Source organism: Saccostrea cucullata, unplaced genomic scaffold (genome assembly GCF_032062105.1).
Source record: "Saccostrea cucullata isolate Sc308-1 unplaced genomic scaffold, CSIRO_AGI_Scuc_v1 ctg2582, whole genome shotgun sequence".
Lineage (NCBI taxonomy): Eukaryota > Metazoa > Mollusca > Bivalvia > Ostreida > Ostreidae > Saccostrea > Saccostrea cuccullata.
In genome coordinates, this window is record NW_026929448.1 from 38,184 (window position 1) to 103,656 (window position 65,473).

At 33.9% G+C, this 65,473-nt stretch overlaps 5 protein-coding genes across 10 annotated transcripts; 2 read left to right on the forward strand and 3 right to left on the reverse strand.

The window, feature by feature from the left end:
• Nucleotides 1-2,081: 2,081 nt before the first annotated feature.
• On the reverse strand, nucleotides 2,082-10,606 carry LOC134280868 (uncharacterized). Its single transcript, XM_062763319.1, has 3 exons — nucleotides 10,554-10,606; nucleotides 4,898-5,172; nucleotides 2,082-2,518 (listed from the first exon to the last, which is right to left on the reverse strand). Exons 2-3 carry the CDS (start codon nucleotides 5,160-5,162, stop codon nucleotides 2,250-2,252), a joined length of 534 nt encoding a protein of 177 aa, XP_062619303.1. The 5' UTR covers nucleotides 5,163-5,172; nucleotides 10,554-10,606; the 3' UTR covers nucleotides 2,082-2,249.
• A 6-nt stretch (nucleotides 10,607-10,612) lies between these two features.
• On the forward strand, nucleotides 10,613-14,919 carry LOC134280866 (uncharacterized). 3 transcript variants are annotated; one of them, XM_062763316.1, is made up of 3 exons: nucleotides 10,613-10,691; nucleotides 11,747-12,031; nucleotides 14,568-14,919. In XM_062763316.1, exons 2-3 carry the CDS (start codon nucleotides 11,758-11,760, stop codon nucleotides 14,810-14,812), a joined length of 519 nt encoding a protein of 172 aa, XP_062619300.1. In that variant the 5' UTR covers nucleotides 10,613-10,691; nucleotides 11,747-11,757; the 3' UTR covers nucleotides 14,813-14,919. The 3 variants fall into 3 exon arrangements, with proteins under 3 accessions (XP_062619300.1, XP_062619302.1, XP_062619299.1); XM_062763318.1 differs by having other exon boundaries at nucleotides 10,619-10,691; nucleotides 11,753-12,031; XM_062763315.1 differs by lacking the exon at nucleotides 10,613-10,691 and adding an exon at nucleotides 11,445-11,545.
• An 840-nt stretch (nucleotides 14,920-15,759) lies between these two features.
• On the reverse strand, nucleotides 15,760-38,651 carry LOC134280865 (1-deoxyxylulose-5-phosphate synthase YajO-like). Of its 4 annotated transcripts, none has more exons than XM_062763314.1 (9): nucleotides 38,499-38,651; nucleotides 36,574-36,636; nucleotides 34,876-35,061; nucleotides 33,594-33,752; nucleotides 20,927-21,105; nucleotides 20,250-20,301; nucleotides 19,390-19,551; nucleotides 16,254-16,355; nucleotides 15,760-16,159 (listed from the first exon to the last, which is right to left on the reverse strand). In XM_062763314.1, the coding sequence occupies exons 1-8, from the start codon at nucleotides 38,616-38,618 to the stop codon at nucleotides 16,260-16,262; spliced, it is 1,017 nt and encodes a 338-aa protein (XP_062619298.1). In that variant the 5' UTR covers nucleotides 38,619-38,651; the 3' UTR covers nucleotides 15,760-16,159; nucleotides 16,254-16,259. The 4 variants fall into 4 exon arrangements, with proteins under 4 accessions (XP_062619298.1, XP_062619297.1, XP_062619296.1 ...); XM_062763313.1 differs by adding an exon at nucleotides 22,242-22,264 and having other exon boundaries at nucleotides 15,760-16,355; nucleotides 20,927-21,082; XM_062763312.1 differs by adding an exon at nucleotides 23,160-23,182 and having other exon boundaries at nucleotides 15,760-16,355; nucleotides 20,927-21,082.
• LOC134280876 (uncharacterized) lies at nucleotides 24,902-28,874 on the reverse strand. The gene is made up of 3 exons (XM_062763328.1): nucleotides 28,811-28,874; nucleotides 26,112-27,465; nucleotides 24,902-25,637 (listed from the first exon to the last, which is right to left on the reverse strand). Coding segments are annotated over exons 1-3 (2,085 nt in total). The 5' UTR covers nucleotides 28,813-28,874; the 3' UTR covers nucleotides 24,902-24,908.
• Nucleotides 38,652-43,330: 4,679 nt separating the features above from the next.
• On the forward strand, nucleotides 43,331-44,243 carry LOC134280848 (uncharacterized). The gene is made up of 2 exons (XM_062763294.1): nucleotides 43,331-43,501; nucleotides 43,763-44,243. Exons 1-2 carry the CDS (start codon nucleotides 43,459-43,461, stop codon nucleotides 44,050-44,052), a joined length of 333 nt encoding a protein of 110 aa, XP_062619278.1. The 5' UTR covers nucleotides 43,331-43,458; the 3' UTR covers nucleotides 44,053-44,243.
• Nucleotides 44,244-65,473: the final 21,230 nt, after the last annotated feature.

A 65,473-nucleotide genomic window follows, 5' to 3' on the forward strand; every position in this document is an offset into this window, starting at 1 on the left:
CTTCGTTACATTTTTTTTGAAAATGGTGACAGATACATCATTTCATTTCCTTCCATTATTTGTTTACAAAAAAATGTTACAAAGACCAACTCTATACAAGCAAATTCAAGGAATTGTGGTCCCCCGCTTTCGGTGTCATTGTGGGTGAGATGTCATTTTTTATGATGTATTGTGTGTAATATGAACACCCTATCCTATGTCATTTATTTAGAAATCATCACTGAACTCAAGGTCAATGTCAAAGGGTTAAAGTTCTTGGTATCCAATGTAAAGTTTTCTCATAAGGATTACATATTTGAAGTATGAAAGTCCTAGTCCTTACCATTCAAAAGTTATAGTCAAGATTTAAGTTTTTTATTAGTACAAAAATGTCCAAGGTCAAGGTCAAAAGGTCAAGGTTGTTGGTATCAAATAAAAGGTCTTGCCAAAAAGAATGCATATGTGAAATATGAAAGTCCCAGTATCTACTGTTCCAAAGTTGTGGCCAAGGTCAAAGTTTTTGAAAAGTAGGTCAAACTCCAAGGTCAAAGTCAAAGGATCAAAGTTCTTGGTATTTAATGAAAGGTCTTCTCACAAGGATTACATTTGTGTGAAAGCCCTAGCCCCTACCATTCAAAAATTTTGATCAAGGTTAAAAGGATACACAAACAAGGTCAAGGTCACAAAAGGTCAAAATTGTTGATATCCAATGAAAGGTCTTGCCACAAAGAATACATATGTAAAATGTGAAAGTCCTAGTATCCCCCGTTCAAAAGTTGTAACCAAGGTAATTGTTTTTAAAAAGTAGGTCAAACTCCAAGGTCAAGGTCAAATGATCAAAGTATTTAATGAAAGGTCTTCTTACAAGGATTTATGTGAAGTATGAAAGCCCTAGTCCCTACCATTCAAAAGTTTTGGTTAAAGTTGTTTTTTTCATAAGTACATAAATCTCCAAGGTCAAGGTCAAAAGGAAGTTGTTGGTATCCAATAAAAGGAATCTTGCTACAAACAATACATATATGAAATGTAAAAGTCTAGTTCCATATCCTTCAAAAGATATGACCAAATAAAAGTTTGGAATTTTTGTGTAAAAGTGCCTCAAGGTCAAAAGGTCAAATTTAGTGGTACCCAAAGAAAGGTCTTGTCACAAGGAATACACGTGTGAAATATGAATTTCATAGCTCCACTAAATAATATGGGCAAGGTTAAAGTTTTTGCACACTAATAGGCTTGCTTCGGATGCTGGATTTGACGTACATTTTCTGAATGTAAAAGTCCCAGTTCCTACCATTAGACAGTTTTAAGGTTTTCAGAACAGCTTTATCTTACAGAAGGTATACGCTCTTCCTGGACCAAGCTTACAAGGATGATATATTCCTAACGATGAATACCAATGGACTTGTTTTGGCTGCTGGATCTGACATAAATGTCATAAGATAATGAACCAGGTAAAAGTAGGTTGTAGGTTTATTACCAATAAACTATAAAGCCTACATTAACCAACCTTGCGTGGATGTTGTATCAAGAGATGAACACTCACAAATTGCTTCAGATGGTGGATTTGAATGACTTTTCAAAACTTTTTGAATAATTTGTTCCTGATAGACAAAGTTTTAGATAATTCTGTTCCAAAGTAACTGCATGCTAGCCATTTCAGATCAAAATTGCATAAATTTCGCATTTTGTAAGCTTAATGTGGAACGCTGCCTTACTTACAGACAACATTCGTTAAGGTGAGCTATGTAATCTGTGATTACATCTTGTTTTACAAGAAATAACAGGGAAAAAAATTAAAATCTGTTTGGAACCTGTCTGTCTACCTGTTTAAACATTTTAGTGGAATAATAAGAAACTCTAATTAACCCACCTGTGCCAAAGGCTCAAGTGAGCGTTTCTTATCACATTTTGTCCGTCATCCGTCCGTCTGTCTGGCTGTCTGTCTATCCGTCTGTCCGTCTGTAAAGTTCTCACAACTAGACAATTTTAGTACAAAACATCCGTGGGTGAAGAGAAATTTATGTTTGCGCGAGTTTTGATATGTCCAGGCGACTTTAATCTATGACATTCTCTTCATTCTGTATATAATATGTATAACACAAAAATATATAATGTATATTTTATTTTTTTTAAATAAATTTAAAACAACACAACAAAACAACAAGAATAGACCAAGTATTGGTGGCGTGGGTACAATTATTAGACAGGTATATATGTAATACTGCACGAATAAATACACACATTTATATTTTATTTCCTGAAATTGCACAAATTTATAACATCGGAATGTCTCTGGCTTCCACTCTCATACTTTCGGGAAGTTCCTTCTTTCTTCGTTCTCTTTCCCGCTCAATAGCCTCGTGATAATAGCCGTAATATTTCCCCCGGTCAGCTCTTTCTAGTGGAACAAAGGCGTCAGATTTCGGCCAGGAGATGTCTTGAAGATTTCGTGGGGGCATGCTGGGTAAATCCCGAGTGTATCCGAATAGGCGACATTCGGGTATTCCAGTTTGCAACACACCTATGTCTTTGTGGTAGTAACCTGAAATGTAAAGTAAATTATTGTGGTCTTGGCGATACTTTTTGGTAAATTAGAGAAATTCATTTTCTATCACGCAAAAATAGTATATCCCCAAACCGAAACAAAGCCCCGTACCCATCTATAACATTGTGTGGTGTCTTTAAATGAGAAAATTGATATTCATCAGCATTTTTCCAATTAAGTCCTGGTGATTTTTTTTAGCTCTTCTGGTCAGAGACCAGACGAGCTTATGCGATAGTAATGCGTCCCTCTGTCTGTCTGTCTAGCTGTCCGTCCGTCTGTCTGTCCCGTCAGTCTGTCCCACTTGGTTTTCCGCACTTTTTTTTCTAAACGCTTGCAGATATTGAGCTGAATTTTGGTACGTGAGTGTATCTTAATGAGTTACAGATCAAGTTTGAATTTCGTTCGCTTCATTGATTTTTGACAGAATTATGGCATTTTGAATATTTTTCATTCCCACTTGGTTGTCCGCACTTTTTTTCTAAAGGCATGCAGATATTGAGCTGAGTTTTGGTACGTGAGTGTATCTTAATGAGTTACAGATCAAGTTTGAATTTCGTTCGCTTCATTGATTTTTGACAGAATTATGGCGTTTTGAATATTTTTCATAATCGCTTATTAAGATCGGGTTCGAACTTCGCTAACTTCCGATTGTCGACAAAAATATGAAACGAGGAAAAGACGATGGATAAATGAGTTGAATTGTCGTCTTAATGTTTATTATTTTATTAGATTTAAGGCATTTACAACTTGAAAATCTTTCAGTTTAACCTTGGACATGACTTTTGCACATTAAAAAATGACATCCTGAAGAAAAAAAGGGGAACCCGGTAGGGGACATGTATTGCTTATGCAATACTCTCAGAATGCTTGTTTCGATAAATACAGTGAAGTCGCCAATTCCGGGTCACGTCTGGGTGTTTCGTTGATATTTTGCAAATCTGTTCAATTTAAATTTTATGCAATATATGTATTTAAAGAACAAATATTGAGTCATCCAAACAACTTTTCGTTTTCAAATTAGCTACACGGGAACAATATTTACAGGGGTATTTCAGAAAGGCCTAGCTCCCCCAGTTACGAATCATTTTCTCCATTTCCGGGTCATGTGACTTCTAGGTCGTGTACTATTCATGGAACGTTTCGGAACAGGATTTTTATGATGTTTAAACATAAAATAATTCACCCAGCTTGGAAAAAGTAAAACAACCACAGAAATATGTTTAAATTATTTTTAAAACAATTACAACAAAGCAAATTGCAGTTTGCAGAATTAAAAAAAAACGTACTAAGATTAAAAGTAATACAAGTAAATTCATTTATTGAAAAAAAATGCATTTAAAGGGTCAATTCGATTTTAATTTTTAGAAGAAATATTTTCCATTAGAATACTTTTGATAATCAAGGTAAATACATGGTCGTCGAATGGTTTTGTACATAAAATAACGACATGTTCATGCCACAAGATTGCGTGACCCGCAATTGGAGAAACTACTACAGTTTGATTTAATAATTATTTCAATTTTATTTGAGCAGCGATCATTATGATTGATTTCTGAGTTAAAACTAAGTGCATTTGCCATACTTTCAAGCTCTTATTAATTACCTAGAACGTTTATATCAGCCTTTCTGCAGCGAACAAAAACGAAAGTAGCCCGTATCTGAAGCAGAAACATCAAAGTCTTTAATGCGTGCGTTTCAGAATTCCGTTTGTCGGATGCTCTTTTAAAGCTGATATTCAAAATTTTGTAATTAATAACATACAGAAAGGCCAGTTCTTTATGACCAGCGTATTCGTTAAGTTTTTTGCGCTTAAATTTTAACACTAGGCATAAAATACACGCGAGTGACCCGGAATTGGAGACGACCCGGAACTGGCGACTCCACTGTACTTTCAAAATGCGTCTCCAAAAACAATTAATTTGATTATCATTATAATTTAATGTTGCATTCAAGTAGAGTACACTAAGAACATAAAGAAACTTAATCAAGGATCATTTGGCCTATTCTTTTTATTGCTGTAGTAAAGTTACAATTCCCAGCTGCTTAAGAAATTTTCTCTTCATTTGCTATAAGTACAAACCAGTAGAGCTTCAGTCTCGACAGAGACTTTTGGTTTTTTTTTTAAATATTTTTATGAAGTAAAGATGTAAACTTCAATCCCTTGTCTAAGGAGAACATTAACAACCCTGGCATGGTTGACGGTGAAAACAAGGCTGAAAAAAATTATGAAAGATCAGATCGATTTAACGTTTCTATTTTCCATTTCCTCTAATTTCCTCCCTTACGTTTCCATTTAATTACAACCAAAAAAGAACATTGCGCTTATTCAATTTTACTCCTTGCAGCTTTCTTGCTACACCACAAACATAAAATTACCAGAGGGCGTGTCTCTCTGTCTCATGAAGTTCACCCATTGGTCCTCGCTCTGCATCTCCTTGGCGTCACGTTTTGTGTCTCTAGGCAACGATCTGTATTGATGTTGGTCTATCCAGGTCCTCTCTGACGTCACGTAGTGGGCGGGGCCTCTCCAGATGAGTGACTTCCCATCTCCACTGAGGTAATTATGGGTGGGGGTGGGGTTGTGGGGCCCTCGGTCAAACAGCCTGGTACCAGCACTTATACCGTACTCCGGACGATGCATTACTGCCTAGCTTTAAAATAAATATTAAAGGATGACTGCACTTAAGGAAACTTAGAAATTGCGACATAATTAATTTTAAAAATGGGCATATTTCTTTTAATGGTAGAACTAGCCAATGTCTTAACTGCAACTTTGTGTAATTACGTTAATTAAAAGTTCTTATTAACGAAGTTCGAAGTCGTTTTTATTGGGAGGGGTCATCGCATATTCTGGAATCTCCATAGGATAATGAGTACGCCCACCTTTTTACAGGCTTAATACATAGTCAGCGCATGTTTGTCTATTGTTCTCCTTTTTATGGTAGTTGTATATTTATATATATTACCTCATATTAAAAGGAGATCAATAGACAAACATGCGCTCATGGTTAAAAAGAGAAAAAATTGTTGCTCGTGTGTTCACTTTCTCTTTAGAAAACAGGCCATTTTGACCACGTTGTTACCTGTTGAATATTATAATTAACCACGTGATTTTTATACCCAGGTTACTCTGTGAATACTAAAATTCCATCACGTGACGTGTAAGGAAACACGCATTCTGTTGGGCGATAGTGATTGTCTATATCTGTTTCAATCCATTCCCATCGAGCACGGGATATTCATTTTTCTCTTAGATATCTATAAGATTATTCTTATATTTATCTCAAAATCATTTCATTTTACTATCTTAATATTTTTTTGAGTGCATTATATGTCTCTACATGTTCATAGTCTTCATGAAGATAGAGATTCATTTATATGTTTTGAACCATTGTTTATTATGAACATCTTAAGTAAGATCCAGTAAATAAAATTGAAATTCCCCAGCACGCTAATTGATAGGGAAAAGTAATTGTAAAAGAAACTAATTTTTTTTAAAGTAAGTGTGATGTTTTTCTTTCTTTTTTATAAAAGGGAAAAATAAAGTAAGTCTTACTGCTGTTAGCGGGTCTCGATCCCGGACCTGAATATTATTGATTCTGTGCAATACCGACTGAGCTAGTCGGCACTTATATTCGAACACGCAAATTGTTGACATCAGCCATTGCTTTTGATTATCAATGAGAATGACTACTTCTACCGACCGATGTTATTTGTTATTACTTATATACTTTATTTGAAAACTTAAAAGATAACAAGTAATAGCTTTTCAAAAAAGCTTGCCTGACTAAAGCAATCAATATCTATAGAACCTATAATCATGATAAGTCATATATATTAACGTTTACATTGGGGTGAGGGGTAATTATTTCATTAGAGTAAATTATAAAGACGTCGAACAAAACATCATGCAATTATTTTCAGTTGTTTGCTACTTATGAAAGCAATGGAGAGCCTCGTTTTTGAAAGTGGGGGGGGGGGCAGCTTGAGAATTTTTTTCACTCATCTGCAGACTAAAAGGAAATGCCCAAAGTTGAAAATCCTATTTCGGGGGAAAGGGGGGTGACCAATTTTTTTTTAGTGTCAAGGTCTTTCTGTACCATTTTTTTAGCATTAAATACTGCATTTCCATTTAATAAATTTCCTGTTATATACAGAGGGGATCCAACCTTTCAATTAACATTTCCTATATATAGTAAAAGTAAGGTTTGGAAAAAAAGGGGGGGCAGCCCCCCTCCTGTTGCTACGTGTCTGACGGAAAAGGAACAGTGAGATTTTATTTAAAAGGTATATTTTGTATGTGTTAAAAATTGGTTTTGATCTGTTTTTCGTTTGTGGTATAATGACGCCTGTGCAGTGTTACAAATACTTGGAACTCAGGACCGATGAGCAGTTTCATGTAATCTTTTTCTTGCTAACACCTACTGCGACTCGGGACTTGGTTTTAAACGGTCTCCTAAGGACCGATCTCCACGTCCTGCAGTGGATTCGAACACGCGACGTAAAGCTCAGCTCCTCATTCCGCAACTCTATAAATGAATTTAGAAGATGTACTAATTAAGTAAGGGAAATGAACAAATAAATTAATGTATGCTGGAAAGCTGTGCCTATGTAAAGGTTATATATTAATTTTAAAATTAAAATTTAGAATTAGATTCAACTGCATAGACTACCGGGAAGACAGCTGAGAATATGATAACTACAAGAAATAAATGAATCGTTATGATTAACATGCATTGGGTATGCCAGAGCATCAACGATTGTTGGAAACAGCCCGTTATGCATAAATGACCCAACGATCTTGACGGTGATTCCTTATATTCATCAATCCTAGAATATGAGGGACACTTTTTTTATATAAAAAGTTTATTTTTCTGTGTTTCACAGGAGAAAGAATTTTATCTCTGAAAACTGGGAGGGGGGGGGGGGACTGCGAGTCCGGGCGAGATATGATCAGAAATATTATGTATATTTGGCCAGTTTTCCTCTTAAGAACATTTTTTTCCGTTTCGTTTTATTTACTTTAAATGATTAACTTCTAACTTCTTTCACAATATCACAATACGTTTTTTTTCCAAAAGTTCGAAATCCCGATAAAAAGAACAGTCTTGAAGTTTTCATTTCCATTCTATGTAGCAGAATCATCCAGGAAAAGGGTGCGAAGATATACACGTGACATTTGGCGCAAAATGATTGTGACACCCCTTACCTAGAAGACAAATGGACTCATCCAATAGTACAGAAACGCAGAAAAAAGGTCAAACGGATATGTCCGTATATGAAATCGCATGAAATAAACAGCTGCATGCAAAAAAAAAAATAAAGGAAATAAACACATCAATATATTGTATCAGTAAGACGGTTATTTTTTTCTGCTAAATGTTTTGTTGAAACGGAGGTAATAGATTCCAGTGATATTCAGCATGCACAAAATTTTGCTGGCTAACTGTGACCTCTTAGCTTCGCACCTTGGAAATATCAATCCTTATACAGCCTGACGCCGTGACGTCAGGCAATAAAAGTGACAAACATATGATGAGAGAGAGAGAGAGAGAGAGAGAGAGCAATAAATATAAATACAGTAACTATTCTAATTTTAGACCACTCATAACAATATTAGCTCCACCTCTTATGCATATTTATAAATCTTATCTTCATTAAAGGGCAGATAAATCTAATTTCCCGATATTTGCAGAGAGGTGGGGTAAGGAAACAACGAATTATTTTATTTCAACGCAGTTTATAACCTTCATGACATTGCATTTCATTTGGAAATAGACCAAACTCTATAACAAATGATTTCCGACAAAAATAAAAACAAAAATAAATGTGAAAACAGAGATTGAAAAAGACCCAAAATCCGGCGTTAAGTAACATCGGCCGGTAGAAGTAGTCATTCTCATTGATAATCAAAAGCAATGGCTGATGTCAACAATTTGCGTGTTCGAATATAAGTGCCGACTAGCTCAGTCGGTATTGCACAGAATCAATAATATTCAGGTCCGGGATCGAGACCCGCTAACAGCAGTAAGGCTTACTTTATTTTTCCCTTTTATAAAAAAGAAAGAATAACATCACACTTACTATTAAAAAAAAATTAGTTTCTTTTATAATTTATAATTTACTTTTCCCTATCAATTAGCGTGCTGGGGAATTTCAATTTTATTTACTGGATCTTACTTTAGATGTTCATAATAAACAATGGTTCAAAACATATACATCTGTAAATGAATTTTTATCTTCGTGAAGACTATGAACATGTAGAGACATATAATGCACTCAAAAAATATATAAAGATAGTAAAAAGAAATGATTTTGAGATAAATATTAGAATAATCTTACAGATATCTAAGAGAAAAATGAATATCCCGTGCTCGATGGGAATGGATTGAGACAGATATGGACAATCACTATCGCCCAACAGAATGCGTGTTTCCTTACACGTCACGTGATGGAATTTTAGTATTCACAGAGTTACCTGGGTATAAAAATCACGTGGTTAATTATAATATTCAACAGGTAACAACGTGGTCAAAATGGCCTGTTTACTATAGAGAAAGTGAACACAAGAGAAACAGTTTTTTCTCTTTTTAACCATGAGCGCATGTTTGTCTATTGATCTCCTTTTGATATGAGGTAATATATATAAATATACAACTACCATAAAAAGGAGAACAATAGACAAACATGCGCTGACTATGTATTAAGCCTGTAAAAAGGTGGGCGTACTCATTATCCTATGGAGATTCCAGAATATGCGATGACCCCTCCCAATAAAAACGACTTCGAACTTCGTTAATAAGAACTTTTAATTAACGTAATTACAAAAAGTTGCAGTTAAGACATTGGCCATTTCTACCATTAAAAGAAATATACCCATTTTTAAAATTGATTATGTCGCAATTTCTAAGTTTCCTTAAGTGCAGTCATCCTTTTTTTTCCTCGTTGCAAGGAACAGCTCAGTGTGTTCTATTGCCCTCGGCCAGCTCAGGCATTAAATAATTGTTTTATTACCTAATTTTATTTTCCGTATTAAGACTGTTAAGTATTCAGTACAGAAGGTTCCCGTTCCATATTGTGAATGTACTGTATTATTAATTAAAGATTGATTGTAAAGATATTGTTTACATTCCTCTTGAACATTTTTCACTCTTATGGAGACATCACCATTTCCCGGTGGAGAGGGACCTGTTTCGTGCCAGCAGAGCATCTACTGCTACACGGGACGGTCTCAACGTTCCCACAGTGTATTATAATTAAAGTAACTCTCATTAAATAAAATACCCTTCCATTGAAATCATACAATTTTTTATACCAATGTCGAAAGATCAAATAAGATGATTGTTTAATTACCATGTCTGTGCATTGTTACAAACAACACTAAATTCGAAACCCGTATCGTTTTTTTTTTTATTCAAAATACGTTACCGGTCAATAGAACGCGCGTTCTACTGATCGGTCTATTGACCGGTCAATAGATCGCTTTGAAAAGATAAGAAAAAATGAAAACACAAACAGAAAAGATGAAAATATTAAATCTCTAATAAAACAACAAAATTCACTTGATTAGGTAATAAAGTAGTATATTGAACGGTAAGCATATCAAACTAAAATACTCGGATGTATTTAACTCCATACATGCACCACCCCCGGCCTCCCGACCCCCCCCCCCCCCCCCCCCCATTTCAGAATCTGAACTGGTCCGTGATTAAGAAAAAGTCCGAGCTCTTACAATGCACGATCGATCTTTATTTTCAGTGCCATCTTTTCATTTTCCTTAAACAAATGTACTCAGAATCTTCTAACAGTTAACTCTGATATAATACGATACTAGCAAATATTTATCTTGACTTTAAAAAAACCCAGAGTTACGGTACTTGGCAGGTAAAAGATGTACGGGGAAAATTGACAGGAAATCTAAAATAAAAATTAACAAGAAAAAGAAGAATAAACTCACAAATACCATATACATAAATCTATATGAGTACCAATTAACTTACATGGGACAAAGTGACCGTTTAAAATTCCCTACCTGAGCTGGACGTAAATAAACACACAGGTGTATTGATCTGGTTACCAAGCGTGTATCTCGATGTAAACATCCGGTTTAGGCCAGGTGCGTATAATGCGATATTGAGACGACTATATATACAGCATTCCATTTAAAACGGTGAATATATCTTACTTTGTCTTATCTCCCTGTAACTGTTTAATTAACGGATAACATCTATACAATTAATTATTTGTTCTTATGGTGAATACATGGGCATTATGAAGGGTATGCTTTGAAAAGGAGGGGTTGGTCGTTTCATTTTTGACACTTCATTGATCACATGAAAAAGTATGAGCTGCGTGAGCCATTTTTTTTAAAACAAGGGGGGGGTGTAGGGGATAATATTTATGAACTATTATAAAACCACAGCACCTGACGAATGGATGGTGTAACCCCCCCCCCCCCCCCCCACCGCTTCTGGGAATTTTTATTCGGCACAACACTACATGAAAATGATAGTATGTTTATATACTGTATAGGGCCAATCTCTAAATCTTAGGAAAATGATATCAGATATCCTCTGCAATTTTCTTCTTACCGTGTCTGATATATGTGAATGTTTTTTTTTATTGTTGATAAATCATGGATAAACAATATATATTAGCTAACTATATAGTACATGATTGATGATTGTATATACGTATTTAGTTTATTAATGGTAACAGCTAGGTTAACATGATATATGTACGAGAAATAGTTCTGCACTGTTAATGAGAAATTCATTGTGAAATTTAAATTCATGTTAGGCAGAGCCTTTTAACAATTATATGTACACTCTCTTTAACTGCAGATATCTATTTATTAATTTGCAAGTCAATGCTTCAGATGTTGAATTTTATTCTACGTGTAGCTTTAATTCAAAGATCCTTCTGTTTTATACATCTACAAAATTCTTCTTCATTGGAAGGGAAGGGGCGGTGAAGGGAATGGTAGATTACGATTGGGACGGTGAATGGACATATTAATTAAAAGTAAACAAACATTAAACATACTCATAAGTGTAATACCTTTACACATTCACTAAAATAAAATTGCAGTAATTCATTCTTTTGAATTTTTTAAATGATTTTTTTTTATTTGCTTAACTTATTTATGAAATTCGTTTCGTTATTTCTTTTGTTATTTCTTTACTGTTCTATTAAATTTATATATTTTTATTAATTTTATCCCAGGATCAGCGGCGATGTACCGACCTGAATATGCGACGAGCGCGGGAACTGACGTCAGACTAAGGGGTCCGTATAACGCCACGCCCCTCCATAACTACCTGGCGGGGGACGGGAAGTCCCACGTGTATAGAGGCCCCGCCTACTACGTCCCCTCGGAGAACCGCTGGATAAAATTCCATGAATATCGCTCACTCCCCCGAGAAACGAGGAGGGACGCCATCTTAATGGAATCAGAGGAGCAGTGGGTAGCGTACCAAAGACAGAGGGACAGGGAAACGCAGCCCGGGGGTAAGGCAACAGAAAAATAAACACAGCCCGGGGGTAAGGCAACAGAGAGATGCACACAGCCCGGGGGTAAGGCAACAGAGAGACAGGGAAACACAGCCCGGGGGTAAGGCAACAGAGAGATAAACACAGCCCGGGGGTAAGGCAACAGAGAGATGGGGAAACACAGCCCGGGGGTAAGGCAACAGAGAGATAAACGCAGCCCGGGGGTAAGGCAACAGAGAGATAAACGCAGCCCGGGGGTAAGGCAACACAGAGATAGGGAAACACAGCCCGTGGGTAAGGCAACAGAGAGATAAACACAGCCCGGGGGTAAGGCAACAGAGAGATAGGGAAACACAGCCCGGGGGTAAGGCAACAGAGAGATAAACAAAGCCCGGGGGTAAGGCATCAGAGAGACAGGGAAACACAGCCCGGGGGTAAGGCAACAGAGAGATAAACAAAGCCCGGGGGTAAGGCAACTGAGAGATAGGGAAACACAGCCCGGGGGTAAGGCAACAGAGAGATAAACAAAGCCCGGGGGTAAGGCATCAGAGAGACAGGGAAACACAGCCCGGGGGTAAGGCAACAGAGAGATAAACACAGCCCGGGGGTAAGGCAACTGAGAGATAGGGAAACACAGCCCGGGGGTAAGGCAACAGAGCGATAAACACAGCCCGGGGGTAAGGCAACAGAGAGATAAACAAAGCCCGGGGGTAAGGCAACTGAGAGATAGGGAAACACAGCCCGGGGGTAAGGCAACTGAGAGATAGGGAAACACAGCCCGGGGGTAAGGCAACAGAGAGATAAACACAGCCTGGGGGTAAGGCAACAGAGAGATAGGGAAACACAGCCCGGGGGTAAGGCAACAGAGAGATAAACACAGCCCGGGGGTAAGGCAACAGAGAGATAGGGAAACACAGCCCGGGGGTAAGGCAACAGAGAGATGGGGAAACACAGCCCGGGGGTAAGGCAACAGAGAGATAGGGAAACACAGCCCGGGGGTAAGGCAACAGAGAGATAAACACAGCCTGGGGGTAAGGCAACAGAGAGATAAACACAGCCCGGGGTAAAGCAACAGAGAGATAAACACAGCCCGGGGGTAAGGCAACAGAGAGATAAACACAGCCCGGGGGTAAGGCAACAGAGAGATAAACAAAGCCCGGGGGTAAGGCATCAGAGATACAGGGAAACACAGCCCGGGGGTAAGGCAACAGAGAGATAAACACAGCCCGGGGGTAAGGCAACAGAGAGATAAACAAAGCCCGGGGGTAAGGCATCAGAGAGACAGGGAAACACAGCCCGGGGGTAAGGCAACAGAGAGATAAACAAAGCCCGGGGGTAAGGCAACTGAGTGATAGGGAAACACAGCCCGGGGGTAAGGCAACAGAGAGATAAACACAGCCCGGGGGTAAGGCAACAGAGAGATAAACAAAGCCCGGGGGTAAGGCATCAGAGAGATAGGGAAACACAGCCCGGGGGTAAGGCAACAGAAAGATAGGGAAACACAGCCCCGGGGTAAGGCAACAGAGAGATAAACACAGCCTGGGGGTAAGGCAACAGAGAGATAAACACAGCCCGGGGTAAAGCAACAGAGAGATAAACACAGCCCGGGGGTAAGGCAACAGAGAGATAAACAAAGCCCGGGGGTAAGGCATCAGAGAGACAGGGAAACACAGCCCGGGGCTAAGGCAACAGAGAGATAAACACAGCCCAGGGGTAAGGCAACAGAGAGATAAACACAGCCCGGGGGTAAGACGGAGAATGTGAAGTTGATACAGTGTTGTGAAAAATTCACTTTCATGTACCCCCCCCCCCTCCTCCAAACTAAAAAAAAGAGAGAGTTTAATTATATTATATTATGTTATATTTCATATGCTAGAGCAGAAAATAATTAAAACCATTTCTAAATATCACGTTTTAAAATCTTAAAAATAAAATTCTATAGATGGTAATTAGGTCGCTATAGTCAGTTAATACAGTACAGTGAACATAAGTACTGAGTAGATGAGACAGTGCATGGTCTCTTATTGGCTCTCTTCGTGCTAGTGCATCTATACATGTATCACAAATTGTTGAAAAAGATGTTAAGTTGTCAAAAAAAAAAATCTGAAAAGATTACACATACTATTTTTAGATTTCTTTCATACATGTATAGCTTGATGGGAAAAATTCCTAAAATTCACAGTGCTATAGTAAATTCATATTTATCACAGAATAATAAATGGCATGTTTGTTTTAAACAATCATTATGGATTGCCAAGCATTGACAACAAAAAAGAAAGGTGCTGTTTTATCGTGATAATAACTAAGTCAAGTAGCTAAAGCCAGTCCTTACTATCTCAAGACAAAAGAAGCTGCATGCATATTTTTCACAATAATTTGCTCAAAGCAAAGTATAATCCAATTTCTTCTGTACGCTTCAACTTTTAACTTTGGAAAAGTACTTTGACCTTCATGTGTTACATCTAGCGGACTTCGTGTTGTAATTTTACCTGTGTGTAGCAAGTATGAAAAGAATGGACTGAATTTAAACAAGCCTTATCAATTTCTATTTCAGGAATCACGATGTCTGGAAAACCGGAAGCTTTCACCGGAGTTCCGGTCCCCACACTACTTCCGTGGCGCGAAAATGCCTGGACTAAGAAGTGGTCGGGATCGGGGTACTTCCTTCCCGCGGGAAACAAATGGTTCCACGACCAGGACTCGCCAGCTATCCCGCGGGAATCCCTGATGTTTTATAACGAGGAGGACTGGATCAAATTTAAATACATGACAGAGAACCAATCACTAGCAACTCAGTGATCACGTGATCTCAATCTTTATGTTTATGTATATTTGGTGCAAGGACAGAAAGCAAACTTTTTGTAAATAATATTTTTAGTAACTTAAAGAATTGTTGATGTTGGAAATGTCTGTCTTTAATCTTGTTGTATATAAATAAAGTTAAAAATATAATAAATAAATCAAAACTATAAAAATTCTGTTTGAATGTTAGGGAAATACATATTTTTCCGTCAAACAATGGTTAACATATTATACTCGCTGTAATAGAGTCCATAATAATCCTAGTTAAAACAAGACTTAGTGTTTTGAGTCCAATCTAAATCTATTACCCAGTCAGTATAGGTTATTGCTGTTATTGGGTGTTAAAAATCAATCCGTATTGAAGTTTTCCTTGACTAAATAAGTACCAGTATTCAGTGTCTCAAGAGTTACCGTTCCTTGCTCAGGTATGCACATTACAAAACATGAACACACCATTCGACAATAAAATCACATTTATTCATTTCAATATTCTTTATGATCAACAGTGAAAAAAGTGCAATCAATTCATATTGTTATACCTTTACAAATTAGTTCCTATACAAATCTATACGGAAAAAAGTCCAACATTTTTAATGTTTTGCTGAGCGGGCATAAAAAAATCGATGTTGGACCGCTGAGTGAGATGTTGGACCGCTCGGAGAGATGTTGGACCGCTTACGTCACAGAATGGGCGGAGCTTAATCTGATTTTCATTGGTTGGTGTTAAACAGTGACAGATTTGATGTTACAACACGGAATACAGCACAAAAAACCTGTATTTCTAAAAAATTTAAATAAAATGAAAGGTATAACAAAACATTTATTGACAGAGTTTCGGGCAAAATGCGTTTTGTCGGACCCAAGAACCAAACTGTCTGCCTGAGGCCGTTAGGCCTCAGGCAGACAGTTTAGTTCTTGGGTCCGACAAAACGCATGTTGCCCTCGAACTCAGTCAATAAATGTATAATATCACCAGAATCATCTTCATAGAAGATTTGACTTTGCATGTTTCCTATCTAATTAGACTAATGATTAAAATATCAATTATTTTCATTCTTAAAAAATTAGTAATCAAATTTTTATCATGATTTAGTTTTCTACATAAACATGTACAAGTGCATATAAGTGTACAATCCAATGTGTACATGTACATGCATATTGTAAAAAAAAAATGCAAATAAATTCTTAGTCACGAAATATTAAATTTGCTGAATGATTTAACAATTATATGATAATAATACTGCTCATTACAACTTTATGCCATTCAGAATTCCCATTACCTACAAGTAAGCTGCGTAAATATAAAACAATTAAAACTTTCTAGAGTGCTAGACTGTATATAGAGTCCAATCATTCACAGCGATCGGTGTGAGCACTGAACTATATATAGTGTCCAATCATTCACAGCGATCGGTGTGAGTACTGAACTATATATAGTGTCCAATCATTCACAGCGATCTGGGTGAGCCCATTGGTCAATGGAATTCCCGATCTTCTTCTTCACGGCTTCTGTAGCATCAGTCAACTCCTGAATGACATTCTACAAGATAATTATTAATTTAGTTAATTCAACAACATAATTAGTGAATTTAGTTAAGCATTAGACTAGTATACATACATACACAGTCTCTCTTTGACATAATACTGAGGAAATAAATTCAACTACTTGAGGAAGATTCTGAAGAAAAACAGTCACAGTGAAACACAAAGTCTTCATCAGGACAATGATATAAGACGGCTAGAGGGTCAACAAAATTAACCACCAGATGTAAATTATTTTTTAGATATATGTCAACTATCATTTTTCAAAGAAAAAATGTCACAAATTTTAGTTTTAAAAATTGATCATTTATATTTCATAATTTATGTAGAGCTCTCCTTCTGAAGGAGATAAAAATAGAAAAAATTAAAAAAATGGTTTTTGATGTCAATACAATGATTAAGCCATATGAGGAGTACAATATTCACTGAGCCTGAAGGGCAAGGTGAATATTGTACTTCGAAGATGGCTAAATCATTGTATTGACCGAAAAACAGCAATAATTGTTTTATTATATGATTCACTGATGATATGATACAGCTCATTATTTGTTTGCTTTTTTTTAAAGTCCTAGCCAAATACAAGAGAGTAGCAGAATTAAAATGTTAATAAACCTTACCAGTCGTATCAACTTGAAATTTTTTTAAGAATGAATCTTAGTAGCCATGAAAGAAATATATAAAGTCAGTCTTTTTATAGGATAGATTTTGAAAGGAAGGAGTATTATCAGGGAAGACTAACTGCCAAAAAGTTTTAAAAAAGTTGTTCAGTAAAAGTGTTGGAGGGGGGGGGGGGGGGAGTTCCTGCATCCCCTTTTTAACCAACCTCATCTAAAATATATATTTGGTTATGTTTTGTTCACATAAAATAAAAATCATATTCGTTTAAATAGTTTTCTAAAAAAATTTGTATCAATGTGGAATTCCCCAATCTATTTTTAGATCAATGTAGAGTAAATGAAAGAAAAAGTGAGCTAGCTCACATACCCCACGCTTCCCCAAAACTTGACGGTGAAACACATAATGAAACGCACAGTGCAATTATATACATAGTATAGATCAAAAAGGGCAATAATTGCAAAAAATCTTCTCATTAAAATGTCTTGCATATGAGGACATTTAAATGTGGAATGAAGTTTCTAGATAAATAATGGAATCAAAATTTCTTGACAATATACAAATCCACACATTAATGTAAAGTGGGGGGTTGGGGGTGGGGTGAGAAATTTTCTTGAATAATAGTCAAAACTCTTTGGGATAAAAAAATGGAATATGTTCTAAATATCAGCATAGGTTGACGAAACTGTGTAAAACAGTTTAAGAGGAGTGGTGCTGACAAATTTTTCATCTCTATATTTAAAATATGGCCAAAAAGTCTAAGTTGGAAAGTGTGGAAATTCCCAGAAAAATACAGGAATCGAAATTTCCTGGTAATATGCACATCTACATATTGTGTCCTAAATATCTGCAAAGATTGAAGAAATTCAGTCTGTGCAGCGGCTTATGAGGAGTTGCGCTGACAAACTGTTCATCTCTATATTCGAGGTTTGGCCAAATGCCCAAGTTAAAAGTGCGGAAATTCCCGGTAAAAATTATGGAATCGGAATTTCCTGGTAATATGCACATCTACATATTGTGTCCTAAATACCTGCAAAGTTTGACGAAATTCTATGCAGCGGTTTATGAGGAGTTGCGCTGACAAACTGTTCATCTCTATATTAAAGGTATTGCCAAATGCCTAACTTAAATGTGCAGAAATTCCCGAAAAAAAAAAATGGAATTGGAATTTCCTGGTAATTTGCACATCTACACATTGTGTTCTAAATGCCTGCAAAGTCTGACGAAATTCTATGCAGCGGTTTATGAGGAGTGCGCTGACATACTGTTCATCTCTATATTCAAGGTATGGCCAAATGCCTAATTAAATGTGCGGAAATTCCCGCAAAAAATAATGGAATCGGAATTTCCTGGTAATATGCACATCTACACATTGTGTCCTAAATATCTGCAAAGTTTGACGAAATTTTATGCAGTGGTTTATGAGGAGTTGCGCTGACAAACTGTTCATCTCTATATTCAAGGTATGGCCATATGACCTAAGTATAAAAGTACGGAAATTCCCGGAAAAAATAATGGAATCGGAATTTCCTGATAATATGCACATCTACACATTGTGTCCTAAATATCTGAAAAGTTTGACGAAATTCTGTGCAGCGGTTTATGAGGAGTTGCGCTGACAAAAAAAGAGGACTGACTGACTGACTGACTGACGGACTGACTGACTGACGGACCAGTCAAAAACATTATACCTCCCGCAACTAGTTGCGTGGGGTAAAATAAATCCTTGTATTGACCTGGAACGTCATGTCCAGGTCAATACAACGTAATATTTTTCTAACATAGTTAGATCTCAGCCAATCAGAGAGATGGAAATTATTCAATCATATAATAAATTGTAAAAAATTATCAATATTTACATTTCCAATGTCTTTGTCCGAGATAAAATTACCAATTGTAAATGTAATTGATTTCCTCATGAATGTTTTGGCACGGTTCCAAAAAAACCATGTGCAGGGCGGGACAACACCTAGAGAGAAGCAGGCTTGGAGCCCGTGGATTGGCGGAATCAAAGCATGTAAATATAAGGAATAACTGTCAGATTTTTCGAATTCATGAAGATGATCAATGGATTGGCTTGTGTGATAATTTTATGCATAAACAAATTAACACACAAGCCAATCCATTGATCACTTCATGAATTCAAAAAATAAGACAGTTATTCCTTAACTGGACTCAATGTCATTAAGTGGGGCTGTAATTTAATTGTCTGATACAGTTGTAGTTGGGGATGCGATTTACCTGTCTTGGGTGGGGCTTTAATTAATTTGTCTTGGGTGGGACTGTAATTTACATGTACTGGTTTTCCGATAGGGCTGTAATTTACCTGTCTGGGGGTGGGGCTGTAATTTACCTGTCTGAAGTGGGGCTGTAATTTGGCTGTAATTTACCTGTCTATAGGTGAGGCTGTAATTTACCTGAGGTAGGTCAATAATTTCACAGTTCTCCACCATTTGTTCTGGCGTCCTAGCTCCCACTATGGCCACAGGGACATTGGGCTGGTTCAGTAGCCAGGATAAGGCTGCCTTAGACATTGGGACGTTGGCCTTCTTACATATATCACTCATCTTAGCTATTGCCTGAAATAATGAAAATGAAATGTAAAGAACACATTGTGTAATAAATCAAATAGAAGGCACTGCATTATTATCTAGAAAACAAGAATCTACAAGTAATATTCTGTTTATTAAGATCAGCCTAATTAAATGTTAATTTTTGAGCAGCCTTATGAATATTTTGATTGGAAAGGGGGTGGGGGGGGATAACAGTATCTATCTTTAAATCAAGAGAATTTGCAAGGAAATCAAAATAGTTGTGTATCAGTTCATCAAATCTGACACAACATTTTCTAAAGGAATTGACCTTTATTACTAAATATAGTATTACACTGAAAACTATCTAAGTGGAAATTTTAGCAAGACGCAAATTTAGAGACTTATCCTTAAAAATTCGTATTATTTTTAATTTTAACAATTTTTAAATGCTCATTCAAGAAGCTTTTACAAATAAAACGCAATTAATTTTTAAGCAATATTCAGATTTAACGATCTCAGATACCCTCCCTAATAAAACCAAAATTAAATACTTGCTTAAAATTCTGCTTATACAATGTATGGTATTGAGGAATCAGTCAAAATGATCGATTTTCTCTTACTTAGTGAAATAACCAATTGAACCAATTGGGCCAATTGAAGGTATCAATTACTGTATCTGTAAAATTGTATGAAATGCTCGGTTAGATTTCTTCCATTCTTACGTGAGAGGTCAGTCTAATTACCTCAAATACTTCCTTCTCAGCCCCCTCTTGTCCATGCCTTGCTAGATGACAACTAAAAAATACAAACATCCTTCAATGAAGTTGACTGAAGATTATTTTCACTTAATTTGTATAAAATTCACAATTTCATAATAAAATCATAGAATTTACTCTACAAATTGACAAGCCTTAGCCTTGCCAATTTAAAGGCATTGAAAGAAAGATATTTTATTGAAATTTTTGAAAAGACACTTGGACATGTTGAAATAAAATCATCAAAAGCATTCAATATTAACTTCTAATCAGTGCTGTAATATCTAACAATTTCGTAACTGTTATAAGTATTTTAATTTCTTTTTCTTGGAGAAATTTCTATTTGTTTAAATTATATGGATGGTATGCGCAGAACTAGACTAACTACTGCATACAGGGTTATTTTCGCCCCGTGTTATTTTCACCTTTTTGCACATGCGAACAAATTTTGTCCTGTTTTAAATTTGTCTAGTCATAGTTCTGTTTAAAATATTACATGGTGTTCTTTGAATTTTTCCTGATTTAATTTCATCCATTCATAAAGAGGGCAAAAGGGAAGAAATAAAACAAGGGCAAATTTTCCCTGTATACAGTATTCAGGCACTATTTCATATCTTACATAAAATAAAAAATAAACCTAGTGTCTTACATTTGACTAAATGTACCTCTCTGGAGAGAAGAGTTTGCCTCTCCGTCGTCCGAGGGGGACGTCGTCCACCTTAAGGAACCTCCCTGAGAGCAGCCCCTGCTGTAAAGGGGAGTAAGCCAGGATACCCACCCCGTACTTCTGACACGTGGGGATCACTTCATTCTCCACCGACCTCCAGAGGAGGTTATAACCGATCTACAACAGAGAAATCACTGATATAAATATACACCGACCTCCATTGTAAGTTATAACCGATCTACAACAGAGAAATCACTGATATAAATATACACTGTCCTCCATAGTAAGTTATAACTGATCTACAACAGAGAAATCACTGATATAAATATACACTGTCCTCCATAGTAAGTTATAACCGATCTACAACAGAGAAATCACTGATATAAATATACACTGTCCTCCAGAGTAAGTTATAACCGATCTACAACAGAGAAATCACTGATATAAATATACACTGTCCTCCACAGTAAGTTATAACCGATCTACAACAGAGAAATCACCGATATAAATATACACTGTCCTCCAGAGTAAGTTATAACCGATCTACAACAGAGAAATCACCGATATAAATATACACTGTCCTCCACAGTAAGTTATAACCGATCTACAACAGAGAAATCACTGATATAAATATACACTGTCCTCTATAGTAAGTTATAACCGATCTACAACAGAGAAATCACTGATATAAATATACACTGTCCTCCACAGTAAGTTATAACCGATCTACAACAGAGAAATCACTGATATAAATATACACTGTCCTCCATAGTAAGTTATAACCGATCTTCAACATAGAAATCACTGATATAAATATACACTGTCCTCCACAGTAAGTTATAACCGATCTACAACAGAGAAATCACTGATATAAATATACACTGTCCTCCATCGTAAGTTATAACCGATCTACAACAGAGAAATCACTGATATAAATATACACTGTCCTCCATAGTAAGTTATAACCGATCTACAACAGAGAAATCACTGATATAAATATACACTGTCCTCCAGAGTAAGTTATAACCGGTCTACAACAGACAAATCACTGATATAAATATACACTGTCCTCCATAGTAAGTTATAACCGATCTACAACGGAGAAATCACTGATATAAATATACACTGTCCTCCATAGTAAGTTATAACCGATCTACAACAGAGAAATCACTGATATAAATATACACTGTCCTCCATAGTAAGTTATAACCGATCTACAACAGAGAAATCACTGATATAAATATACACTGTCCTCCAGAGTAAGTTATAACCGATCTACAACAGAGAAATCACTGATATAAATATACACCGACCTCCATAGTAAGTTATAACCGATCTACAACAACAGAGAAATCACTGATATAAATATACACTGTCCTCCAGAGTAAGTTATAACCGATCTACAACAGAGAAATCACTGATATAAATATACACTGTCCTCCACAGTAAGTTATAACCGATCTACAACAGAGAAATCACTGATATAAATATACACTGTCCTCGACAGTAAGTTATAACCGATCTACAACAGAGAAATCACTGATATAAATATACACTGTCCACCATAGTAAGTTATAACCGATCTACAACAGAGAAATCACTGATATAAATATACACTGTCCTCCAGAGTAAGTTAGAACTGATCTACAACAGAGAAATCACTGATATAAATATACACTGTCCTCCACAGTAAGTTATAACTGATCTACAACAGAGAAATCACTGATATAAATATACACTGTCCTCGACAGTAAGTTATAACCGATCCACAACAGAGAAATCACTGATATAAATATACACTGTCCTCGACAGTAAGTTATAACCGATCTACAACAGAGAAATCACTGATATAAATATACTCTGTCCTCCATAGTAAGTTATAACCGATCTACAACAGAGAAATCACTGATATAAATATACACTGTCCTCCACAGTAAGTTATAACCGATCTACAACAGAGAAATCACTGATATAAATATATACTGTCCTCCATAGTAAGTTATAACCGATCTACAACAGAGAAATCACTGATATAAATATACACTGTCCTCCATAGTAAGTTATAACCGATCTACAACAGAGAAATCACTGATATAAATATACACTGTCCTCCATAGTAAGTTATAACCGATCTACAACAGAGAAATCACTGATATAAATATACTCTGTCCTCCAGAGTAAGTTATAACCGATCTACAACAGAGAAATCACTGATATAAATATACACTGACCTCCAGAGTAAGTTATAACCGATCTACAACAGAGAAAGCACTGATATAAATATACACTGTCATCCAAAGTAAGTTATTACCGATCTACAACAGATAAATCACTGATATAAATAAAACATAATCCATCTTTGTGTCTTACACTAAGTAGTCTTAGCATTTATTCATGTAAATCTAGTGTGGCTATCTTTTTGTTTGATGTTAGTGGGCCAGGACTATGGAAATTGAAATGGGAGGCCTTGTGTAATTTAAATCTACAACATTTTTTAAAAATTTAATTTCAGGAACTCTTTTTCACATTGAAATGGAAATTTCAGAAATTACTGTCTTGTTAAAAGAGTGCGCCAGGGACATTACAATAGTTGGAAATGTGGGATAATTTATGTGTAACGAGCTTTACATACTCACAGTGACTAAACAGTGATTCCTTCAATACACTGACCAACGTAGTCAATTTTAGTTTAAGTATATATCTAGTACATGTATACTGTAAAATTACATAATTTTGTAGGGTCAAAGAGCTTAAGCCACAAACTACCAAAATATGCCCTGTCACCAAAATCAATAAAATTTTCTCAGTTAATACTATAGGATTTGTATTTTATAAAACTTTTTATTTTTTCATAATATCTTTTCTAGTTTTCATTTTACAGCCGTTTAAGTTTGGTGTTGTTTTTTTTTATAGAAATCTAAAACGTCATAAAGAGGAACGTCATGACTTATAGACAGTTGACGTTATATATGCTGTCACGTCCTGCTGTCAAAATAATACTTATGGGAAATAATAATAACAGTTAATATAATTATATTTTATTAAAATAGGCCCTTCTTTAAGAATTTGAAAGTTTTTATTAAGGGTTTTCAACAATGCTCGTAAACATGGGACTAGCAGATCCTTATTTTAGAGCAATATCATAAAAAATGAAAAGAAAAGGGTTAAGTGAGCAAATGTAAAAATAGGCCTTCCTAAATTGATAGACAAAGTGACCTTTTATCTCGCGATATCATTATCTAACTTTGTCTTCTTGTGGTAATTAAATTACAAATAAATCTTTTTTTTCTGTTTTTGAATATTTTCCAACTCCTGCACTAACATTATAGCAGTATATTGAAAGATGAGATTTGATTCAGTAACTAGCCAGGTAAATGTGACCCCAATACTTCTTGCTGAAGCTGGAAATGAATAGGGATCATAATATACTTTTCTGTACACTTTTATGCATGTGTACAACAAAGTTTAATAAAGTTGGATAGAATTATTAAAAGCCATTGTCATAAAGTGCCAGAAGATTCATCCTGTCAACAAAAAAGAAGAATGGAAGAATTAATGCTTTGAGGGTTTTAAAAATTTTATTCTTATAACAATATCTTTTCTAATTTTCTTTTTACAGTCATTGAAATAATGGTCTAATTCACTAAATATACATATATTTATATAGATAATAAAATCCATGTGAAAATAATAATATTTACATGTAGAGCAGCTTTTTGTTACAATCAGACAAGTAAACATGAAAAAAAAAATTTGTAACTGTTTACTTGTGGAGCGGCCCAATCCCCCCCCCCAACCCTGAAATAACACTCCCACATAAAAACATAATTAATCTACAAGTAATAAGAAATTCCAAAACTACCATTATGTACATGAACTTCAAATTTCAAAAATCTGATAGTTTACATTAAATTGGAACAGCCCAATTTTAACTCCTGAAATAACACTTGCATGTATTATTAGAACAACTGATTTATTAATTATTCTTCAACTAATTCATTTTCACTTTCACTGTCTGACTGGTCAACAACTGGCAGAATGTCACTGGCATCAAGGACACAAGTACTCCAGTCACGTACTCCAACTGACTTGCCATCCATACTCCTGGCTTTTCCAAGATACCATATGATCGCTGAAACATGACTACACATCCCGACAACTCTAGCTCCACATGGACACAAACAATACCAAGATTCTACACAAGCCTCGTTGTATTTAATCCAAAGTGTATACTTTTTTGATGAGATGTGCCTGCTTTGAATTCTCACACGAAGCAAATGAGAGTCATCCTCATGAAACTGTATGAAACTGTCATTTTCTAAATGTTCTTGAATGTAGCTTGCGGACAACTTGAGTTGATATGTTCCTACAGTAATGTTTCTAAGCTGTTCATCATCTAAAGTTGGGAAGTTTTTCAGGTTTATCTCTGAAGCATTTTTCCAAATAGCACTTTTTCGGCCAAGGTTGTTCTTTTCCACATACTCCTGTAAGGTGTTTCCTTGTTTGGCTAAATATAACATTTTTGCTGCCTGGGCTTCATCTTCTTCCTGGCTTACACAGGTGCTCAGCTCTGGGAAATATTTGTTGTTTAAGGCACAAACAATTTTCACATAATCTCCAATAAATGGAATTTGATTTGTAGGTAATGTGTGACTTAAATATTTCCATCTTTTAATCCTTGCGTTAGAGGATTCCACAACCCAGCGAACCTGAAAATCAAAGTAATTAATGATTTATTACAATTAAGCTTTATGAAATGTCATGATTCCCAAAATAATTATTTATATGATATGATGTTCTCTGTCTGGTCCAAATGTTTTTTTCTTAGGGTACTTTAGAGTAATTCAATTCAATATTCAACTTTAAGAACTTTATTTAAGTCCAAATTGCCTCTTGACTTGCTGTAAATTTATTGTGTATTTTGAAATCATACATTATAATTGTAAACATTAAATAGCAGAAATCAGAATTATTATATACAGAATTCATAGAGAATCGAAGAATTAATACCGGTATATATAAAACTGCTAAGGATCACATATACAGTCACAATATAAACTACAGATTTTATCAATGATTTTTTTTATCTAACATTTATATGACAGATATTAAAAGTATTTTGGAAAGAGAAAAAAAGACAATTAAAGAAAGTTTGGGAACCCCAAGAGCTTAATTTTGCTTACTTTGGTTACTAATCTGCTCATGTTTGCATCCTCTGTGGTCAACTGCTTTTGGCCTTTAGACATAAACTTTGGCATCTCGGCTTGAATTCCCAAATCTTCAAGAAGAGGAATGGCATCACGAAATCCTCTGTCCACCACAAAAATATCCTCATCTTTAACCCACTTCTTGATGTCTTCTACATTGGTCTTGATTATGTGTGTTAATATTGATGCATCATTGTTTTTGAAATCTGAAAGGTAGGGTCCAAGCACAGACACAAAATAGCCAGAAGTTGTTACAATCACCATCGGTTTTAAGAGAGGCCGACCCTTATGAACACTATAAGACCTTCTCTGGAAATGGAAGTTGGAACTTTTATCGATGTAAATGTATGTTCCGTCAAGAACCAAAATTGCTTCCTCTCCAGTGGTTCCAAAGAGTGATGCAGCCAGAGGACGTGTATGATCTTTGATAACCTTTTCACGGGACACATGATGAAATCCAAGATTTTGTGGAACTAAATTGTTCATCAAAACTTGACGCACTGTTTTGATTGCTCTCCTTAGACTTGATTTTGTCACATTGAATAATGTTGCCAGAAATCTGTTAGAGAGTCCAGAGTTCAGCTTGCACAGAAATATAGCTAAAGTTGTTCTGACACTTCTGGATGGAGTGTTTTTTATATGATGATGTACGATCTGATATAAATCCTGAAAGTTCTCTTTGGTCAAACCAGTCAAAGAAGTGTAATCCTCATTAGTAAGACTTTCTTTGTTGTCAAAATCAAGGCGGTAGTTTTTGTTCACTTGGCAAAGATGTCGCATTTTGGAAAGGAGATCCAGTACAGAATGTTTGTTTAGAAATACATGATCTGTCGTTTTAAGATTTTGCAATGAATCAGGGGTTAAAACACCATCTCTCAAATGATTTGGACAGCATCTGTTACCTTCTGCAATTAGAATATTGTGTTGAACGAAAACTGAGAGCCGGCATGCTGAAGACACTTGAACCAACTTAGGTCCTGGCTTTTTGCAGATGAAGCAGTATGCGTGGCTCTTGACTGTAGAAGCAATTGGCAAAGAGACTGATGGAGGACTTTTTGGAGTAGGGCGCACTGATGCCTGTATTTGATATTCATCATCACTCTCTGGAAGCCGGGTTGTTATGGATTGCTGATGATCTGAGCGTTCCTTCCTATCCTTCCTGTATCTATGTCTGCATCTGTTGCAGATTATGGAATTGTCCAAGGCAGATATTAAGAACTTCTTCTGTAAATACCTTGATATATCCTTATTGACCTTTTTTCTGTCTCTTGGTCTAACTCTTTTGGAACAACATATGCAATTAAAATTGTTTCTCTCACACCGAGGCATCCTGAAATTACAGTAAATGAAATATTTCAGTTCCAAAATATATCATTATGTATTATTTGTTGACCTAACAGAAACAAAAACCATAATAAAACAGATTGAGATAAATGCATTCAAAAATGTTAGGAAAGACTTATGTACAGTGCAAAATTAAATGTCAGTCGGTCAGATTCATGCCCTTTACCGGCTAGCAGTTTATATAAAACTGTGAGTAACTTATATTTGTTTCATACAGTACTTGAAAAATTCAAGAGTCACAAAACAAAGTCAAAATCATGTGTTTCTTTTAAGATGATTGTATCATTTTTTTTATCTAGTTTAAGGGGGGGGGGGGTATTTTGTCTGTGTGTTGGATATTAGACCCATCAACTCTGCTATTATATTGATATTTACAGTTTGCTCCATAGCAAATACTCTTGGAATAAATGAATTATCAGTGATTCCTTAAATCTTGATATATTTAATACTTCTTAGATGTGATGAATTAATCAGTCATACAATCTGATTTTGATAACCACTGCAGTGAACGGGTCTTGTTACAGGTCCAGCAAAATACTCTGATAAAGTATATTGCTTGATAAAGCTGCAGTATATCCTTATCAAGGTGATTTCCAATACCTTTATCATGGTATTTGATGTAATGAAAATTCAAAAAAATTCTTTCAAAAATTAAATACTGAAAGTCTGAGTTTTTGTCAGTGTGTCCACTTGTGCATGAAAAGGACTCTGGTATGAAAAATACAGCATAAAAGAAGGTCTCCTCACAACATGCTTTTATACTGATTTCTTTGTGTTTGAGTACTCTAAATGTATGGGTGAATTTACTTTATAAAGCTATATATACCTTTATCGGGGTATTGTGCTGGACCTGTGTAAGTAATGTTAAACTCTCTTTTATTTTATGTAATGACATGTCTGCTAAAACATCTCTCTCTCTCTCTCTCTCTCTCGCTCTCTCTCTCTCTCTCTCTCTAAAATCCGCGTTACAGTTTCATTACAAAATTGAGAAAAAAGTTCATTAGGGCCTATACAGGTCTATAAGTTTGACAGTGTTTGAATCTCTATTGCCATTCATGTACAAATATTTCGTTAATTTTATAGCTTGAGGAAATTCAAATACATTTCCCACTGGGTACTATTATCAAGAGATAGATCAAGAAAATTTACTTTGCCAGCTGGTATATTGATCAACGGCAATCCCTAATCCCGGGCAAATGTCATTCAGGACCGAAGAGTTCAATGGATGAAAAATGTGATAACACAGCATAGTAGCTGTACAAATAAATATATTATGTATTAATGATACGAAAACTATCTCATAATACATAAATAATATCGGAAATACTTACATTAAGCTTGAAAAGCAGCCTCTGTCACTTTCCAAGACCGAATGTGAAAGCAGACGTCATCGTCTTGATGTGTCATCGTTGTTGTTGTTGTTGTTTCTTGTATTTTCCTCCGTTGACTTCGGAGCACCCTGTGAGGACAGGTAGATTTCTAAAAAATGTCTAATAATGTCATTATCAGAGTAGTGTCTATAATCGAGATATGTTCACTGCCCTACTGTTGTGAATATCAAATAGTAGGTTCCTGCTTATCTCTTCGATATCACTTGTTATCCCACTGTTTTTTCCAAGAATGTCCAAGATCTCAGTCTTAGAACTGTCTAGCAGGCACTGTAAAAGGTTAGTCGAATTGCACATAATCTTACTGACGATCTGGGGGTTATAGTACTGGACTAGTAGTTGGTATAGTGCATCTAGATGTTTATCTCGGATGGCTTGGTATGTGGAGCAGTGGAGAATTAGGTGCTCTCTATCCTCACTGGCGGCATTGCATAGAAGACAGGTTGAAGAGACTGTGTGCTGGTTGAACTTAGCTCTGTTGGACTGTAGGATATATGTTCCGGTTACAATTTTTGCCTTGATGGAAGCTTTTGCTACTGCTCTGGTGTTGTTTGGTACGTAGTCCCATAGTTGATGTGCTTGCTTTGTTGATTTTGGTTGCAGTGCTAAGTGTTTCAAGGATGGTTTGTCTATTACTTCATTCTGCCATTGGGTTGTTTGGTGTTCCTGTATAGCCTGGTCTATCATGGTTTTCCATTTTCCTGTGGAGGGTGGTGTTTCCATTAGTTCGTAGGCAGTAGGCAGGTGGTATTTCTGTAGGAGTTTCCTTACATGTGTGAACCAGCTATTACTGTTCTGATCTTTTAGCGCAAGTTGACGTCTGGCTACTTCATATTCTGCACTGTCTTGATTCTTGATGATCTTGTAGAATGCTGTTAGTGTATTTTTCTCTATGCATACAGTAATTGGTATAGCCCCCAGGAGTGAGTACACAGCAATGATAGGTGTTTTTACTGATAGCCCTTGGATCTGTTTCAGTAACTTTCTCTCATAAAGGAGCAGTTCTTGTTCTTCGCTTCTAGATAGTATGACCGCCTCTAATCCATATGTCATTCTTGGTCTGCAGAATGTGGTGTAGATCTTATAAGAGACTTTAGGATTGATACCATTTTTTCCATGCAGTCCTGCCCCAAGTAGTGCATACATCGTTCTTCTGCCCAGTTGGATTCTACTTTGGATGTCGTTTTTGCCAGTTGATGATCTTATCAATCCAACATGTTTTGTCATTTCCACTTCTTCTATCTCCTTGTCACCTAAAGTCCAGGTCTGGGTTGGTCTGTTCTTGTGCGCGTTGATTATTATAACGTCGCTTTTAGAAGAGTTGATGGTGACTTTATCCCGCTTGGTTTCATTGTGAACGATATGTAGCGCTTGTTGTAGGTCCGATGGGTTATGTGATATGAGGGCTATGTCGTCAGCAACTGTAGGACATCCAATGAAGGTGGTACCAATGGAGGCTCCAATTTTGTTCGCTCTGAGAATATCAAGAAGCTGGTTGTTGTAAGCCTTGTACAGAGTCGATGAGAGTTTGGCTCCTTGTCGGATTCCCTGCTGGGCAACAAAACCAGTGCTCAATCCTCCTTTCCACTTTACTCTTGTGGTGGCTTCAGTCTGTAACATTTTCATTAGTACCCATGAGTCGTCTGAAATGCCATAGTGGTAGAGCTTTTGGAATAGAATCTCGTGGTCCAGTTTATCAAATGCCTTCTCAGCGTCTAAGGTGGTGATCGCAACACTTTGACCTTTATCTTTTGCCTCATTAATACCTTCTGTTATGAGTATGGCTGCATTTACAGGTGAAGTTTTCTCAGTAAATCCTCGCTGCATTGGATTCTGTATTTTACTTATGGTTGGCTCTATATGGTTTTTTAGGATTGATTCAAGTACTTTTCCAAGTACAGGGGTAACAGCTATCCCTCTATAGTTACCTGGGATTTTGGAGTCTTTATCCTTCTTTAGCACAGGAGTTACTAGCCCAGTCTTGAGTATTTCTGGAATGTTACATTCTCTCTTAATGGTGTTTAAGATGGCAGTTGTGTATTTTACTATAGTAGCTCCACCCTTTTTGAAGTGTTCGGCTGTAAGCCCTAGATGGTCAGGTGCTTTGTTGTTGGCTAGCTTACTGATGGCATTCTCCACTTGCATTTGTGTGATGTCTGGGATCTCACATCTCTTTTTAGGGTCTTCCAGGATTTCTTTGATGAGTAAACATTCTTCTTCATTTTCCTGGTTGGCATCAGGAGTTCCAAGTCTATTGAAGTGTGTGTTCCAGCCTTTTAAAATTTGTTCATCTCCTTGTAGTTTGTGTCCGTCTAGGTATAAGGTGTCAGTTTCTGCACAGTGTGAGGTACGTTGTTCTCGTACCAACTTGAAAAACAGTTTTTGGTTGAGATCTGCAGATTCCATTATATCGCTGTACTTCTTTTCACGTATGCGAGCTTGGGCTTGCCGCTGTTTCTGTCTCAATGTTTTCTTTGTTGCCCTCATGTTGTTGAATAGCATACAGTTTTGTCCTTTTGGAGATCCTTCCATAACCCAGTCATAGTGTGCTTTCTTAGCTATCCTAGAAGCTTGTCCAATATCCTCATTCCAGGGTGTTCGTCCTTTCTTCTTTTGAGTTCTCTTACCGTTGGCTTTATGCTTTGGTATTGCAGTTTCAGCCGCTGTATGTAGAGTGTTGCTGAGGTGTACAATATCCAATATTAGCTGAATATTGGTGTTATCGTTCTGGCATTTGGGTTCTTCGTTTAGATATTCATCAATAGAGGATTGGTATCTGGAATCATCACATTTAATCCACTTTGGTTTATGGTATTCAGTTGTTGTAGGTGGTTCGGTCTTTGTCTTCTTGTGTGGTTTTATGTAGATTTTCCCAGTGGTGAGGACATGATCGGATGTGTTGGTACTTTGCTGACCTCGTATACTGACCTGCTGTATACCATCGTCACTTTGGTCTTGTAGTTTGAGAAGGTAGTCAATCTGTGACGTGCTTTTGTTATCATGGTGAAAGAAAGTTGGTTCTTCAGGGTAATACTCTGGTGTGATGATGCTAAGTTCACCGCAGAATTCCCTCAGTAGATTGTCCAAATTATTAGGGTTTGGTCTATGTAAAGAAGCGTTTAGGTCACCGCCCAATAGGATAGTATGGGTTCTCCTGTATTTTGTTATGGTTTCTCTAACTACATCTAAGGAGTCTCTGTATTCTGCACTTGTATGTTTTCCACCTCTACATGGCATATAAACATTGATTATGCATAGTGGTCTTGGCTTTGCATACAACTCGATAATAGCAATGTGGTTGTTACCTTCAGGGAGTGGTTTAATGTGGCTCGAGATGTTCTTTTGCCAGATAGTAGCTACGCCTCCATATCCTCTAATTCGTTCTTTGTGGCTAATGGGTGAATCTTCATCAACATACCTAGCATCATTTCGCGTCTATATACTTTCGGTCCGTCGTTGTGCCGTATATAATTATTATTTTTTATCAATTCAATTGAGTAAATTAAAAGTTATGAAAACTCTCATATTTAAATTTTAAATATTTAAAACGAAACTACAGAAGTGCTACAGAATAAGACTCATGTTTGAAGACCTGTGAATAGACAACTGAAAGTGTTGGGGCGAAATCATGTGCAGAGAAGCTATTATTAGACAAAGGGACTTTCCTTTCTTTAATTTAGCATGACCTACATGAATATTTTTTTTATTCGGTAATATTTTATGTTTTCTCTATGTCTAATCAAATCAAAGACTTATTTGTAAAAATTCCTTTTATTTTCTGCAAACGGGTCATTAACAAATGCCTGCACAACGTATGCATTTGGAATCCGGAATATCGTTTTTTAAATAAATAAAATAGTGCACACACCTCGCCCCAATTTTTTTTAACATTTATGAGCAACTGATAATAAGTAGATTTTGGATCAAGAAGAATTTTGGGGGGCGAGAAATGTGCACTGTGATAAAATTCTTTAAAATCATCAGTTTTCAGCAAAAATATCAAGAATTTGTAAAACCATGACCGGTTCTAACAACTATACAGCTCGGGATGTGTGTCTATTTTTAAAACCGAGCATGTTTTCTTAAACCCGGGATTCTGATGTTCAATTTTTACTATAAAATTGCTTAGAAATTTTTACTTTAAATTTTGTATATTTTCAAGGCAAAATTTTTGGGTTAGTGAATTTTGTTCTTTTCGTGGTTTAAGGAAAATGTCTTGGTTCGTGGGGATTTGATTTCGTAGATCAAAAATTAATGATTACTTATATATGTATCATTTTATAATTTGTGGTGGACATAAATTCATGGGTCTAGTCATACCTCGAAAACAATGAAAATTTAACCTTAACTACAGTTGGATGCATCATATTTTGCATGGCTGTTTACATGTTGACCAACTAACCTGGTTTGTGATTGGTTTACATGTTGAGCCACTAACCTGGTTTGTGATTGGTTTACATGTTGACCCACTAACCTGGTTTGTGATTGGTTTACATGTTGAGCCACTAACCTGGTTTGTGATTGGTTTACATGTTGAGCCACTAACCTGGTTTGTGATTGGTTTACATGTTGACCCACTAACCTGGTTTGTGATTGGTTTACATGTTGACCCACTAACCTGGTTTGTGATTGGTTTACATGTTGACCCACTAACCTGGTTTGTGATTGGTTTACATGTTGACCCACTAACCTGGTTTGTGATTGGTTTACATGTTGACCTACTAACCTGGTTTGTGATTGGTTTTCCTCCGGCTTCCACAAAGTTCTTCATGTTGATTGGCCCAAAGTTGGAGACTCCGTAATACTTGATACGACCCAGAGAGATCTGTCTGTTGAGTTCCTTAACGGAGTCTTCCATGTTCTCCAAGAAACTGGCAAAGTGGACCTGTATATAGACAACAACAAGAAACTGGCAAAGTGGACCTGTATATAGACAACAACAATAAACTGGCAAAGTGGACCTGTATATAGACAACAGCAATAAACTGGCAAAGTGGACCTGTATATAAACAACAAAAATAAACTTACAAAGTGGACCTGTATATAGACAACAACAATAAACTGGCAAAGTGGACCTGTATATAGACAACAGCAATAAACTGGCAAAGTGGACCTGTACATAGGCAACACAAATTCTACCTGTAATTTTGAAAGTATTTCATAGAAAATCTAAAATGAAATAAATCACAAATAATGGGGCCCAAATAATGAAGTTACAATGCCATTGTTAAAATTTAATTTATCTGAGAGGGCAGAAGGTGGCTGAATCTTAAAACAATATGATAGGAAAACTTCTTAATGGTCTAGCTTCCCTGAAATTCTAATCATTAAAATGTAATTAAGAAGAATAAGACAAGAAGATAAAGAGACAATATAAATACATGTAATATAAACATGTACAATTCTACGACATTCTTCCATTGAGGTGATTTTAGCAAGAGTTATTCCTCATGGCCAACATATTGTAGGTCAACATTCCCAGATCCCTTCATTATTCAACCAATTACAATTTGTTACACTGGTTACTGAGGTAAAGATTACACTATTTTTCTTATGAACATGATGAATATACATGTACATTTGTTTAAGCCTCTTTTAATCAATAATTTTAAAATGGTAAATATTTTCCCCATATATATTTCTCACATACATGTTTAAAATTTGTTTCTCAAAGAGGAAAATTCACTGCTTTGCCCTTCAAGATGGCGGCTAAGGGGAATAACTCAGTGGCAAAATACGTCATAGGAAAACGGTTTCTATAAATAATGTATACCAGTAAAAGGTCAACATAAGATGTCTTTCGTTTATTTAGACTCTGTGTAACAATTTTTTTTTTACCTGTAAGATTCTGTAGTTTATTTAGACTCTGTGTGAAAACTTTTGTTTTTACCTGTAGAATGTCAACATAAGATGTCTTTAGTTTATTTAGACGCCAGGTGACAATTTTTGCTGTTACCTGTAGAAGTCTTTAGTTTTTTTAAACTCTGTGTGACAATTTTTGTTTTTACCTGTAGAATGTCAACATAAGAAGTCTTTAGTTTGTTTAGACTCCTTGTGACGGCCTCATCGATCTGCTGGGGGGAGTAGGGTGGGGTATTGGGTCCCTCCCGGAATCCAAACTTAGTCGCGATGACGGCATCCTGTCGACGTCCGTCAAGACACGCCCCTAGAACCTCTTCTGATCCGGCATAACCCTAAAAATACATCAAAATTATAAAATACATCAAAGTTATAGTTTTTATCCAGCATAACCCTTAGATATATCAAAACTATATATAAAGTACATCAAATCTATAGTTTTATCCAGCGTAACTCTAAAATACATGGAAATTATTTATAAAGTACATTAAAATTATTAGAAACCCTATTACACATGCTACTAAATTAAAATACATCAAAATTGCAACCCTATAAAAAAAGTTTTCAAATTCATATTATTTTAACATGTGTTTAACAATGTGTTTCTGAAATATTAGATTTCTATTAGGGAAATTTATCATCACAGTATCTCAATGTCTGTATATAGGAAGATGACAATATATTTTATTATATTATAATAGCAAATAAATACTGTAAACCAACTTTTGTTTGCGTGCGATAAATTTTCGCAAAGTTCGCAAGAGCTTCATCATCACAAATATTTCTCGCCGCGAACCGGTCCTTAAAAAGTATCTGTTTATAAACTATAGATCCAAAAAGGCTTGAATCCGAAAATTAATCATTGTGAAATAGTTTATCTCCAGTAAATCGCGAAATAAAGTCGTCGCGAATAAAAGTTGGTTTACAGTAGTCTCTAATAAAATACAACCGAGAATCTAGAGAATTTTAGCGTTTAATATTTTGACGTTTCATTGATCGCTGACTTTGTATTACATATACCAGTCTGCCCAAAACATTCCGAATATGAGCGTTCAATATCGAACGCCCCATTGTAAAAAAAAAGTTGTCTGGTCAAATTCTCATGAAGTGAAATTCTCATGAAATGAAGTGGCATTTAAGTAAGTTATGTTTATTTTTCACACAAAATGAAATTATCTATTGAAAATTTAGTAAGTATTAAACTCATTAAAACCTAAATAAGCAAATCATATCGCTCAGTAAGGTCATCAGAATGATGCGATATTGAACGCTTACAGGACAGACGTTAATTTGAATGCCGATATTATAAAAAATCATTAATTTGCCTTTTTTTAAAATGGAATAATTATTATAAATTATGTGGAAATGTCTTAGCTACATGTATATAATAAAGGAGTTATGATTGAACTTATAAAGCATATTTATTTAATATTATTTGATTAAATTATACAAGAAATACATGTAGTACCCAATGTAAGGGGTCAAAAAAGGTGGCATTAATCGAAGGTTTTTACAACGCTTGGACCTGTAGCTCTCTGCTTTATCTGTCCAAATTATCTGAAGCAAAGAGCTACAGTTCTGCAGTTATTAACCATTGTGTTAAATACAATGATGTCAGACGAACATACACAATGGACAATTATTATTACCTTAATTATGAAATAAAGTATAACATTGTTGTAGAAAACATGCTTATAATAAAATGACGCTTATATTGCAGAGCCATTTCATTCTCCTTGTTTTTATACAAGGCTGCTGCAGATCTCTTCTTAAAACTTGAAAAAATCTACATCTGCTGAATTTAATTAATTAGTTAATTATTTTAATTACATTATTGAACCTCTTACCTCTGCCGTGTCAAAGAAGTTTACACCAATCTCAAAACACTTATCCACTATAGCCCTAGACTCCTTAAACAAAAGAACATACATTTATTATACATAAACATGTACATATGTAAGTAATACAATAATCTATCGAAAAAAACAAATATTTTTAGGAGGGGGGGGGGATGTCAATTTTATGATACCAAAATTTTTAAGGGGTGTGGATTAAGTCAATTTTATGATACCAACAATACAATATTATCATAATGTCTAAAATTATGCAATTTTTAAATATAGATACTATCATACAGTGTACTTGTAATTTTGTTCAACTGATCATAATAAATTGTCTTATCATCTTTGTTCCTTTAGGACTTTAGTTTTTATATGAAGTATGATTATTTTTTCTCCTTGAATTTTTTTGGGGGAAAATAAGATACAACTGTACAAGGAACTAGTATTTAAATTAATTCCTATAACTTATCTTTCAAAGTTTTTTTTTTCATGTTCTTCTTTCATGTAACCATAGACTTTATCATACTTTAAACATGTTAAAACACTTTTCTCAAACATTTTTCTGAAAAACCAATAATTTAGAATATTTTTAAGCATAACAAAATTGAGATTTTAATCATTCCAAGAATAAAAAAAATCTTAACTTCGGGAGAAAAATGATTGATCAAGATCATTCAGATTTGTCATGATAATGTCTTCCTCTGTGTAGCCTGATACTATTTTAAGGAAGGACTGTGTCCACTGTGTGTTCCTTTATCTTAACTCTGACCTCATTAGATATGCCATATGTGTACATTATCTGAGGGCACACTTCAGGAATCATCATCATTAAATATTTACACAAGATTTTATTTCAGAGATATTATAAACAAGGCAAGAGGATTTATCTAACTTTCAGGTGAAGCTTTGGATGTGTTGAAATTCAGATTAAACCTAGGAACACAAGCTTAAGGAAAATTAGACTGATTTTATAGTATTCTGTCAGTTTAACTACATGAGATACAGGTACATGTACCGCCGGTACACACATTCAGGATTTGCTTAGAGCATTGATCTTTTAGCACAGTTTCAACATGTTTATTATAATATATCCATCGAGGTTGATCTTGTTAATGAAATAAATGTACAACTTTCCTTATTTCTTCTAGCTTAAATAAATTATAATTATAATATTATAGACCATTTCAAAGAGGATGAGAGTTGAATGATGAATGGAAACTCAAAAGGTTTGCGCTTATAAATGACTTTAGTTATTATTAAAGTGAATGTATTTATAATGTGTATTTTGTATACAATTCTGAAGGAGAAGTGACTTTAATATATTCATTGTTACTTACTCTTTCAAGCAGTACTCAATCTATTACAACAATGAACATTCATCTGTTGGTTTCCATCAGGTGAAAAACTAATAATTTTCAAGTAACTGTGTCACATTCAATTCAATCTTCATATGTGGGGCGTCTATTTAAACCAGGTCAAGCGCTTTATCACTGTCCTCATAAATCATGCTAATATCACATTCTTTTCTGGGTCATATTATAGAGGGCAAATCTGCATTTAAATACACGTACATTTAAATCTGTATGCACAGAGAAGATTTAATATTAATTTAGGTTTTAAGTTATGATAACTAAATAGCTTCGCCATGCTAGAGTGGAGACTCACGGTGTAATATAATCAGCTGATAGTATTATGGATCTATTCCCTTATCAGTCAAGAGATGAACACATTTACACATCTTTAAGGATTTTTATGTTAAAAGATACACAGCTGAAGATTACACCAAAACAGATTTCATCAGCAATGTTATGTAATTTAAACCCCGTAGGGCGCCTCAGCTACAGGTAAGACTCGTACTCGGCGATCATTTAATTGCTTAGACTAGCATTTTAACGCATAATGAAACAGACCTGGGCGATGACTTGACCTACCTCGGCTGTCTGGGCGTCCCAGTTGACAGTATTTTTACCCCCGTTAAACTGCCAACATCCCAGACATATTCTGGACACGTTCAAGTCCGTCCCTGGCAAAGTGATTCTTTTTGCAGCCATGTCGATTAGAAAACGAAAGTAAAACCGGAAGCTATATTAATCGCGCCATCTAGCGGCGATCTCTATCCAGAGTTGTCGTTCCCGCTTCGCTCCCATTTCAGGTGTCTGTGCATATACCCAGATTTTTTTTTTATCGAAAAAATTGTTTAATTATTAAATCAACTTTAAAAATTTTATTTTTTTTTCTCCGGAAAATATTTTCGGCTTAGAAACTAAATATGAATGGTTTTGAGGGATGAGAGAATTGAAATAAATGATATTTTATCACCTTAATCGAAAATTACAAGTTGACACTTTTATAATTTTTGGTATAAATGTTCAATATAGAATTACACATCATAATATTCTAAATTGAGCAAAAAGTCTATTGTAGTACTTGTGGAATTTGCTTTATTATATAAAAATAGTTTAGCTAAAATTAGTTTATAATTATTAAATAATTAATATATGACATGTAATATATATATTGTAATATGTATATAATCATCGGGAGGGAATGTAAATGAAAGTTTGCCCCCTTCAATAATAAACTGATTTATACTGATTTCTACCTTTTCCTAGCCAATAATCTCAGATGAATGATGTGGCCCATCGGATTCAATAGATTTTGTTTCGTTTTAAATTGAAGCAAAAACCTTTATCAATTAAAGCAATACTGCCCCCCTCCCCCTCAAATTACATATCTTCATATTTGTATATTAAACATAATTATCACATGGTGTCTATTTTAAACTTACAATATTTTACACCTCGCCATTGCCGGCTTCATATGGTTTTTACGTAATACCGATATTTTGAATATAATTCTCAATATTTCAGAATCAGAAAAAAAAACCCAATTGATAATTGATAAGAGTGTATTTTTATCGAATATCTATCGTTAAAAAAATGGAAGTGGCGTCATAAGCATGTGCAAGCTGTATAATTATTATGTAGATTTATTTGTTTAGCCGGATGCAATATATATACTACAATGTTATTCCCGTAGAATAACATTCACTTAAGATACAATGAAACTTAATTTGCATTTTGCTTGATTAAATTATTCATGCATTGTCTACGTATTGTGACATTTCTTTGTTTTAATGGCTGTTGGCTAAGTGGGAATATTATAAACAATGTCGATGGTGAAAAAGTGAGAAAAACAATACACATTGTACATATACAATTACGTATATTTAACCAAAAAATTAGTTTTAGAAAGACTTTTGAAAGCCTATTACTAACAGATCTTCCTTAAATTTCCTTGAATTCATGTATAAAATGGAAAACAAATGCGACATTCCTATTTATTATTTTTTTTTTTGACGTGCACCTTGTGAATATTTTACGCCTGAAGGTGTATTTAGACGGAACTTAATGGTATTTTAATTTAATTACGAATCAAGTCAAGTCCTTGACTATACCAATTGCATCATACTATCATTCTTTTAATCTGAAAGAAATGTACTTAAATTTATTCTTTTTTTTTAAATGAGAAAAATGCTGTTTCCCTTGGGATTAAGCATTTTTATCCGTTTGTTACGGTAAGTTATGGAATGCCATATACGACAGCCAACTGCTTACTGCTTACTGCCAACTGTCAGCTGCTTACTGCCAACTGTCACACATATTTGAATAAAGTTTATTTTCATATTGATATTTATGTAAATAAAAAAAGACAGGCGCGGATCTATAGGACATTTTTTCCAAGAGGGCCACTCTGGTAAAAAAAAAATCCAACCCAGAAATTTCTTGACAAGAAAAAAAATACGTAAAGTCCTTTCCTAAATGTGAAAATTTATTTCGGCCGGGGAGAGGGGGTTCTTATGCGTCAACCTTCATGTGTATGACATTTTTCAAACCAACTTAATACGAATCCACATTTTCGGTTGAAGGTGGTGGGGGGGGGACTTTCTACGGTCCCTTTTAGTTGATTTATTTTATACATTCAATAACTTTTAGTTGGTTTATTTTGTGCATTAAATAACTTTAAAAAATTCAGAGGGGTCTTCCGGACCCCTCTCTCAAGATCTATGCATGTAAAACATATTTAATTTGTACTTATATACAAAGAGATATTATAAATGTTTGATCGGCGTTTTCTAAGTGGAGGGCCCAAGGTCAGTTATACCGGTAGTTCATTTGGTTTATATAACGTATGACTGTAAAAATTTTTATACCCCCCCCCCCCCCAAAGATCTATGCATGTCAAACATTATAACACAGAGATAACTAATAGAATATAGTGGAAAAAGAAAATTATTTTTAAAACATCTTTCTCTGCGAATCGACAAATCTTTTTTTTATAATTATTCTCTCTTCAAAGGTTTTGTTTTCTCCGGGGAGGAGGGGGGGGGTCTTTAAAGATTAAAAGCGGCAAATAGTCATTTTATTACCTATTTACACATTTAAAAAAAAACAATGAACTTTATCAACCGCATATCTTGAATATTACATAAGATAAAACATATTGGTCATATTCAATTCAATTTTACCAGGGTGACCCCCTTCGGAAAAAATGTCCTGGATCCGTGCCTTTTTCCCTTATTTAGTAAAAACTCATATAAATATCAATACAAATATAAAATTTATTCAAATATGTGTGGCAGTTGGCAGAAAGCAGCTGACAGTTGGCAGTAAGCAGTCAGCAGTTGGCAGTAAGCAGTTGGCTGTCGTATATGGCATTCCATAGTAAGTAGATATTTTGGAACATGCAGTTTTTATTCTGTTACTTTTTCTTATTGGGTACATGTACCTGAAAAATCCTCATCCGAATATTATTGAACATTGGTCTAAAATTAGGTTCTTATGCTATTCTTCTTTAATTGATTATATTTATAAATGTTTAATTCATCCGTTCATTGAGAACAAAAATTCACGTCATAAATTAAAAAAAAAAAAACATTCCGAAATCAATCATACCTTAATTTAATGGAAAGAGCCAACTTAATAATTTATTTTTTATAATTGATACTTTCTATGAATTTATCACATTTATTAATTACAGGTATAAATTTGGGATATCCACCAAGAAATTGTGTTTTCCCACAATGCCTGCCCCAGAGCACTGTATACTCAGATGCTTGTTTATAGATACGTAAATGGCCGGGAGTGCCCGGTGTCGTGTCATCTTGTCTGTGATGCCAAACCCCTTCACAACAGTTTAAGGAATTCTATAAAAATACCGACCCACACTGCTTCGTAGAGAAGGATATCTTTACAATACCTAATGGAAGAAGATGACTTCCACTGAGACTGTCTCCCTGCATGTCAAATACAAAACTGACTATTTGTTTCACAAATATTCAAAAATTACTAACTCTATTCATGTTATATGAGGCAAATTTAGATCATGATGTTGAAATAGAATTAGAGCTTGCAGAAAATTAAATTCATAGTGTGTGTCTGTTAATCAGTCTCACAGCTTTTAATTTTCATTCTGTTTTGTTTTTGAAAATCTGCTAATTTAAAAAAACAACAACAACAGAAGAATATCTATGTCAGAAGATTTTTTGAGACCAGGTATTCCAAAAGCCTATATTTTGGACCTCCATTGGGTATCAATTGTGCCCTGATATTGGCAGATCCATTTTTCTATTCATATGAAGCAGAATTTGTCCAAAATATCCTATCGGAAAGTATAGAAAACACTTGGTGTGGCCTTCAACTCGCGATCGACATTAAGACATATCGACGAATCGATAAGATATACTCCGGTGATACCAAAGATTCTGACACATCTGTTTCATATTTGGATATTTTGCTTGAAAAAGACAATAAGGTAATGTAACAACCAAGCAATATGATAAACGTGATGACTTTAAATTTGCTATCGTCAACTTCATTGATTATGCGGCTATACATAACTTCATCACATGCAAACGGAGATTTTATATCTCAATTGATTCGATACACAAGAACATGTTCTTTACCTGTGAACAATATCTAAAAGAGGTTTTGACAAAAAAGTTGATGAAACAAGAATATCATCAGTCTCTTTAAAGTCATCCTGAATGACGACTTTCACACTAATTGTTAGTCCATTATTTATATACTGTCGAAAATGAAAAATAAAAAAAATGTCGGAAATGATAAGTTGATAATTACAAGAAATTCCTGAAATGAAATGCAGCCGAATTGAAGACGAATTTCTCCGTTATTTCCTGATCATGACAAGGAGAACACACTGGGTGTGACCGGTCAGTAGGGGATGCTCACTCCTCCATGGCACCTGATCCCACCTCTGATGTTTCAGAGGTCCGTCTTTGCTTTGCTTTTATTGTATATTGTTTAATGGACTTTTGATCTCGAATACTGTTCACTGTCTACATCATTATGTTTCATGAAGACATATTTATCTTGCATATACATGTAGGGGGACAGAAATATGCCATCATTCGATCTTTTGTCCAAAGTCATAACATCAAAAATGTTGAATTTTAGTTGAACCACTTCACAAAATCTTGTCAATGTAAAGGCTTAATTTCACGACAGAAAAAAAAAAAACAAATTGTTCATTGTGAATAAATGACATGAAAACGGATAAAAATATATTTTCAAAAAGTAGAAACGTTTAAAAAATAATGAATACCTTATTATACAACAACGCAGGAAAACATGTTCATAATCTTTTTTTCATTAAAAATCCAGACCAGTTCTGACTCATTTCTAATTTCACAAACAAATAGAAACTTCTTTCTTTTGATGACGTAAGCTTTCTGCATATTTAATGCATTGCGCGTACGAATGACAGTTGAATTGACAGATTCACAAAATAAAAGACAATAATTGTGTATCGTTGATCTTAAGAGGTTAGTTTTCTTACAAAGAGAGGAGCATATTTAAAATAATTAAAGAAATGACTATTTCATCGGGATTTATTTTATATTTATCCATTTGCGGTAAGTATATATTTTTAATATATATGTTAATATTTTTAAGTAATACCATAATACCATAAGTAAATGAGTCTGAATTGACAATTCTGTACAACTAAAACAGAAATGCATAATATTTTGGTCTATATGTAAATGGTAGTTTTTTGTTTTAAAGAGTTAAATCAATTAATTTGAGACTGATTAAATAAAATTATTTGTACATGTATATATCAATCAGTACATTCATGTACCTATCGCTAAAACTATTTATACCTTTCACCACAGGTGTAACCCTAGCTTACAGGTACGACAGAAGAGAGTGTCTCCCTCCGCCCTGCGCCCGACCCCCAGACAATTGTCGTCAGGAATTTGTTTATGAGTACGTGAATGGTCAGAAATGTCCAGTGTCCTGTAAGCTTGTCTGTGATCAGGAATGTCCCACGCCTTCCCAGGAATCCCTGGATTTCTGTAACAACACCGACCCCCTCTGTTTCGCGGAGAAAGACTTCATTACCTTACCCGATGGAAAGCGGTGCTTTAATGGATGCGTCCTAGCTTGTCAAGTACAGGGCTGATTATTTTTGCTTTTTTTATGTAACATTTATTACTCAAGCATGAAAATCTAGGCAATAGTTTTTTTTTTATGTTTTGATGTTTTGAACATATGTTTATCTTTGTATTTTTAAAATTTTCAATTTATAAATAAGTAAGTGTGCAGGAGATTTCAGCTGAAATGTTGGAATAAATGAGAATTCATAAATTTAAAGACGTTGATTTTTTATATATCTGTAATGCTGTCTTTTTTTAGGTCTTGGTTTTATTGTATGCCTGTATTATCGATTTGTTGAGACATTTTTTCAGAATTAATTCTTTTTCGTTTGCTTTTGAATACCACTATTACAAACTTTCCATTCTATATATATTTAATAAATCATTTTTCTATATATCGTCTTGTTTGTTAAGAGAAGATTGCAGCCGATTCCCAAAGCAACCTTCAATAAGTTCACTTGGATATGTCACAACGTTCTATATCTTTGGTTTTTTTTAATCTCACATACTTTTAAAAAATATATAAATGTATAGATTGATTGATTGATTGATTGACTGTATATTGTTAAACGTCCATCTTGAGAATTTTTCAGTCATATGGAGACGCCACCAATTACCGGTGGAGAGCTGCAAATTTTGTCTAATACTCGGCACTTAGGGTCATTGAGCAGGGTGGGCTCTTTTACGTGCCAGCACCTACTGCGACACGAGGCCTCGGTTTATACGGTCTCATCCGAAGGACCGGTCCCCACGTCCCACAGGGGGATTTTAACTCATTACTTCGCGACTCTAGAGCAGACGCTCTAACCACTGCGCCACTCGGACTACTAGATAATATCAGTATGATAATACTGATATTGTATACTCTCTGGTCTAGATTGAATTATTGTCAGTAGAGTGCTGAAGAATATTTCTGAAGAAGAAAAAAGTATTTCAAACTTTTTTTCCTAAATTTAGCGAGCATTGTTTTCAAATCAGAAAACAAAAGGAAATACTATGTCAACAATCTAAATCCTATATTGGTTTTCATTTTTGTTCGAATAAGAATAATTAAATTTGGCACATCTCTTTCCTAATAATTGATATTATGTATTATACCGACAGAGAGTCGAGAACGACATCATATTTAGACTCACTCGTAATCGTTTATTTTTTATTCAAAAGAGAATTTGAATATCTGGAGTTTCAAGGGGACCGTATTTTATGCAGTCTTTGGATATTAGTATGTTTATAGGATTTCTGAGATCGAGATCTCAGATCACCCGTCGTTATCTTAACCTTCCTTAACATTTTAATGAATGAATTTAATATGCCTAATAATTAAACATCGTCAATGACGTCATTAAGCTTTAATTAATATTACCAGAAACAATTTGATATTTGAGGTGACGATTTCGTTAATTGGATGTTGTTATCATTTCTTTACCTATGTATTTCTTTGATCACAAATTAAAAACAAATACAAGAAGGCAATTATTCAAACATCAACATGTACATCAAACAATGTTTACATCTTCATCTGCATATCCTATGCAATAAAAACAATCTTGGTAACATGTACACAGTAATGACTAATAGGACAAGTATGGTATTATAGTGTGTAGTAAAAACACTGTATATTTACATCGACTGAAATTTTTTTCTCCTCGTTTCTAGAAAATGACAAGGAAAAAGACACATCAAACAGCGACGGATACACAGTAATGATTAAATAGGACAAGATTGGTACATGTATGACAGGGCATTATAGTGTGTAATAATAGATACTGCTACACGTCATATAGGAGAGAGAGAGAGAGAGAGAGAGAGAGAGAGAGAGAGAGAGAGAGAGAGAGAGAGTTTATTAATTTGCTATTTATGGTAAATATTTTGACGCGCGTTAAAACGTGCGAAGATGAAAAGAATTTCAGCAATGTACAGTTGTAAACAGGTGCTTAAAAGTAACTAATTTTTTGTTTATTAATATCGTTTATTTATTTTTAAGTGTAAAAATGATAAGTTTTAAATACTGTTGTTTTTTAATTCCACAGTGTTCAAATTTCACTATTTCTCAAAAAGTACCAATAGCAATGGTTTTATGTAATTTTACGCTGCCAGAAATAGATTAAAATTTCTTATAAGGATTTTAATGTTTTACAGACCAATGAAAGCCTTCAGGATGGGATTAATTACATGGAAGAATAATGAATCGCGAAAACAGTGAAATTAAAACCATCGTGATTATTTGCCAATCTAAGTGCATGTACAATATAATTCACATGTATGGAAAGACTGTATTAAATTCTAGAATTTTTCTTAGATCCAATTTGTAAATTTATAGACTATAATTATATATTTAAATCATAAATTACTTATACATTTTATACATATACATAATTATACAATGCCAGGAGAGAGAGAGAGAGAGAGAGAGAGAGAGAGAGAGAGAGAGAGAGAGAGAGAGAGAGAGAGAAGTCAAAGTCATTCACTTGATCAGATAAATAAGCCACCTTTTTTTCCTAAGCAGAACGTTACCGGATTACATATTTGAAAAAAAAAATTAAAAATAGGTCAAATATTCATAGAACAAAAACGTCATGCAGCGTTTCAAAGTTAAATACCATATGGCCCAGAAGAGGCCTCTTCTACTTATCACACAAGGCTAAAAATCTCCTGAGACATGCCCTTTGAAAATAGTGCTTTATTATTTATTGATCAAATATCTTTAACTGTGCAAAATTTTTTAGTAAAAAAAGGCTTAAAAGCAAAACTTATAATAACGAGCCTGGTTTTTGAAAAAATAAAAGCAAAAAAATTTAACCAAAAAAAAAGTTATTCATATGTATGGAAAAAAATAAATAAAATGATAAAATAAATAATAATAAAATAAATAAAATCATTAAAAAACAAAAGCAAAATATAAAGTGAATAAATCATCTTTTGTACTTAATTAAAAACAGGAAGCAATATCTCTTTAATTTTAGCAAATCATATCATAGTAAGATGTACATATGTATACAGATCCCTCTTCACCAGTTCACGGACAAATACTTTCCGGATATCCTGGGGAATTCAAGCTTAGATACAGGAAATAATCCCTTCAATCCGATAGAGCCCCGCCAATAATACATGTATCGAGCCGACCCATTGAAGCTATATAGTCCTTATAACTCTCTTCGGCGGTCTCTCTATAAATGTGTTCAATGTATAGGCATTGGAGTGGGAGGGAATGAACTCATTTTTAGCCGGGGCTGAAAGCAAAGACCTGGCGGTAAGCATCATGATGGACTGTTTTACAATAAATGGCACAGTAAACAAAAATCCCAACATCACCAAAACAGAGGCTTCCGATAAACAAAATAGTCCCATTGCAAGATTCAAGAAACAAAATGCATATTGTAAGTGAACTATTTTCAATAGCGCGGGCTTTTCCAAAAGTTGACATTGTTGAAGAGTTTCATATTAGTTAATTTTAAGAATTAACATGCGTGAAGTCGCTTGACAATGTACATTTATCATTGTTTCTACATGAATAAAAGTTTTGTTTTTTTTGAAACAGAAAAAAAAATCGTCTATAAAAATACATGTAATTATGCAGTATTTAATCTATTTCAAGACTAAATTTTAAAATTATGAGAAAAAATGCTTATTGAATACAAGATATGTGAGAATTTTTAGAAATATTATTTATTAGATTTTAAAATCATAACATATCTTGGGGTCTGAAATGTTAATTTTAATTACTGGTACAAGGGATATTGTTTGAAATCATAATCAAACAAACTTTACCTGTTAAAAATGAATGGCCAAAAGGAAGGATATAAAAAATATACTAATTTCAGATCAGACAATATACTCGAGCAAGTAAAGCCCGGCTTACTTTGATTTCTAATTGGAATATATGTAGACGGATAAAAAAGACAAACGATTTTTTTTTTTTTAGAAATCAGCAATTTTTTCTCATAGATTTGTATTTAAATCGGTATCCTGAATAATTTGTACCAAGAATAATGTTAGATTTAAAAAAAAATGTGATTATAATAAATATATGTGCAAAATATTGTATGAAATTATATAGAAAGCAAAATAAATTCTATTATTATATAGTCTGGATTTGAATAGATAAGACAAAGAAGGCTGTATGACGACACCATTTGCGATCTTCCATTGTTGAAAATGAAAAAAAAAATCTCCAGATTACAGTTTGTAACCTCCGTGTTTTCCTTTCCGAGTTTTGCTATGTGTAAGACGTCCAAATATTAAAAAATAATCCTGGCCTCGGTCAATATGAATATTTTTTCTGGTTCTTCCCACAAAAAATATATAAACCATATTCAACACCAAAAAATATCCATAATTGTATTTTTTCTTAAAAGTACCAAGGAAAACCCACAATTTTTTATATTCCAGAAAAGTCTTGTCAAAAGAAATCATGTCATTTATTCTTTGTTGGTGTGTTTTTGCGGAAAAATATAACATTTTTTGCAAAGATGGAACATAGTTTATTTCTCAAAACATTATTCTTTTTGAGTTTGTGGTATTATAAATGATATATCTATATTGATATTTCTAAGATTCCCCCTCCTCTAGTCTGCATTATTTTATTATGAATGAAGTAAGGTCAAAAGGCTGTGCCGTATAAGCATCAAAACTCAAGTGCATACTTAAATCCTTTATTACTCACTAGTATACACACATGTTAGTGACATGAACTACATTTAGAAGTCTACAACAAAAAGTTAAATGCATTTCAAATGTCTCTTTCTTTAGTCTTTAGATTGTATTGTTTGAGAATATATGTAACTATATAGCCGATGCATACAACTACCTATATTAAACCTTTACTCCTAATGAAGGGGCTTGTTTCTAATGATAATTTGAATGTGATCTATGTATACATTTCGCTTTGTAAATAAGCTTACATGACTATTCGTTTTAATAATCATGGAAGTGCATTTGACCTACAAGTATTACAAGCCCGCAGTTTTTATCAATCACGTGAGACGACCTTCATAAATTCACAATGTTATGAAAATCTATTGTTACCTGCCACAAAGTTTTCTTTTCAATATAACACGAAATTCTCGATCAAAATATCCATATATCATCGGGTTGATCACTGCATTTAAAATATAAAGATTTTCGAAAAAGCCTTTTAAAGCAATATCGACATCGCTGAAATTAGCTGCAAAATTCTTGTCCATGGCTTCGATAGACTCAATAGCCAAACGGGGGGCATACGTAATCAAAATGATCAGTGTGATGATAAAGAACATGATAGAGAAGCGATGAGTAGCGATGATGTTTCTGTTCCGAAGATTTGTTGACGTATCGGAGTCTCTCTGGTCTCGTCCTTGATTTTCATGCTGAGAATTTCGTGACGTTGAACTTTGAACCCGTTCCTCTACAGAATTATTGTTAGACCCTTCACGTAATATTCGAGCTGTTGTTTTATGAGACTTAGATAATTTCTGGTTCCTGATATAAATAGCACGTACTACAAATATATACAATATGGTTATAGATAGGTAACAAAATCCAGCAATCACCCGCAGTATTATGTCGTAAATCAAAAGGCTAGTAGTGTTCGAATATTCGTCAAGTATTCCACACACAGTCCCTGTTATTCTTGGATTTCTTGTTTTAATTTCTGTTATCCCTGTAAAAATAAACTTCGGGGACGATATGGCCAGTCCGAGCATTAAGGTTACTAACAAAACCGCATTCTTCATCTTCACGGACGACGGGTGACGTAATGGCTTACATACAAGCATAAACCGCTGTAATGCAATGACGACCAGTAAAAATCCGGAAAGTATCGCCAAAGCATTACCGAGAAAACGTATCCATTTGCACCCCATATTGTCGTTAAAGTTTAAAGGCTGCATGTCAAACATGATCTCCCAAGCACTGTTCATCAAACACGACAATAGATCGACCAGCGCCAGGAAGGGGATGTAGTAGCGGTTGTTCCTCCTCTTCACACACAGACAGTATACCAGGAGAACACAGGAGTTACCCGTGACACCGAACAAAAAATAGAACACGCTGATAAATATGTTTGGAATATTGATCTTGATGTACTCCTCATTCAGTAAGTTAAACTCGTGTTCGATTGAGCTGTTCATTGTTTAATTCTAGAACATCCAGTTCTGTGGTGGTATTGAATATTTACTATTCGTTTTAAAATGTCCACTCTAGGTTACATACTATCCATGTTAGATCACAGTGTTCAATTTAAAATATCCAGTTTGTGGTCGTATTGAGGATTTGCAATTTTTTTTTTAAAAATTCCAATCCAGGGCCCTCAATTTCCCTGTCTAATTTAGGTGGCCATTCAAAATCATACCTCGGAAATAAAAATAAGTTTTTTTTTAGTTTGTGTTGACGAATAATCACATAATCAAATAAAACTATCCCGTGTTTTCACATGACTTTTCAATCCTTTGGAATCCTGCGACTGTTTTGCAATACAATTTTCATTTTCATCTCTCTTACAAATTGGCGAGATGTCTTTTTCCTTTAAATCAACATTTTCTTAAGTCAATTTTCGAAAAGTTCCAACCCGCAATGTACATCTCCAGTGTTTTTACTATCAGTCTACAGTTCACCACTGAGGGATGCGGATATTTGGGTTATTTAAAACTTCTGGTCTATATTTCCGCAGTGTATAAGGGCCCTTTTATTCGTCATACTATCATTATAATAGCTGACACAGGAAGGATGATATTCTTAAGTCAAACGGTGACTTGATCTCAATCACGACTGATAAAAGTCACCCTAATTCATTCCCAACAACTATTTGATGTATGTCACGTGTTCTAGAGTCCTTTTATTTGCTTTGTCATTCACTTCCTTTTTCGTTCTTATAATAGTTTATTTTTTAATTTTCAGTTCATTTTGAATAATTTTTATCACCAAAAGTTTTTATGTATGCCTACCCTATAAGATTTTACATAGATTTGTAACTACATATTTAAGTATATTATTTTTTCTTCAATATTTAATATGATTGCTGCCTCTTGTGGTTTTCTCATATGATTCAACACAGCATAAATAAGTTGATGTTCTGTTGACTATAATGTATAATAGTTAAACAAAGACGTTTTTGTTCAAAATATTATTACGGTTTTTTTTAAATGACTTTATCTCAAAACTTCTCATACTTTGAATGTGAAGTATATAAATAAATTAAAGTATCATTTCATCTTCATAAAAACAAACAAGCTCTTGACAAAGACTTTTTTCATTATGTAATTTTAAACTAGGAGTCACATCTGATTTGTCTTTTGCAAAATTAATTGCAAAGTTATTCTGTTTAAAAACATTCTGATTGTACACACATATACACAGGTACTCTGAGTTTAACATTACAAAAATGCTTATTGAAATGGTATATTCAATAAGAGCTGTAGAAAATGAATGTATTGTATTGTTCAAACATTTATCCAACATTCTGGCTGATTCACATGTTAAAGTATTATTGTTATTATATTTTATTTATTTATTTATGCATGTTTATTCAAAACTTTATATATGATTCTTTAAATTGCATTGATTTGTAAATTTTGCAAATATTGAAGATTTGAATGTACATATTCATTATTCAACTGTGACCTAATTAAATTTTGTGTAACTTATATGTAGGGAGAGGGCGTCATAAGTTTTTAAAACTTAGTGTCCAATCCCTTTGTAATTAGAAATTACAATAAAATATGTTCATACCAAAAAAAGATACTTCAGTTTCTGATTGACAATAGCTATTTGGTATTTTGTAGACCAGACTCAAAGACAATGTAGCATTTTAAGTCTTAGCCAATATTTTTATATTATACTCAAAACTTGCACAAGTCAAGCAGACAGAAATTAAAATATGTTTCAATACTGTACTGTATTACTTTTGGCAGTGTATTCTTTTCAGTACGTTTGGCGGAAAGATACTTCCGCTAATTCAAGCACATCGATAAATGTATTTAACATTGATACATGAATAAAATCATTGAAAAATGCGCCAAATCGAATATACGCTTACGTGTTTAAAAATTATTTTCCGCCAAATATCGTACACGCTTAATATAATACATTTATAGTATTTAATTAAAATCTCATGTTATCTGCATATTTTGAAATTAATTTAAAATCAATAAACACTATTTTATTTTAAACACTAAGTCATTTTCATGATTCTTGGGACAGCTCTTCCAGCAATTCATGGGATTTCCCAGCCTATTGTCTGACGTCAGGCTTTCAGACAGTACGAGATTTAACAAGGGCTTATTTATGAAGTCGTTCCATGAGATTGTTTAGATTTAGTTAGTCTCCTTTTTAAAGCAATATGAGCTGCATGTTTGACATCGGAAAATTGTTGCAAATTTGTAACTTACTATTTCAATTACAGAAAAAAAGAACATTTATAAACTTCTATTGTTCATATTTGCTATGAAAGAATATTTTATACGCTTTGATTGAAGCAAAATTGAATTATTGTCGTCCTGTACAATAATGATTTCTTATATAATCCTGTATATTCAGCTATACAGAAATATTTCTTCTGAAACATTTTTAACTTTATTTTGGTTTACTTACAGATTAATCATAATAACACATTTTACCAGCAAAATAAAATTCTCATAAATGCAGCTCATATTGCTTTAAATTTTAGCAAACCACGTCAGACGAGCTTTTTAGGAAAGCTAATTCTTGTTAGCAGATTTATTTTTGCATTCATATGAAGCTAAATTTGTCCAAAATCTTACACAAGGAAAGAAGAAAAACACTCGCTGTCGCATTCATCTCCGTAATTGATATTTCGTCTTATATCAATGTTTTTTTTCCATTCTTATGTCGATAAGATATATCCTAGTGAAAAAAGGATACCACAAAGACTGACACATCTGTTTCATATATGGATATTTAGCATGAAAAAAGTTAATTGTAAACTTACAACCAAGCTTTGTGATAAACATGACGACTCTAACCTTTTAATCGTCAACTTCCCTTCCTTATGCAGCAACATACTTTCATCATTTTTATACGGGAATACATCTTTTTGTTGATTCGATTGACAAGAACATTCTCTACGTATGAACTATTTCAAAAACGAGTAAAATTGACAAACAAGTTGATGAAACAAGAATATCAGCAGGATCGTTAAAAGTCATCATTTTGTAAGTTCTATGGTCAATACAATGGCCTTTTAAGCAAATACACTTTTTCATTGAGTCGACGTTGTTCATACTAATTGTAAGTCCATTATTTTTACACTGAATTGACAATGGATGTTTTTTCATTATTTCCCGATCATGACAGGAGCACATGGCGTTTGTGACCGGTCAGCAGGGGATGCACACTCATCCATGGCACCTGATCCCACCTTGTATGTTTTGGAGGACCGTGTTTGCCCTAATCCTATTTTGTACTCTTTATGAACTTTTATACTTGAATACTGCTCTTTATCTCCATATATTTCATCTGTTCAAAGCTTGATTAGTTTACGGATCAAGGCAGAGATTATCTATTGATAAGGATGAAATATATAATGAAATATATAATGAGAAGACAACATAAGAAATAAACCTCATAAAAGTTATACACTTTTAAAATTTTTATTTATTTATTTACTTTTTTTTATTTTTATTTTATTTTTTATTTTTTTTTTGCTGTTAACCTCATTCACGAATGAAACAGATTTTCTTTTTTATGCATTTTCAAAAGAGATTTTTAAAAAAATCAAATTGTAGTCATCGTCCCTCTAGTCGTCAAAACTCATTGACGTAGTATCTGACGTCAAATGTAATCTGTTGTGAGATCAAGTATTTGCTACTATTTTATCTGTAAACAATCTTGATTATTTTGTCTATTTTATCTATCCTTTTCAGCTCTCACCATCTATAATGTGTAATTTTAAATCACATTTTCTGACGCGGAAAAACAACCAAACCCAACCAACCAAACAAAACAACACGTCATGTAGATAATGTCTCCTACTTTAATTATTTATTACATTAAACTATCGACAGCTTGTAGTCTATTGATTTGAATGATTAGTTAAAGTATAAGTGTGAAAGGTTAACGGTTAAGTGCAGGAAATAGCCCCTCCTCCGGCTTTCTCTTCCGACAGTTGTAAGTTTTAAAATGGAGGACAGTACTTGTCTTGTCAGTATCAGCGGTCACCGGAAGCACTTTCCAGTTAATTTAACCATTGCAAGCAACCTTAAATTATTAAAGTTTGTTTGTGTTTATGATATAATTATGTTAATTTAAGTAGGGGTGAAACGATACGCCTCCTTCACAGTTCGATACGTATCGAAAAATTTGGTCTCGGTTCGGTTATTTTCGATACGATACATTTTGATAGAAGGAAAGAGATTCAATGTTGTTTTATGCTACCTTTTACTTAATCTAGTAAAATAATTTATTTGCAAAATGGATAGAATGTATCAATTTAATTGATTTGACTGTTAAAAACTATTTTAGAAACTTCAAGTCCACACAAACTTACGTTTCTGAACTAATTATACAGAAAAGCATGTTTATACCAAGTTCCAAACCCCACTGAATGTCGATCCCGACCGAAAAACGAACCGAACCGAAAGTAGAGATTTTGTACCATGTATCAAACCGAGAAAAAATACCGCGGTGAACCGATACCGCGGTGAACCGTTTCACTCCTAAATTTAAGGCATGTTGCTCTATTATGGAGTGGATATGCTGAAAGTCAACAATGTAAATAAAGTATAGGATAAATAAACAAGTGCGTCGAGCTTTTTTCTTTTTCTTTTTTGCTTTTATTGAATATTTTTGTTGCTTTCATTTAACGTCTGTGTGACGTCGTGGTTAGTACAAAAAATACTATTGTTTACCATAGTTAACTATAGTAAATCAAAGTTTTCGTCAAAGTTTTTCAAAGTGTCAAAGTTTTCGCCAAAGTTTTTCAAAGTGTCAAAGTTTTCGCCAATTTTTTCAAAGTGTCAAAGTTTTTGATAAAGTTTTTCAAAGTGTCAAAGTTTTTGTCAAAGTTTTTCAAAGTGTCAAAGTTTTTGTCAAAGTTTTTCAAGGTGTCAAAGTTTTCGCCAAAGTTTTTCAAAGTGTCAAAGTTTTCGCCAAAGTTTTTCAAAGTGTCAAAGTTTTCGTCAAAGTTTTTCAAAGTGTCAAAGTTTTTGTCAAAGTTTTTCAAAGTGTCAAAGTTTTCGTCAAAGTTTTTCAAAGTGTCAAAGTTTTTGATAAAGTTTTTCAAAGTGTCAAAGTGTTTGATAAACTTTTTCAAGGTGTCAAAGTTTTCGCCAAAGTTTTTCAAAGTGTCAAAGTTTTCGTCAAAGTTTTTCAAAGTGTCAAAGTTTTCGTCAAAGTTTTTCAAAGTGTCAAAGTTTTCGTCAAAGTTTTTCAAAGTGTTAAAGTTTTTGCCAAAGTTTTTCAAAGTGTCAAAGTTTTCGTCAAAGTTTTTCAAAGTGTCAAAGTTTTTTGTCAAAGTTTTCGCCAAAGTTTTTCTAAGTGTCAAAGTTTTCGCCAAAGTTTTCAAAGTGTAAAAGATTTCGTCAAAGTTTTTCAAAGTGTCAAAGTTATCACTATAGTAAATCAAAGTTTTCAAAGTGTCAAAGTTATAAAATATAGTTAACTATAGTAAACTATAATTAACTATAGTTAACTATAGTATTTTTTTTTGTTAGGGATGCGTCAACTTGAGTCCTAAAGTAAGGATTTATTCCTTACTTTCGGATCCGAACCCAACTGTGGGACGTGCAGATCGGTCCTTCGGATGAGACCCTGTAAACCGTGTGGCAGAAGGTGCGGCAAGAGAAAGATCCCTCACCCTGAGTGCCGAGTGTAGGACAAAATGTGCATGTGTTCACCAGTGGAAGACTTGTTACAACGCAAAATGTAATAACAAAGCGAAATGTAATAAACTGGGATTTTTACATTTTGTGTTACATTTTGCGTCGAGATCAACGCAAAATGAAACAATTCAAAATGTAATAATACGATTTTTAGATTATTACATTTTGCGTTATTTTGAAATTATCGCATATTGTTGATTTCAAAGTAAAATGTACATGTAAAATCCACGTTTATTACATTTCTCGTTGTAACGTAGCCCATCCTCGCCATGTGAGTAAAATATACTCGAGAGGGACGTTAAACAATATAGTTACATGAACAGTCAATCAATCAAACAGTTAATCATGTGTTAATGTCTGCAATCAACCCATTTGAGGAGAGGGTAGGAAAAGACATTTTAAAAGTATTTGAATGCAAAACTTGACCTCTATTGTTGACAAGCCATATCCTGGAGAATATGATACATACAAACTTGAACCTACAATATGTTATGAAACTTTGTACATGTTGTATTTTTTTCATATTATACTTTCATGTTAATTAGTTTAATCTGATTTGTCGAGAAACATTTGTTAAAAAACACTATTACCCGCTGAATAATGAAGCCACACCCTCCAGCAACAGTCAACATCGCTTGACGACCGGTGATATTCCAAAAAATAGTTACTGCGCAGAATTTATGCGCGCACAGTTCACTGTTATTGCTCTACACATATTTATAAGTTTAAGTGTTGGTGTATGGGGACTGGGGTGTGAGTAGTTATGTAGAATTAAAGGTTTTCTAAACATTGAAAAGATTGTCAATCAGAATATTCTTTCCGTTTATAAATTACGAGATACATAATATATTTACTACCATAAAGTGAATCTGTAAAAATATATATGTTTTTTCATATTAAATATATAAAGTTATTATCATTTTCTATCGAAACAACGACAGGTCCCTTTTTTTTAGAACATCGAATTTCACTTTTAGGATAAAAACTTACTCTGCACAGTTCGTGTTTTATATTCTAAAATTGAAAATTAATACATTTTTAAATATAAATGATGCGTGTGTCTAACTTCAATTTATATTTTATGCAGCCAACATTTACCTGAGGAATTTTTATTGATTTTTATGTAAAAATTGATTTTTATCAAGCTAAAAGTTTTTAAAAATATTTGCGACTATCATCTCCATCAATTAGACGCATGCTTTTTTACACATATCGAAGCAATTTGTTGATCAAGACTCATTTCCATTGTTAACTTTATATATTTCCCGGGCGACAATTGATGGTTACATCAATGTTTTCTTGTATGTATTTGCATTAAATATGCAGTATAATATGATGAATATTGCAAGTAGGTTGCCAATGGTTTTCTTGGGGTAAAAATTTTCAATGTTACACTCAACTACATGAATATTTATATATTGCACAATGATTCTTGAAAAAAAAGATTTTTTTAAAGATGCAGCAGTTGCCTCGCGGCATATAAAGTGTAAATGATTTTAACCAGGTCATACAATATAACTTGGGAAGATAAAAATATTTAAGACAACAAAACAACGAAACTTAACAAGTAAAAGGAAAACAAGAAAGGAATAATGCTGGAAAGATCGTTCGTGTTTGAGTCACCTATTAGTAGAACAAAAACTAAGACAGGATTTTCCGCTACCTATTTCCTATGCATCCTGAATACTAACACAGGGTTCAGGGGTGTAAAATATAATAGAGATATACCTTGTATTATTATATCTATAACCAAGAGTAGAATGTATCCAGAGGGGGACAGATCAAGCGAGGAGTTTATCTATCATTTACCAAATGCCATTATCCTTGTGCTTTACATCATTGTTGGAAGTTTGGGAAATATTTCCGTGCTCATTGTATACTTGACAGACATGAAGAATGTTTTTAGTTCTGGACGCCTTTTTATTCCGTTTCTGGCTTTTGTTGATCTTATCACACTTAATTATAATGGTTGGGTAGAATTTTCATTTGAGATTCAGCAATTTTACGAGTCGAAGGACAAAGAATTGGCGTGTAAGATCAATAAATTCATTGGCCTCGCTTTGGTTATAAATTCCGGTTGTATTTACTTCGCCATTGCAGTCCACAGATATATCTTGATATGCAGACCTCATAGTAAAACCATAACTCGGAAGATTAAAGTCGCCATCATAGTTGTCACAGGCCTTTTTATTTTAGGAAGTTCTGTTCCACAGTTTATTTTTTCTGGATTCACGTCAATTCTGATAAAATCAAAAGAATCTTCGAACGAAACTAAGATAGTCTTTACTTGTGGAATAGAAGGGGAATTCGAAAATGCCACGAGCTCCAATATCTACAATTATATTCTAACCATAAACTCGTTCATATGGAGTTCAATAATGGCCATACTTTACACATTAGTTGCCAGAAGAATATACCAGAGAAAGAAAGAATCAAACCCTCAACCTCATACGAAAGAAGAGGACAGTCTTTCCGGATCCTGTAGCCTGGATTCTTCGAGTTTTAGTCGAATTCCAGAACATGCGCAGAAGCCCAAACCGAGGCTTGTGAAACAGATAACAGCCAGGTCTATTACAACCTTCATCACAAACAACCGTCTGTCTTGGATGTTTATTCTGATGACTATACTTAATGTCGTGTGTTTTGTACCCAAGTTAATACTGGATATCCATTACAATAAAGACAGGTACTTCTTCCTGAGGAAACCAATGTCGGTCTTCCTGATGCTTGAGTTCTTTGATAATTTCTATCTTTTTAACAATGTAGTTAATCCGTTTATTTACGGATTTTTTGATAATGAGTTTAGAAATAGATTCAAAAAAAGATTTTGTGCATGTTGTAAATAATATCTGGAGCGATATGATACTCGTTGAAAACAACCTACCGTCTTTTTTTTTTTTTAAATTGATGAATTCTTGTTCATTCCAATATAAAACACTTAAATTAACGATTGTTATTGTTTGTTTGTTTTTTTTTTTTAATTTCAAATATTACTTAATTTAAAGCAGTCCGATTTCTCATGTACTCGGGCATTAAGGTGTTTTTATTACAAAATATTTACATCCACTATTTTTTTTCTCCTTTATATCTTATGAAAACCATTGCCAATAACATGACTAATCAATGTATGAACTACACTGACTGTTCCATAAGATCTACATACAATGACATATTCATCTTAAAATAATAGTTAACATATTAATTTTACTTTGAATGATTTTTATACAGATGTTAATATAAACAATTAAATACTTTGTTTGTTTTTAAGAACGGGAATTATCGTTGCAGCAATTGCATATCAAAATATATAATCCACTTACGTGGGTTATGTATTTTTCTGCAATAGCTGCATGCTACAATAGTTCCCGTAATAATAACCAAAGAAAGCATTTTATTATTCAAGTTACGCTTTTATAAAATAGTGGATATTGAGATTATTTTTCCTGCATTTCAAAGCCATCAATTCCTTCCGAAACATTGTTTTCAAAGAGGAGAAAAGAATCTTTACGACTATAAAAGACCCCCTCCTATGTATAGGACTTACCAAAGGAGCCCGTATTATATAGTTACGTACATGTATTTAAATTGGCACTTATGAAAAATTTGCCTGGGGACATATTTTCTGCCTGTTTTTTCTCCATGCCAATTTCAATTAAAGCAAGCATGCTAACCGCTTTCCAGTACTCTCAGTACTTTGATTTCTATTAGTAGCCTCCTGGCCCCTAAATTTCAGAGGTCACTTAGCAATCTGTATTAAAAAATACATTGTAATATGAATTATTGCGCATTGTCTTTATAATTAAGTAATTAAAATCATATTGCTGGGAATTGGGAAAAAGTAACTTCTTCTACAGTAGTTAAATCCAGTATACACATGTTAAGACTTAACTGTTTCGTAGGGCTGGGCAAAAATATCGATATTTCGGTATATTGCAAGAAATTGACAAAAATATCGTACTATTGTAATACGTTTTTGTAACATCAATATATATTGGTAAAATGCTTAGACTAAAATATTTTATCATCAAATAAAAAATGTAAAAATTGTTTGTTATTAAGCCAAACAGAAGTTGATTTATGGATGTATTTCAGAACATAGCTTTAATAAAATCAACAAGATTTCTGTTCCTTTAAGTTTTTCATTGTTTTGTACATTCTGCGTGTAAAATAAATTAAATATAATAAAAAAAAATGCCATAGTAATTTCATGGAAAACATTGTAATACAGTTAGAAAGCGCCTACTCTATCGTGGTTCTTACATAAACACAACTAAGCTATCCATTGTTAATATTTAAGAATCATACTTAAATGTACATGTATTCTTAAATCTCCTTTTTTCCAGCAATTTGTCTTGCAAAAGAAACACATTTTTTTTTTAAATACGAGAAATGAGCTGCAGAAATTATGAATTTGAATATCTTTATTTTATCAATAAAACATCACGTACGTGTAATAATTATATTTTCTTTTAATCAAAATAAGTTGTGACATGGATCGATTGCCCTCATATTAAAATTATTTACCAGGAATCATACTATAAAATTGTAAAATTCTATTATTAATGGACTTTTACGAGAAACGCTGACTTTTACAGTTGACGAATTACTCTCACACGAAGGCAGTGTAAAAAAGCTCTTTTACGATATAAATATTTATCTCAACATTTAATTTAAGGAGAATAACGGGGTATTTCAATAGACACATAAGCTGTCCTTGAAGAAAACGACAACCTCCCTTCCCTCAAATCCAGGCCTTGACATATAAGTGCCCCTAACACAATTACTATGACCACTATAAAGGTTTTTTTAACCATTATCAATTCTGTACCTCCAAAGATGATACAGATTTAAATGTCCAAGTAAACAGTCAACTGTAAAAGTCAGTGCTTCTCGTAAAAGTCCATTATACATAAAATGTAGATATCAAAATTTGAAACATTTTCATTTAAAGGCCCTGTTTTATAAATAAACTCATTTGATTTTATGGCAGGTGTGGTGAAGAAATACCTTCCTGTCACAATCGTCTTTCTAATATGTAGAACACTTTAAAATTTTCTGTTAAAGAGATTTAAAAATAAGGAATAAATAAAACATTTCAACTTTTAATTCTCGCCGTGTCACATATTATTACTGTGAAGATTATAAAGACTGTAGGTACATGTATAATCACTATAAGTATAAGAAATGCAGTATGTTATTTGTAATATTTTATAAGTAGATTATTTTCGTAGTTTTCATTGGCTGAGAGGACGTCACGTGATATTCCTGTTTTTAAGGGGGCCGACTATAGTTTTATTGTGTGAAAACTGCAATAGCGAAACTCTTCATTTTTATATCATATGTAACTTGCATTAACTTCAGTGTGCATGCAAAGTTTGGGGAAAATCTACCGTCCAGGTATTTTTGAAGGACCGTCTCAAAATACAGGTACATTTACTATAGGATTATATAGGAAAATGTCAATTTTTAGCACTTTAGAGCAAAGTATACAAATACTACAATAGACATTTTGTTCAAACTATAATATTTTATGAGTAATACTATATGATACAATATATGTAAGAAAAACAAAATTCTACCGTATTGTTAAGAGAGGGGGCATCTGAAAATGCAAAAAAAAAATGCAAATTTTACTATCTTTATAGAGTACTACAAAATATGACGTAGACAATGGACTCACAAGAAAGCATAATAAAAATATTGGAGATATTTTAAAATTTCTATGCTTTAAATTTCAAGAGCGTATGTTTATATTTTTTCTGTAATAATATTTTTATTACCCCTTTCTATAAGAGCTTCAGATTACCATAACGTCAAAAAGACACTGCATCGACGTCAACCTACCTATCAATTGCAAAATCGTTTAAACAATCAGTTATATCATATTGTAATTACATTTTTATACCTATAATTTCTTAATTTTGTTTAATTTTAATAATAAAGCGAAAAAAGTTGCATTAAAACAATAAATACGCTTCATTTTACTATGATGCGCGAAATTTTGCGCAATGGAAACTATAGTCGGCCCCCTTAAGATATCGATGCGAAAGCGCTCAGCGGAAAATGATATCGCACGACACGGCCATTCGGTTGCACTGAAGTTACATAGTACGTGACGTCATAATATAAGAAGCGTGAATTTAACCATTGTAACGTAATGAAAGTCAAGTCTGTTTAGTTAGGACTGTGTCAGTGCATTCACTTTGAGTGATTATATAATATAACTATTATGGACTTCAGTGAAATGTCAATATGTGGTCATAAGGACTCATGGCAATTGATATTGACCTTATGCTCGGTCGCGATCACTTTCTGTGTCTTTTGTCAATATCAATTGCCATGAGTCCTTATAACCACATATCGACCTACACTGAAGTCCATAATAGTTATATTATTATATAGCTAATAAATAGTCTCTAATAAAATTCTGCCAAAAACCTAGATAATTTTAGCGTTGAATATCTTGACGATTTATTGAACACTAATTTTGTATTACGTATACGAGTGTGCCCGAAACATTCCGAATACGAGCGTTTAATATCGAACGCCCCGTTGTAAACAAAAAATGTCGTCTGGTGAAATTCTCAGAGTTAAATAAAGGAAAGGAAATGGAATCTCGGTAAGTTGTGTGTGTGTGTGTGTGTTTTACACAAAAATGAAATTATTAATTGAAAATTTAGTACGTATTAGACTCATTAACCTAAAAACCTAAAAAAGCAAATCATAACGCTTGGTATGGTCATCGGAATAATGCGATATTGAACACTTACAAGACTGGCGTTAATTTGAATACCGATGCATTAATTTGAGTTTTTTAGTTGGAATTACTATAAATTATGAGGAAATGTTTTAGCTATATGAAAAAGGAGTTAATGAACTATTGGTGACGTTGGCTGTACAAATGCACTCACAAGCCCGTGCATTTGTACAGCCAACGAGTGCCAATATTCACCAATATAAGTTCAATAACCCTATATTATATAATCACTCAAAGTGAATGCAATGACACAGTTCTAACTGAACAGACTTGTCTGTCATTACGTCACAATGGTTAAAACACGCTACTTATATTATGACGTCACGTTCTACGTAACTTTAGTGCAACCGGTGTGTCGTGCGATATCATTTTCCGCGGACGTGCTTTTGCGTCGATATCGCAAAAGATGTATATCACGTGACTTCCTTTCAGCCAATGAAAATTACGAAAATAATATTTTTATATGATATGTAATTATATATCAGTTTATGTATATCAGTACGATAATTTGTATATATATTAGTATGCATGTATATCAGTACGTTAATTTGACTTTGAAGTATATTTGTATATAATCATGATGTTTATCAGCATGTGTTAATGTGTTTTTTATATATAATTATGTACTGTAAAAGTACTTAATTCCTTAAGGTCATAATTCCGCGGAAGCAAAATTTCTGTTCAATCTGCGAGTATGAAATTACGTGGATATCTCGGCTTGATATTTTATGCTCTTAATGAATCTTTAGTACGCTGTGAAAAATTTCCGCGGAAAAATTACACGCGTACAAAGCGGGAATTAATCCCACGCGGAAAAAAGTACGTCTACAGCAGGGATGGGGTAATGGTAATGTGTAATGGTAATTGACTGTAATTAATTACAAATTTTGATGTAATTGAAAGTAATGTGTAATTGACCAAATTTTCAATTACAAGTAATGGTAATTTAATTAATTACTTTGCAAAAAGCCATGTAATTCACAATTACTTTTCAATTACATTCAATTACACTGGTTTTAAATAAATGGAAAATAGTCTCCTCTCCTTCAATTTCATAAACATTATTTATGAAAGGTTAATAACTTATATTTTGGACCAAACATCTTAATAGTAAAATTTCTTGAAAAGAACTTCCCTTTTTATGTCAATTGTTGTTTAAATACAATGTCCCTTTTCATTTAAAAAAACCCTTTTAAATCAAGTTAATCTTTGTAAAGTTTACAAATAAAATTCATATTTTGATTTTTAATTAATTAATCCATATGAGAATAAGAAGTCCAATGGCTTCTAATCCTTTTGTTGGCCATATCTTTAGCTTGTGTTGGAAGTTATTAACAGGTGCTAATTAGTATCTTGGGGTCATATACTTATTCCTAAATAAACATTTTTCACACCTTTGACTTTGTCTGTTGGTGTTTTTATAGTCATACTCTTTGACTTGAAATTGTAGTTTGGCACAGAATAAGTCAAATACCCACATTCTGAGGTGAACCTATGATGATGAAATAAGGAAATATAAAGGCAAATAAAAGCATCAAAAGTACATTTAGCATAAAATAACTTGTTTATGGGAAAGTAAAATTGATTCCAAAATTGAAACACATGAACTAAGGTAAAACCATCTGTAAACTTTCTACTAGTCAGTATCTACATGTATGCATAAGGATATGGAAATAACGAACAGTATTCAATCTCAACGTCCATTAAACAAATATACAAAACAAGAGCAGAGCAAACACGGACCTCCGAAACATCAGAGGTGGGATCAGGTGCCATGGAGGAGTGAGCATCCCCTGCTGACCGGTCACACCCGCCGTGTGCTCATTGTCATAATCAGGAAATAACGGAAAAATCCGTAGTCAATTCAGTGTATAAATAATGGACTAACAATTGGTATGAAAAACGTCAGTCAGCATTTCATTCAATGATAAATTGTATTTGCTGACAAGGTCATTGTATCGACCATAGAATTTACGAAATGATGACTTTAAACGAGACTGTTGATATTCTTGTTTCATTAACTTGCTTGTCAATGATTTACCTCGTTTAAGAAATTGTTCATACGTAGAGCATGCTCTTGCGTATCGAATCAACTGAGATATAAATACTCCGTATGCAGGTGATGAAGGTATATTGCTGCATTTTTCTCACAAATACTCCAGTGGAAAGAATCTTCAGCATGGCATGAAAATCTTAAAATTAATCGAAGATATATTAGGTTAGGGGACACAATATTTGAAAAATGTATGAAGCTTTTAATAATATTATTGTAAAAAATGTTGTAAAATAAACTGTAATAAATGTAAAGGAATATACATGACTATTTACTTTTATAGGTGTATTCTTGAATGTAATTTGTAATTTAATTAATTACATTTGCAAAGTAATTGTAATTTAATTAATTACATTTCAAAATTCATGTAATGGTAATGGTAATTTAATTGAAGTTTTTGGGAAAGTAATTGTAATTTAATTAATTACTTTCCTATGTAATTGACCCCATCCCTGGTCTACAGTATATCAGTATATCGGTATATCAGTACTTGAAGTAGTTCTAGAAGGCCATGAACTTAACAGGCTACCTTCTTTAAATAAAATATTATTATCATTTTTATGTAGTTAGAGTATGAAAGTATATGTCAAAATGGAGGTTTGAATCTAGTATACATACTAATTAACAACATGAATAATGCATCGCTGATAACGGAAGTGGGGTAATAAAACAACAGCGAGGACGAGGCATGAGGAACACTGCATCATGACAACTTAATCATGTACTCAATGGTTAGGAAGTAAATAAGGAAGAGATAAACAGCTACATATAGTTAAACTTAATCGATATCCCTGATTCACCGTTTTCTGCTTGACTTACTACTG

Bases quoted from the DNA above. Each gene is read 5' to 3' on its own strand.
- LOC134280848 (XM_062763294.1), top strand. From the start codon at position 43,459: ATGACTATTTCATCGGGATTTATTTTATATTTATCCATTTGCG. The intron at 43,502-43,762 runs GTAAGTATATAT...CTTTCACCACAG, and splicing joins TTTATATTTATCCATTTGCG to GTGTAACCCTAGCTTACAGG.
- LOC134280876 (XM_062763328.1), bottom strand. The intron at 25,638-26,111 runs GTAAGCAAAATT...TTTGATTTTCAG, and splicing joins TGAGCAGATTAGTAACCAAA to GTTCGCTGGGTTGTGGAATC.
- LOC134280866 (XM_062763315.1), top strand. The intron at 12,032-14,567 runs GTAAGGCAACAG...TTTCTATTTCAG, and splicing joins CAGGGAAACGCAGCCCGGGG to GAATCACGATGTCTGGAAAA.
- LOC134280865 (XM_062763314.1), bottom strand. From the start codon at position 38,618: ATGGCTGCAAAAAGAATCACTTTGCCAGGGACGGACTTGAACGTGTCC. The intron at 36,637-38,498 runs GTAGGTCAAGTC...CTTTTGTTTAAG, and splicing joins GGGACGCCCAGACAGCCGAG to GAGTCTAGGGCTATAGTGGA. The intron at 21,106-33,593 runs GTTAGTAGGTCA...TCTCTGTTGTAG, and splicing joins GAAAACCAATCACAAACCAG to ATCGGTTATAACCTCCTCTG.
- LOC134280868 (XM_062763319.1), bottom strand. From the start codon at position 5,162: ATGCATCGTCCGGAGTACGGTATAAGTGCTGGTACCAGGCTGTTTGAC. The intron at 2,519-4,897 runs GTAATTTTATGT...TTTACATTTCAG, and splicing joins ACAGAGAGACACGCCCTCTG to GTTACTACCACAAAGACATA.